The 72,089-nt window shown below is 40.8% G+C and overlaps 2 protein-coding genes across 3 annotated transcripts in view; both read right to left on the reverse strand.

Annotated features, from left to right (window-relative positions):
- Positions 1 to 12,689: 12,689 nt before the first annotated feature.
- On the reverse strand, positions 12,690 to 53,371 carry RPAP3 (RNA polymerase II associated protein 3). Of its 2 annotated transcripts, none has more exons than XM_080812024.1 (17): positions 53,288 to 53,371; positions 50,048 to 50,231; positions 49,156 to 49,296; positions 46,352 to 46,474; positions 45,408 to 45,535; positions 34,636 to 34,757; positions 33,815 to 33,885; positions 32,310 to 32,435; positions 30,805 to 30,932; positions 27,550 to 27,671; positions 25,969 to 26,039; positions 25,748 to 25,849; positions 18,959 to 19,194; positions 16,981 to 17,125; positions 16,075 to 16,172; positions 15,364 to 15,464; positions 12,690 to 12,994 (listed from the first exon to the last, which is right to left on the reverse strand). In XM_080812024.1, exons 2-17 carry the CDS (start codon positions 50,198 to 50,200, stop codon positions 12,909 to 12,911), a joined length of 1,953 nt encoding a protein of 650 aa, XP_080668150.1. In that variant the 5' UTR covers positions 50,201 to 50,231; positions 53,288 to 53,371; the 3' UTR covers positions 12,690 to 12,908. The 2 variants fall into 2 exon arrangements, with proteins under 2 accessions (XP_080668150.1, XP_080668149.1); XM_080812023.1 differs by having other exon boundaries at positions 16,981 to 17,167.
- An 8,088-nt stretch (positions 53,372 to 61,459) lies between these two features.
- The window catches only part of ENDOU (endonuclease, poly(U) specific), a 14,390-nt gene continuing 3,760 nt past the window's right edge, over positions 61,460 to 72,089 (reverse strand). Inside the window, exons 2-10 of the mRNA XM_080811600.1 lie at positions 70,968 to 71,090; positions 68,595 to 68,666; positions 67,994 to 68,128; positions 67,372 to 67,543; positions 66,784 to 66,983; positions 64,526 to 64,639; positions 63,792 to 63,898; positions 62,915 to 63,057; positions 61,460 to 62,300 (exon numbers count right to left, since the gene is read on the reverse strand). Coding sequence (XP_080667726.1) covers positions 62,180 to 62,300; positions 62,915 to 63,057; positions 63,792 to 63,898; positions 64,526 to 64,639; positions 66,784 to 66,983; positions 67,372 to 67,543; positions 67,994 to 68,128; positions 68,595 to 68,666; positions 70,968 to 71,090 — 1,187 coding nt within the window. The 3' untranslated portion in view covers positions 61,460 to 62,179. The remainder of the gene's footprint in view (positions 62,301 to 62,914; positions 63,058 to 63,791; positions 63,899 to 64,525; positions 64,640 to 66,783; positions 66,984 to 67,371; positions 67,544 to 67,993; positions 68,129 to 68,594; positions 68,667 to 70,967; positions 71,091 to 72,089) is intronic.

Here is a 72,089-nt window from a genome sequence, read left to right on the forward strand (position 1 = left end):
CACTACTATTTTAGTAGGATCTGAGGAGAGAGGGAAAGAAAAAAGAATGTGCTTAAGCCACATCTTTATGCAGAAGTCCCCACCCATCCCTTTAATTACCACCTCTGAGAAGTCTTCTTGCTGATATCAGACCACAGCAATCTCTCCTTCCTCTTTACTCCTAATTCATTTAATACAAGACTGTCATGTTTCACTATTATTAGCCTTGTGAGTCCACATCTAGGTTTTAAGCTTCTTAAAGCAATGATGGCTTTTTATATTTCTACTCTACCCACTGAAAATCCAGCACAGAGATTAAGCATTCACTATTTGCTTGATAAAAAAAAAATAATAAGATTAATTTTATGAATTTAAAATATGACCCCATTCCTACGACTCCAATTCAACGTTTTACTATTGTTTTAATATAGTGAATCAATGAACACATTACATCATGGATTTCACAATGCACGACTGTATTATATATGCCAGCTCATGGGAGAGGGAGGTAAAAGATTTCACATCCAAGTCCAAAACAAAAAGCACACTGCCATCTTCTGGATCAAAGTTAATAATGCAGCTCTTTTAAAAATGACCATAATACAGCTCTAGCTAAGAAGCAGATCTACAAAAAGTAATTATACATGAAAATGAGACTCTGCTTTCCTTCTAACAAACATTATGGGCAATGTCATTAAAATCAGTATTGATCGGGTGCCTGTGTGGCTCAGTCAGTTAGGCACCTGCCTTTGGCTCAGGTCATGATCCCAGGGTCCTGGGATCGAGCTCTCATCTGGCCCCCTACTCAATGGGGAATCTGCTTCTCCCACTTCCTCTGCCTCTTCCCCTGGCTTCTGCTCTCTCTCTCAAATAAATAAAATCTTTCTTAAAATACCAATACTGAGGGGCACCTGGGTGGCTCAGTTGGTTAGGCGCCTGCCTTCGGCTCAGGTCATGGTCTTGGGGTCCTGGGATTGAGTCCCATGTCAGGCTCCCTGCTCAGTGGAGCGTCTGCTTTTCTCTCTCTCCTGGCCTCTCCACCCTGCTTGTGCTCTCTCTCACTCTCTCTCTCTCTCAAATAAGTAAATAAAATCTAAATGTGTGTATATATATATACATATATATATATATATAATTATTGATCACTATCGTAATGAAAATCTTAGTCCTGAATTCAGATCAGTTACAGCTAGTTAAGCTAACCTGTTAACCTGATCTTCCAAGATCATTTAAGAGCCTCATTCCCTTATATCATTTATTCTTTTCCTTAATTTCTACCAGGTCTGGATTCAAAACGCTCTTGTGGTCGATGATGCCGTGTGTTCAGTTAGTGACAGCTTTGTTCTGCTTTGCTCCATCAAAAGCAGTAACAAATCAAGAGAGATGATGAAAGGGATGGCATACAGGAATTGTAGTCTGACTCTGAAACATTTCAGACTGCAAAGACTCAAGTTTACTTAACAGATAACACACTTAATTCAAACATTCTGACTTACTTTGCTTACCCAAATCAGGCTTTCTTGGATGCAAAAGAAGGTAAAAGAGTGATTAAAAAGGGCTAAGTCAAATTCTAGGTGCCCTATGTAAGATACAAAACTAAACTAAAATAAAATAAAATAAAAAAATAAAGCCAACAGCCAACATCTGGGGAGAATTACAAGCATTCTCTGCATCCTGTGTATACTGGATTCTGCGCCGCCCTCCCAACCCCGCCCTTTGGGAAGGTTCTCCTACTGCTCTGAGAAAGACAGCTGGTGTTTTGGTCAAGCAGATCTAAGGTTAGGTGCCTACACGCTTCTCCTGGGAAGTCCTGAAAGCAGGCATGGTCCAAGTGCAGGGGCAGAGGCTGCAGACTGAAGAGGCTGAGCCTGCGAATGGAAAAGCCACCTCTGAGGAGGGAACCTATGCAGAGACTATTAGAGGAGGGCACCTGCCTTGGCTTCGTCTGGCTTACGCCAGCTGGGAGAGAATTCTGGCTGGAGGAAGGGTACTGTGCAAGGAAGCAGTGACCTCCAGGAGCAGGGATGCCTGCTTTCATGTTCTCTCTCCTGTACGGCTCTGATGGCATCCCCAAGTGTTCAGTGAAGCCTTGTCTAACTTTGCCCTCTAGTACCACCTAAATGTTTGGGAGGCTAACATCTCTGTGCCCACACTTGGGGTTGAACAGGCTTTGGGAGGAACAGAAGCCAGAAGGAGCTGCAAAGGCCATGGCAGGAAATCCTGCAGCAGCTGTCCACTAAAGAGCCAAGGAGGAGAGGACAGGATGGGTTTGCGCATGTGTGCACCCTCCCTGGGGTGGGGGCTGCTGGGAACCACTGGAAGATGGTGTCTTCCAGGGACACAAGTAGGAGGCTCAGGCTATGTTTAGGGGAAACAAAAGAAATGGATGACCCACTAGAGCTGGAACCCTTGGAGATGTCATGGTGACAAGTACCCAAGTCTATTTGAATCAATTCTGCAGTGTGAGGGCTTCAGATGGCCTTGCTCTTTGGTTTGCAATAGGGCTGAAGGCAGATGGGGGCCACTTACAGCACCCCACTGAACCTTACCTTCCACTAACCTCAATCTAGTTATTACTGGGGTAACAGAGTACCTAATATTGAACCAACTTGGGAGAATGCTCAACCTGGAGACCCATTACACTTACATCAAGGTTGGGAGCCCAGGACCCCAGCATCCCAAGGCCCCAGGGGAAACTGTGAGCCTAGGGGAGGTGGACAGCAAGCATGTGCCTTCCTCTTCTCCTCCATTTCCCTAGTTAGGTCACTCTTCACTTCCAGATTACTCGGAACTCCACCCGGACTTTGGCATCCCAAGCCTCCCTTTGGATTCCTTCACCCTCTCCAAGGCCTGAGGGTAGTATGGATTTTACCAGATTAAATCATCTCTGCTAAGGGACAAATTAGCTCTTTCAAATGACAATGCTTGGGCCAAGGTAAAACTGTTTCCAGGACGTCCAGGATAGGTTTCTCAGGCACCACAGCAAGCCAGTGTGGGGATGTATTTGGCAAAAGGGGCCCTCTGGTGCCTGCTGGTAGCCATCTAATCCAGGCCCAGGGCTGAGGACATGATCAAGCCTATACCCAAGCAGAGTTTGTACCACTGTTAGACTCTAGGGAGAATAATGCCCTGGGTCTCAAATCAGAGGCTTTTAGGGCTAAAATCGGGTCAGTAGCAACTTCAGCTAGAGAAACAGTCTGGCACATCACTTTGGTGCTAGGCAATAAATGGATGAGTCCTTCCCTTTGGTCCTCTTGCCATCCTAATAAGCTAATTCCTGCCCAATGAGCAGTGACTAATCACTAAGAATTCAAGGATGTTCAGCACTCAGAAAAGGCTTGATACAAAGTGTAGAAAAGAGGGTTGTACATGGTAGTCTTCAGGATATTGAACCAATCACCACAAAACTACGACAACTTCTCAACTTGGCTTTCTCCTATGGCAAATGCACCACTTTACCATAACTCAGGATCAGCCTTGACTTCATAGTGATCACAGCTTTTGCTTGATGTTTTAGAACACGCATATACCAATAACAAATTATCCAGTGAGAAATAAATACTCAAATCACCATATATTATTTACTCAAACGGACTCCTTAAAGCAAAAATCAAAACAATTTATTGATGATGGAAAATGGGAGGCAAGGAAACTAGAAGAGAAAGAGACCCGAGTATCCTACAGAGACCCTTAGCCATATCCCAAATGTACACACACACACACACACACACAGGAACACACACATGCACGCACACATACACACCTCCCCCTTCACTGTCCCAGGGAAGAACAGACATTTCTACACACTCCCTTCTGATTGCATTTTGTGACATCTCTTCCCTTCAAAGTCTAGTCTGTTATATTTTTTAGATCCAGGTCCTGTGCACTAGAGTTCTGAAGGGAAGAATACCCGACCCCACCCCTTCCCAGTCAACAGACTTTGTGACACTAGAAAAAGGGACTCTGCTTGGTATAGGAAGATGGGAGCTTCTGATGTGGCCAGAGCTGGGCCCTGACTATGATGGATGCTCCCCGGCTCAACATTTGCCTAGGGCCTTCACAGAACTCCTTGCATGACCACACCCAGGGATGCCAGACAACTATGGCCAGGACAGTGAGTCCAATGGCTCATAATGGGGGCTAAGTAAACACTAACATCCTTTCCTGTGTGCCAACTACCCAAGCCAACCACCATGGTGCCCAGCACAGAGGAGATCTGGTCTGCAGGACCTATGTGTTAGTCAAGAGAATTAACTGAAGAATGTATGCAAGACCAGACTCAACAAACTGTTGGCCACACTCCATTCTTTCACCCTATCCTCCTCCCAGGTTCCAGTACTGGGCAACACCATCAAAGCTTAGACCTTCACTTTTGCTAGAAGTACGAGGAGATTTCTACAGACACTGAAGAGTCAATGTCTTGCTAAGAAATTAAAATTCACTCTCATTCGGATTCCTATCAGCATACTACGTCAAGTTTGTGCTATTTTCCGAAGGTACAGTGGGTGGCAGTGATACCAAAGAAAGGCTAGCTGCCAGCCTGCTTCTCTAGCCACCCTACTTTTGTGTTATCATCAAGGTTGCTTGGCCATGATTGAAGTGTACAAGTGTCTCAGTCAGACTAACCTCCATGTGACTCCCAGCTTTGCAGAACCACCTCTTTTTCAAGCCTGTTTCTAGGACTGAGATAATATGTGCAAAGCCCCCGGTACAGTGCCTAGTGCACAGGAGTGCATATAAATGGCAGGTAATATTATCAGTAAGCCTGTTGGAACTGTGAAGAACAATAAGAGAGTTCCCCATGAGAAACAAAATTCCTATTCCCTTTCCACACTCATTTAGAATTCAAAGAACATGGGGGTGGGGTGGGGCTCTCTGAACATAATCCTGTGAAATAGAATTAAAATAATCCCCACTGATGATGAAAAGGTCTTTAATGTTCCAGCAAATACTTTGAGCCAAAGTTAAAAGGCTATTCACCTGGCTACTTCATCTCATTCCACAGTGCTTCAATTCATTCATTCATTTATTCAGCAAATACTTACTAACCTCATATAATGTACCAAGTAATGTGCTGTGAAAACACATTGCATGTCTATAATCCCACTGATAGGCAAACTGAATCTAGTTCTCACAGAATCCACACTCAATGGTTTGTAGTGCTAAAAGTTGAGTCATAATATCACTACTGGATTCCATGAGAGGAGACCTTATAGAAATTTCTAGAACCACCACAAAGTTTTGAGTTATGTTGCTATTCTCATGACTTTGGGCAAGTAATTTAACCTAAGAGCTACCCTATGTATAGTTTCAAGTGTCACAGAGGATAACTGAATGTCAAGAAGACTATGCTGCACCAGAACCCGTTGTGATAAAAAAATAAAATAAAAACAAAAAACTCTACCTTCTACCTTGGCCCTGATCCTTTGGGACACAAATCCAGATGTATTCTAAACGGTATTACAAATTCCATTCTGGTACATGGTCAGCAGAATGACTGTGAGTCATCTACCCTTGTGTTTCCCCCACTCTGGCCATCTAAGGATGGCCATCTTAAAAATTCTCCTCTTGTAAGACCAAATTAATTTAGATTCACTTCTGCCTGCTGTTGGTAGACAACACACAGCAACAACTGTCTGGAGCTTTGCTCACCTCTCATTCAGTGGACGTTCACTGAGTGCCTACTCTGTGCTCTGCTCCATGCAAATCGGTTTTCTTCCTGAGGGAGGAAGCAGGCTCGTGTAGTGAGAGACTCGTTACTAAGAGAGCCAGACCGGGTCAGAAAAGCATTTGATATACTTCAGGAACTTATGGGCAGCTGAGAAATCTTTGATCATTGTGGACATTTTTATATATTTTTCACTACTTCTTACTGTCTCTACCCAACCTTTATTAATCTTCTCATTCTACCCTGTTCACCCATCCCACAATATCCCCAAAGGATGCCCTCGTTTTATAAAACTACTTTTTCCCCACCAGCAGCCTCAGGGTCATCACCAATGTCAGTCAGTAAGGCAAGCAGTAGGAGTAGATTAAAACAGAACTCAGACACTTCTTCCTCATTTATGCTATTCCCTGAATAGATAATAAACCAAAAGGAGGATTCTAATGAGGCCTAAATGTATAGTTTTATCCCTGTCGATTGCATGACTTTCTGCTTCCTTTGATTTTTCTCTTTGACCCCTCAGGCTGGTATTTCAAATGCGTGAAGTGTAAATGCTACACCATCATCAGAGAAAATACAGGAACTTCCAGAAGACACACCCGCTGACAACTCTATTACTTACTGTTCTCCCCAAGCGGTCTCCAGAAGGACAGGACCGGGCCTTGCTGGGCCACTGGGGAACTGTCATTCCCCAGAACTTCCATTCTGCCACTTTGTTGTCCACCTCACCCCCTTCCACCCAACCAGACACTCCGTGACCTGCCCAGCCGCACAGACCAGCCCCTCCACACAGTCTTCCCTGCCTATCCCCGTACCTCCAGCTCCAGAATCATCAGTCCAGTCCCTCCACTGCGTCACACCTAGCAACCTTTCATCACAGCCAGCCCTGCTTGCTCTGCCCCCAGCAACGTGGCACCAGTCCCTGCAAGAGTACAGTCCTGAGTCCATGAGCCTCAGAGGATACACTGTCCTTCCCCCTCCGTTTGACTGGCTGGTTGCAGTCAGAGAGGTCACAAAAACCGAAGAAGTATCTTCTTAGATATGCCACTCGCAGCCCTGTGTCCCGGGAGACACACAGAGACCAAGCCCTGTGCCCCACGCCCCGCAGTCCCCAGCAGGGCTGCATCCAGTGATAAAGTCCCCCAGGGCAGGGCTGTTCACACACACAGGCTTTACTGTGTTGTCGGCAGGGTGTGGGCATGTGTCTTTTTGTCTGTTATTAAATACGGATATTCTAAGAGAAATACAGACTAATAACATTGATTGAATAAAATCATCCAGAGGTCTTTTTCAAACTGCATAGAAAGCATCAGCCACTGAAGATTTCCAGATACTTGAGGTGCTCCTACTTTAGAAGCAGCCATTTTCAGAAGAGGGATGGCAAATTCAGACCCCTCGCAAGCAGATTAGAATCAAGAGTGCACATGGCCTGCTAGATAAAGGTAAAAGAAGTGATCCGTCTTGTTAAGTCAAGTCTGGCTAGACAGGCTGCTGTTAGGGCAAATTCAAAGCGAGGCTTTCCATCCTCATGCCTTAGGGGGAAATAACTGAAATTTTAAACCTACATAAAATTCAAAACAATCATGTTAAAAAGGATTGCTAATCAAATCCTTTTGTTGCCCCAAATTATTTGACAAAATATAATCAAACTGATTTTGGAATAACCTGTACCATGGATAACTTCATTTTTCTTCTTTTCAAGTGATTACTCTGAGAAGATTGCGAACAGTGTCATTCACCAATAAATTAGAAATTTTGCTCTATTTTTTAATGTCCGCTGCTTTATGACTCACTTCAGGAGAACAACGGAATCTCTCACATCTTTTTCAAAAGGCAAAAGCTCCTGAAAGCCAACTTTCCACACCATTTCAGATGTTTAAAAGCATGAAAAGAAGTTTTATTTAACTACCTCTGTAAAGATTAGCTGTCACAAAGTACCTGCCGGCCAAGCCACATCAGTAGCAGCCCCAGAAGAAAGGAGGAGACAGTATACAATATACTAGATCCAGAGTTTCTTCATGGAGTTGTTTCAGTGTCACTGAATCTTACTAAGGAGAAACCCACTGTTTAGCAAACGGTGTGACACATCTGCATCTCCCCAGGGGCCAGGACTTGTGCGACTTGAGCGTCCTGCATTAAACAGTCACAGTGAGAGAAGAAACGCACCAATAACAGTAATAATGCAGATCCATCACCAATAAACATTAACTCAGCCTCTGTCTTAAGGCCAATGCTAGCAACAACAACATACAAGATGATATCGGGACCTTCACATAGCTTAAAATCTAGTACGGAGTCAGGATATGCTTGTATGAAAAATGAGTAAAAAATGGAAGGAAAATGCAGGCAATCAACTCAGACTCTCCCCCACTTGCCACCTCCCATGATGTATGAACTCCCAGGGCAACCCAGGGCAAATCAAGATGCTCATGACCATGTCATAGGAGTCTTCAGCTATGCTGATCCTTGTGCCTGGACACTTTCCCTCCCTTTCGTGCACCTGGACCATAGCGCTCTTCTCTCAGGTCTCCTATCACCCTCTGCCTCCTCCTGCTCCGTCCCACCCCATTCGATTCAGAGCTGCCCTCCCCGTGCCCCTTCAGGGCCCTCTCCAAACTTCTCCCGGGGCACCAGAAACACTGCACTGTAGCTGCTGCTTAATGACTCCCTAGCTATGCTGGGAGTTACCTGAGGGTAAAAGCTCTGTCTAGTCTTCCCCAGTGCTTAGTCCCCTGTGTCACCCTCTGTGGGCTCTTTTTCAGTGAATGAAACCACCACCCTTGGAGGGAAAAATCTGGGAAAGTGTTTTATTTATTTTTTAAGATTTTATTTATTTATTTGACAGAGAGACACATAGAGAGAGGGAACACAAGCAGCGGGAGTGGGAGAGAGAGAAGTACGCTTCCCGCTGAGCAGGGAGCCCGTGGCGGGGCTTGATCCCAGGACCGAGACCAGGACCGAGACCACAATCTGAGCCAAAGACAGATGCTTAGTGACTGAGCCACCCAGGTGCCCCTCTAGGCATGGTCTTCAATGCTTCTCAACTTATCTCTCACGCGAATATCCAGCCCACACAGGATCAAGAGGTTACACAAGTCAGGAAGCATTCACGCAGTCTCCAGAGGGGCCATTCCCTAGACAGCGTGAACAGGTGCTCTTCAGCGTTAAGCCCTGAATGTGGTGGCCCTGACTCCACTGCCAAGTCTCACCTATTCTACTTCCTAAATACTTCTCCATTCTTATTACTTCTCTCCCTCCTTATGGCTAGTTCAGAATTCTCTCATTAAGAATATCATAATCGTTTGCTTTAATTACCTAAAAAGTCTTCCAACAAGTGTCCCTGACTGCAGTGTCCCCATGCGACTGTTCTTCCCACAGCAGCCAAAGTAAACTAGTCACAAAATACAAACCTGATGGTCACTCCTCTCTATCAATCATCACTAGTTCCCCAGCTACCTCGTGATAAAAGCCCGATGTCTCCTATGACCTTGGCCCTGCTTTCTTTTCTAGCTTCATTTCTTACCATTATCTGGCTCCCACTCCACCCTCCAAATTCATTTGCCAAACACATCTTACATTTCGCATCTACTATTTCCCATGACCTCCTGGTATTACCTGTCATGGCATTTATCATACTGTTTATTTGTACGTATCCCCCATGCCACTTTCAGCTTTGTAGAGGCAAAATCCATTTTTAGTGCCTGGCATTATATGCACACTCAATAAATACTTGTTAAGTTAATAAATGAATGAATCAATGAAGCAAACCAATATTTAATTATCGTTAAATTTTTTAATGTCACTTTAAACAGAATTTTCTGATAAAGGTCAAACATTAAGAAATTGTAAAAAGGTAATCTGAGGTTTGGTACTTTATTCAGAAATGCCTTCTGTTAACACAGGTAATAGATTTATAGATCAGGAGTAAAATCTTTCTCAAATGCATAGGCACAAATTACTGAAACAGGACTTGTGTAACTCTACTCATTTGTTGAAATTAGTGCAAATAAAAAAGACTGGGAGAAGCCAACAAATGGTAGGCATGGTATTTCTATCAATAATACAAGATTATGATTTAAGTGATGCTATCAAGTAAGAAGATACTATTAATAGTGAAGAAATACATTTTTAGAGAGAAATCACTTGGGAAACTTCTGCTTTTGTGTCTTTATGTCAATTAATGATATTACTATTATTAACAAAAATAATTCAGCACTACATGGCAGGCACTGTATTAAATGCTTATATGCATTAGCACATTTAGATAATGTCCAAGAATGTCTGAAGTAGGCACTTACTATTTTTCTTATTTTATGTAACAGAAACTGAGGCTTAAGGAGGTTCAGCAATGAGTCCAAAGTCACAAGCTAGTTAAGTGCAAACAGGATGTCCACTCAGGTCATGTGACTATACAAAATGCCTCTATTTACCACCATGCTATTTTGCAGTAAGGCGACAATATGACATTCCCTTAAGACTATACTTTATTCCAACAACTTTTAGGACAGGAGGGTAACTCCAGTAATAATAACACCAGTAACTCAATAAGTGCTTACTACGTATCTGGGCACTGCTGCAAACACAAACGTGTCCATTCCTTTAATCCTAGCAGTCACCCAATGATGTAGAAACTATCAGTATGCCCACCCACAGCTTAGGAAACCAAAGCACAGAAAAGTGACTGGTCCAAGGCCCGAAAGCCAGATGAAGCCAAAATTCAAATATGAGAAGTCTGATTCCAAAGCCTTTTGTCTTAACCACTACGTGAAACTGTCTCTGGGGAAAAACAGGTTGATATTAAAAAATAATAATAATAATTAATGCAAATTCTAAAGTAAATCTTGGGATCTATACCTCTTCAACCCAGTCTCTACAGAAGTAATGCAACATAAATATTGCAGCAGGGAGTAGTTCAAGAGCTGTAGATTATAAGCAGAAGACAGCACATTCTGAACCTGTTCTGCTATTTTTTACCTCTGTAATCATGAAACCATTTACTCTCTGAATCTCCTACTCTTATGTTAAAAAGGGCAATCAGGGGCGCATGGGGATTCAGGTCATGATTCCAGGGTCCTGGACTGAAACCCACATCAGGCTCCTTGCTCAGCAGGAAGCCTACTTCTCCCTCTCCCACTCCCCCTGCTTGTATTCCCTCTTTTACTGTCTCTCTCTCTGTGTCAAATAAATAAGTAAAATCTTTAAAAAAAAAAAAAAAAGGCAATCAGCCAGCAACAGATGAATAGATAACAAAGAGGTGGTATATGTATACAATGGGATATTACTCAGCCATCAAAAAGAATGGAATCTTGCCATTTGCAATGACATGGATGGAGTGAGAGAGCATTGTGCTAATAAGCAAGGAAGTCAGAGAAAGACAAATGTCATATGATCTCACTCGTGTGGAATTTAAGAAACTAGATAAATGAGCAAAGGCAAAGAGAGAGAGAGAAACCAAGAATTAACTATAGAGAACAAACTGATGGTTACCAGAGGGGAGGAGGGTTAGAGGATGGGTGAAGGGGATTAAGAGTACACCTAGGGGCGCCTGGGTGGCTCAGTGGGTTAAAGCCTCTGCCTTCGGCTCAGGTCATGATCCCAGGGTCCTGGGATCGAGCCCTGCATCAGGGTCTCTGCTCAGCGGCAAGCCTGCTTCCTCCTCTTGTCTCTGCCTGCCTCTCTGCCCACTTGCGATCTCTATCAAATAAATAAATAAAATCTTTAAAAAAAAAAAAAAAGAGTACACCTATCATGATGCGCACTGAGTAATGTGTGGAAGAGCTGAATTACTATATTGTACACTTGAAACTAATATAATGCTGTACGTTGACCATACTGGCATTAAAATAAAAAACTTCAAAAAAAAATGGCAATCATACTACATGCCCTGACTACTTTGTAAGTTTCTTCTAAGGATCACATAAGAAAATACATGAAAGAACATTTTTGCCTTTGGAAGGTTTTTCTGTACATCAAAATCAACTTATTTAATGTCTTGAGAAAAATTCAAGTCATTCAAAATTCAATACTTATAGCTCATGTAAAAGCTATACATAAAAGGCTCAATTTCATTACCTTTTCATATGCCACAATACAATACATTTAGCAATGTATAACACTAAAAAACTCTATCCTAAGTATACTATAAAATACCAAGGTTATACAAGTTATGATTATTTCAGTAATTTATACCGTGAACTGGGGAAATTATCTTTGTAAATAGATTATTACTCAATTTTAAGCATATGTATGATACAACAGAAATAACAACAGTATGAAAGTCTTAAATTGGAAAGTCTTACTGATGCTGATAACAGATAGAGGATAATGACTTAATATTTTAACAACCTGGTAGTCTCTAAAATTCACTTGGTTTTAACAATGTTCACAGCATGCCCAAAATTTGCTAGGGTGCTATTTTAGACATTTGCTAAAGTTGTTCCCTATGGTAAAATTCAATTAAGTTGTATAAACACCAACTGAGCACCTAACTATGTGCAAAAGACTGTGCCAGGTACTATGCAAAACCAGGAGGAGAATACCAGCCCTGCTTTCAAAACATACAGACACCACACTCATACACAACACATATACACAAGATACATACTAATTACTACTTTAGAGATTCCTAGTTTTTTAAATTTTTACACTTTGGTTTAGCTTATTATCTGCCTTTAGATGATATGTAATGTGGATATCATGAGGGAAAAAAACTGCAGCATGAAAATTTAAGGATGTTGTGACTCTTCAAGTAACCTACTTAAAGAGTCTAGTTAGTGTCCTTTCCCTGTAAATACTAAAAATACACATCCTGTAAATAAGTATTTTTGTTAGTGAACTAGCACAATATTAAAACTATAAAGAAACAATCTATTTATCTACTTAACACCCTCTATACAACCATAACTTTATTTGTATGCTAATGAAGCAACCTTAGCATGTGGCTACAAAAACTTATGAAAATGTAATGTTAAAATTACAGGGCACTGAAGAATGCATCTAGATTTAGAATTTCAAATGACATAAAATACTGATCTTTACAAGTATATGTCATTATATTTTTTATTTTTGGAAAATGTCTTATAAATAGCTCACCTGAGTACATTCTCATTACTTAAGTCACAATTTACTACATAGTTAATTAACTTATGTCTAAAGATAATCTTTTCTTGTATGACTTCATTTTCTTAAAAAGCAAAATACTTTATTTTCAATTAAAAAATTTACATATGAAAGTCAAAGACAGTAATTTCAGTAAAAATGAAAATCAACCACCATATCTTTTCTTGAGTTCTTCGACAGACTTATCCTTCAATCCTGATTTGTCTATGTGATTGAACAATACATGTGCAACTGAAAAAAGAAAAAAAATTCATTTTAATCTCCATTTTTTAAAAACTAAGTGAGACAAAATTAAAGAGAGTAATCTGATTATCAAATAAAACTTCTCATATTTTAAAGCAATAACCATTATATTTGTAAATTCTAATCCAGATATTTAAAAAGCTAATCTGAGAAAGTTATACAGGAATCTAATAATGTTTCTTACCAGCATATTTTGTAAAAAAATATTAACTTAAACTTAACTCATTCTGTCCTACTTTAAACATTTTGCCCTCTGTAATGAGCACAATTTACTTAATATTTCAATTAACTTTTTCAAACTGAAACTATTTTAAAAGAAAATTTTGTATCCACTACTGTAAATTGAAACTTAGCAGTAACATCTACAAAATGTTAGCCATACATTTTTATAATATGCAATAAAATATATAACTATTAAAAATTAAAACAAAATATGCCTATAAATCATATAAAATCATCTTTCATACCACTGAATGGTCCACACTCGACACTTTGGAAAACTCTGTATAGTTCAACATTAACAGTGGCTACTGGTTGTTACTGATAAAAAAAGGTAACACCAGCTAATATTGATCAAATGCTCATTAGGTACACTCTAGGAACCATTCCAGGTGCTCCCCATGTTTAGCTTAGCTGACAATGTGACCCAACCAAGACAGTACTGTTGGTTGGCCAGTGTAAAGAACCAACTCACATTCTTTGAGTACACTTGTACTTATCACATTACAGTAGCAAGAAATTCACTTCCTCAATGCATTTATATGGACAGGCTGTTATGCTCTAAGCACTGTTCTATGCCCTGAGGCCTAGAGAACAAGGTATATAGTTCCTGCCCTCGTGGAGCTTTTACTCTATTAGGGAGAAAGACATCATAAACAAATACATGAAATATTTTCAGCTAGTTACATATTATGAAGAAAAATAAAGGAGGGTAAGAAGCCAGAGGATGATAAAGGGAGGCAGGCAGTTACTTTGAGTAGGTCTGCTGAGGAAAGGGGTCTCTGAAGTGGTAACTCTGGTGGAAACTGAATGAAGTGAAGAAGCTGGCAAGGGGGAGATAATCTGGGCTGCGGAAATGGCCAAATGCAAAGAGCCCAAGGCCGAAATAAGTTTACCAGCTTGGTATATCAAAAAATATAAAGTTAGTGTGGTGGAGCAGAGTAATCGAAAAAAGTAGTGGAAGAGGTTATAACAGTCAGTAGTAAGAGAAGTTAGTATTTTTCAGGGAACTTTAGGGACTGTTTTTGAGTAAAGATAAAACAGAAATGTCTTTTAGCTTAAACCCTATTTAAAAATCACACATAAAATGATGTGTCCACTTCTTTAAGTACAATATAAAGAGTATTTTTCTTAGTGATTCAGACTCATTCAATGCTGCTACTAGAAACATAAAGAAACAAGAACAGGAGCCCGAGGTATATTTAAACCAGAAGATATATGAAAATGGTACATAGAGTTTCTGTTATTTTTAAAACTAAAAACCTGGTACTGCTGCATTCTAATAATTTTTCTTTTTCCGAAAACTTGAGGAAAGCCCAAAACTCTTACCTAACTGAAGTTCCTGCATAGTCTGATTTTACTTAAGGTTTCCCTAAACTGACACTTCATGGGAAGAACAAAGATGTAAAAATAAATAAGGAATAGAATTCTGCAGGTTCATCACCTGCCAATTGTCCCCCTGACTCTACAGTCTACACTGTACTTCTTTTAATTTTCTGAAGACAATTTGCTCCTTCCTGCCTCAGAACTTCCACATACATCATTCTCTGGGTCTAACACTCTTCCCCAGCCCTTTCATCTGATTGACTCCTGCACGTCTTTGAGGATTCAGGTTCCATCAAACAAACACAAGAAAACTGGCTCTCACAGAAGGGACTGGACCTCCCTTGCACCCATGCCCGGTGACATGCATCTGTGGTAGGAACCTTTTACGAGTCCCACCAAAGCAAGCTCTCAACCATTACGCTTTACTGAGTTTTCAAGTAAGAGTCCAGACATAAAGTCAGACTGCTTAACTTTAAATCCTGGGTCTGAAAAGAAAATGAATAAAAATCAATCAATCAGTCCTGGGTCTGGCTTCCTACCTAGACGACCTTGGTCAGGTTCCTTACCTCTCTATGCCTCAGTTTCTATCTCTGTAAAAAGGAATTGATAATCACACTTAAAGCTCACAATGCTGTTGTTGGGGTTAAAAGATTTGATTTTACTTAACTGTAATTCAATTTAACTTGTGACTAATTTAAATTTAACTATATGTATCTTAGAGTAAGTATTCAATAAATGTCCACTATATTTGTTGAATAAATGAAGGAACATGTCAGAATAAAGATCTGGAAAAGCTTTCTTAACAGACTTACTTTTTTTCTCAGGTTCTGACATAAACATCACTGCCATATCAAACCTTTTTAGTTCAGAAAGTTTTTGTAAGATTTCAAAGATGAGTGATGGCTCTTCTTTCCTGAAACAATCCAAATATAAAACAAATGATTAATTAAAAGTAGCTCATGTAATTGTTTTTCTAACACAGTATTTCTAATTATACATAAATAAGGTCTCCATTTATCTTTTTTCCCTGGATGTGGTCTACATTTTAAGTGCCCAAATGAAGAGATTTATCAAGTAACTGAAGAAATTATAATTTTCTTAAATGTGAGGCTTAGCACAGACTTTTTAAAAATTTATTTTTTTATTTAAATTCAGTTAATTAACATAGTATATTAATAGTTTCAGGGGTAGAGTTCAGTGATTCATCAGTTGCATATAACACCCAGTGCTCATTACATCTCATAGCAGACTTTATTAATTTGCTATCAATTTATCACTTCTACACCTCCCCTTCTTTAAAAAAAAGTTTTAAAGTCCTTTTTCCTCCTACCTAAACATTTCCCATATTATTGCTTGCACTTGTCATCTCTTCACAACTTCTGCAATGGTGAAATTTACCAGAGAGCTAATTTTGCTATACAGAAGGCAGTAAGTAATATGACATCAAGGAGAATGACTTTCCCAACCACTACAAATAGCCTAACATTACAATATGCAGGTATAACGAAAAAAATTCCACTTACTCAATATAAAAGTCATGCAGAATTTTAATGATCTGGTTGAATACATCAGGATCCAGATTTTTCTGAAACAACTTAGGATACATGGATGGTTCAATTTGCTTGGAAAAGATATAAAGAGAAAATTATATCATGGTAACATTCATATATCACAAATTATGTATATAACAACTGCTTAAGTGAATACAGGGAGGAATACTGTTTATGCACTAGTGCTGACTGAGTAATAATGAGGTCACAGCACAATGTAACTACGAGTGAAGAACAAAAGTCGGAGGAAATGTTAGATAAATCACTCTGTTCGAGGCAGAGAAAAATCCATGAACAGAGAGATGTTCCCAAAGACAGGAAACTTGAAGAGAGCTCTCAAGGAGCAATAAAAATAACTAGTTTAAAAAACAGAATTACATGAGATAATGCACTTAGAAGAAATTGTATACTAGAAAACTGTAAGGGATTATTACTATAACCACACTTGAAAAGACAATGCTAAAATCCATTATTTGGTAAACTTCATAAGATCTGATTCTTTTTCTTGGAGCAAATAAGAGCTCACTAAAGAAAATGACTGTCTAAATATTGCAAGCAGTGCTTCGGGCACATGGAAGGCACTCAATGTGTTTTAACTTCTTTCCCCATCTTGAAGAATGAAGAATTAAATTTAAGTTAGGATTTCTGAAATAAGATCACGTTATTTTAAACCACAGACCTTAACAACAGAACCTATTTCCAAAGGTTTCCCAGTCGCAAACATTTAAAACAGTCTGGCTGAGGTAATACGCGCAGGCAAGGAAGGGTTCTACAATCACATTCTACAAAAAGCAGATACAGTACTATTGTACAGTACTAGTGACAAAATAAGTCCTATGACCTTCTACTTAAACAAGAACTACTAGCTTCCTTTCTTACCTTCAAATACCGATACAACATATCCGGAGAATTTTTTAGTTGTCTGAAATCAGATTCAAGCTGGAATGAGTTTGCAGGAACTGGAGGAAGAACAGTTGTGACAAACTTTGCAGGTGTCTGATCTATCTCTACAGAAATCTTCTCACTGAAAGAGTGACATACATTCTGTTTCAAGTTGACTGGAGGTCTGAAATATTTCAGAGGCATCAAACAATTAGAAAAGAACCACAAACAGTTAAAGCTTATACAAGGAAATGTCAATGGAGATTTTCAATTCCTGACTTGATTAATATAGTATTGTAACTATTTATATTCCACACGTAGTGAACTCTTCTGGCTAATAAAAATACACCTATATTTCTGGCAAGGCAGATAATGCTTTTGTCAATTTTTTAAATATTTATTTATGTTCAGTTAGCCACTGTGTAGTACATAATTAGTCCCTGATGCTGTATTCAATGATTCATTAGTAAAGTATAATACTCAGTGCTCATCACAGCACGTGCCCTCCTCAATACCCAACACCCTGTTATCCCCCCACCCCCTTCCCTTTGCCAATTTTCACATGCTGGCTATGTAACAACTTTTCTCATCTGTTGGGTTAATCTAGCCTGGCCACTTTTTGAAGCACACCATTTCTATATACTGCATTACCACATCACATATACTCACAACTCCGCCTTTCAGAAATCCAAATTATGACAGTTTCAGGAAAGATAGTCCCAGACACCAAGAAATGCTTCCTCCTTTTAAAAAAATCTGTTCAGTGTTTCCCCCAAATCACTAAATAATCACTATCACTTTAAATAAAACCACTAAAATTCAACATTAAAAAAAAACCTTTTAATAGGATTGCTGAGTGGCAATACAAGAATGTATGAATAAAGTTTCAACATCCCCTGGGGTGACTGGGTGGGTCAGTCCTTAAATGTCTGCCTTCAGCTCGGTCATGGTCCCAGAGTCCTGGGATTGAGCCCCAAAGCACGCTCCCCACTCGGCGAGAAGCCTGCTTCTCCCTCTCCCACTTCCCCTGCTTATATTCCCTCTCTCACTGTATCTCTGTCAAATAAATAAAAAATCTTAAAAAAAAAAAAAGTTTCAACATCCCCAAATAAACCTAATTAATCTAGATCTTTTATATTCTCACCATTAAGCAAACACATGACTATTTTTTTAAATTCCACACATAAAGAGCCCACAAATAATCTTAGATATTAATGGCTAGAATAATGACTAATTTCTACATTTTTTATGAAGCTTCCTTTTAAAGATTTTTTTTGACAGAGATCACAAGTAGGCAGAGAGGCAGGCAGAGAGAGGGGGGGAAGTAGGCTCCCGGCTGAGCAGAAAGCCCGATGCGGGGCTCGATCCCAGGACCCTGGGATCATGACCTGAGCTGAAGGCAGAGGCTTTAAACCCACTGAGCCACCCAGGCACCCCTGAAGCTTCCTTTTAAAAACTTCTTTTGCTGAATTACAAAGTGAAATGCAAATACTAAAGTTCTAGAATAAAAATGCAGAGAATCAATTTGTTAAGATACTTTCTTACCTCTGAATTTCCCACTATGGTACAGGAATAGTGATAACACCTTAAGCAAAACCTCTCTTACGATTTAAGTACAAATAAAAATCTAGAATGTGAAGTTGGGCAGTTCAAAGCACTATGGTGATAAGCACATACCAGAAGTCTCATCAGTAATACCAATTTTCTAGTGAATTATTACCACTCTAGATAAGTATCAAGTAAGAGTATTTCTTCTGGGAAGCCTGGGTGGTGCCGTCAGTTAAGCGTCCAACTCTCATTTCGGCCCAGGTCATGATCTCAGGGTCATGAGACCAAGCTCCACGTGAGGCTTATGCTCAGCGCAGAGTCTACATAAGACTCCCTCTCCCTCTCCTCTCGCTCTCACTCCTTCTCTCTCTCTCTCTCAAAATAAATCTTTTTTTTTTTTTTTTTAAAGAGTATTTCTTCTACTCACGGCAGGGCTGAAGTATCACTGATTTCTTCTATTTTCAATACTTTTGCTTTCGGAATATCACTGGTGGGCAAAAGGTCATCTTGGCTTGAATTCTTCTTACTCGCAGCACCTGCACTTGCTATTCCATCTGCCAGGTGACTAGGGTTGTTCTGTGGAGCGGCAGTAGTGCTACCCGGCACATCAATGGTCTGGATCAAATTACCGGTCTCTTCAATAGTAACTTTCTTGAGTGGTTTCTACAACGATTAAAATCAATTCTTTAAATCAACATTAAAGGTTCCTATTTTAGGGTCACCAATTAAAAGGCTTCAGTGTTCTTATAACTAGTATCTGCTCCCTATTTAGAGAACGTAGATTTTAAGCTCACAGACTAACAGTTATAAGTCAGTTCACTCTGATGGCAAGATAGACAGGGGTCATACTCTGAGAATACAAAGAATAAAAAAAGATGCACAGCACCTAGACTATGTAAGTCTGAATGGGAGAAAGAAGAGCTGTACATATACATAATTCCAAGGCAATGGGATGCATGCTGTAAAAGGGGAAAGTACCACATGCTAAGAGAACACAGGGAAGGAAGACAAACAGTGGCATCAGGGGAGTTATCACAGAAAAGTACACATGAATGGCAATGTGGAAGGGCACAGCATGGTCAGTGGAAAGACGAGAAGTCCAAAAGGGCTAGAACAAGGGGGAGGAGTTGGAGGGAACGAAGCCTAAAAGGCTGTTTAAAGACAGCTTATAAAGGAATTGTGTGCCATGTCCAGGAGTTTGGACTTGACCCGAGAGGCAAAAAAGCCAAGAAAAAGTATGGCCAAATCTACAGTGAACTAACTGAAGGCAAGCAGAACAAGGTCAGACAATAACCAGCGCTCTGTATGAAACAGACTAACATTAAAATCTAAGTAGATTTAAAAAATAAATAAAAAATAAAAAACACCTAAGTAGATTTTTTAAACATGCAGCCGCTGGATAAAACCAGCCTAGGATTAAAGATCTGCCAAATATGTTCACAAAGTTGGTAAGACTGGACCATAATTAGTTTCTAATGTAACAAAATAAGTAGGATTCACTGTTTATTTCAATCATTACAAATGTCAAACATGTTCAATTTCTTAAGTTTACATATAATACTCTGTTATTTTTCATTTAAAAAACCCTCAATTTATTCTAAGTGTTCATTTCAACTGTATGGGTGAATTTTAAATCAAAAAGTTTTAAATATAAAAACTTTAGACATACATATTAAACTCAGTATTAAACCCAGACATTCTATTAACATAGCCAAGATAAGACCTAACAGTTACAACTGAGTGTTACTGGATGAACAAACATAAATTTTAAAAGCTATTAGCAAAACTGGTAACAGAATCCCAGCAGTCATTCTATTTAAAGTACAATCATGTTAAGCTGAAGCCTTTGCCTTGCTGAGAACTCTCAACAGCAACAGTTTTCTCGGAAGATACTAACCAAGAATGGGCACATGTTAGTGCTGCAAAAGGGACTATGATTTCTGACAGGCAATAAATCACTGGATTAAATCAGTACAGTCCCATTTAAAACAAAATCCTTTCAAAACTAACAACAGATGTGTAAACATGATCCTAATTTAAAAATTCCTTAATCAGTAGTCTCTGTGAAGTGTAAACCAATGGGTGGGTACTAGGAGCTACTAGTGCTGAGGGCTACTGATGGTTGGGTGCGATAGTGGGGATGACAGTATGCTGGTTAACAGGAGTGAAACACAAAAGATATCACTACAGAAAGATTTAAGAAAATATGAAAGGTTCAACTAACACTTTCTCAAAACTAAGATTTAGATGCATTTTATTTAGCTCTATGTTATGGCCATTTCAAGAAAAGGAAGAGAAAAATAAAAATAAACAGAAAGGGAGAAAGAGAAGGGGAAGGGCCAAGTAGAAAGATGAAGTTTTGCTATAGGAAAACAGAAAAATGAAAATAAAACAAAATAAAGTATTTCAGCACAGACTATGAAATCAGGAGACCCATCATTTACTACCACCTATCCAGGAACCCTGGGTCCCGGGAGATCTACAGCACTGCTCTCACAGACGCTCTCTGGAGAAGATTCGCCATAAGTACCCCCAAGCTGTCAGCCCATGAAACGCAGACTTCCACGGCCTAGGCTCTCATTTGACTCAAGTAATGCTAGGACTCTCCCTCCACTTCCTGGACCTTCCTCTCTTCCCTGACCTTTTCCCCAGTGCTATGGTTCTCTCACAAATATATGACTGAGAAGGAAATTAATATTCATTTCACCTAAAACTGCCTTAGCATTAATGGATATTATTTCCTTCGATCGAAACTAACCTGTGAGTTATCCTCAAGGAGAAAAAGTAAGGATCACACAAGGATTAGGTAACTTGCCCAAGGGGGCTCAAATCAACTCTTGAAAACAGTACACCAAAAGGCATCTTCTATCTTCCAAAGAATGCCCACATTTTTATTATGAAGACCTACTACAAAAATAAACAGCAATTTTTCCCCTTCCTGCTAAGATACTGATTTATTTTGTTTGGGAACATTTACAGAATAATCCACCCCAGATCTTTCATTTCACAGAGGTGTTTTAAGATCTTGCCACAAAACACTTAAATGCATGTCACATTTTCAAACTATTAACATAAACTGGTTTTTAAAGTGAGGGAGAAGAGAACCCCACAAATGTATAAAAGTCCTTATATACTGGCCATGGGACATTTGATCTAACACATGGCCATGTTTTTATAATTATGGACAACAAAGTCTGACAAATGCTTTTTTAAACCTTATCAATTTTTTGTGAAAATGTCTTACAAAGATGTAAAAGTTTAAACCACTTTTTTAAAACCACTTTTCATTAAACATTTGATCACCTTAATTGAAGAAAATAGCAGCACACTAACATAATGAATGAAAATGAATACAATATATAGAAGCAACTAGATTTATGCCTGTCCCAAAACAAGTATTGTCTCAGAAAATCCAAGAATAAAGTCATAATAAGAACACTGGGAGTGGGGGGGCGCCTGGCTGGCTCTCAGTAGAGCACAAGACTCCAGATACCAGGGTCACGAGTTGGAGTGCCTACGCTGGGCGTGGAGCCTACTTAATTAAAAAAAAAAAGGAAGAAAGAAAGAAAGAAAAGGGGGAAAAAAAAGAACACTAGAAAAGCATTTAACTGAAATTCACTGTTACTAACCTGAAATATGACCTCGACAAAATAAACTTTCTTTGCTTCATTTTCTTCCTTTGTAAAAGGAAGATAACAATACCTGCTCTGACTTCCTTATAAAATTAAGGCTCTCAAAGCATCCACCATGCAGAACAGCTACTTCCAGGAGGCAGCGAGAGGATCATGACCAGTGATGGGGGCACACAGGGGGATTCTAGAGGCTGACACCTTTCAATTTTTGACTTAGTTGGTGATTTCATGGGTGTTCACTTTATAATTATTTTTAAAGTCTTAGTCTTGTGGACTCTTCTGCATGTATTAGGTAAATGTTAGAAATTGCCGTAGTCATATCATATCATATTTATATGATATGTTATATATATGATATATATAAATATATATATTTATATATCATATATGATATATATTATATATCATATATAATATATATATTATATGTATAAAATTTATATATATGTTTTATTTATATATGATTTATATGATATATATATCATATCATATTTATATATATATCATATATATATATAACCTACAGATAATAACCAAAGATTCAGCACAAAATAAATTGCTAAATTCATGCCAGCTACTCTTTCTGTTATAATACTGCAGAGAAAAAAACTGGCTTTGTTGGACTTAATGAAAAATAGTACGGTATACCAAAAACAATGTGCAATGTATATTTTTAAAGACAATTTGCTTATACTAGAGCTCTGCCTTAGGTGAATTTTTTTTTTTTTTTTTTAAGATGTAGCCAGGGTACTGAGGGTCTTGTAATGTAAGGGTAAACCTGGCTGAGGACACAGTACTCATCCTCATGTTTCTCAGGATACCCCTATGATGGCTATGTCACTTCCGCCCACTGAGCTGGAGAGCAGGGGTCTCTAGCAGAGAAAAAATGAGGCTGTTTAAACAAAGGCAGACATACACCACTTCTGAGGATGTGCACTGTACCAAGACCCCATGCTGGGTTCTCTGAGCCATGAAGCACACCTCTTTCTTTCCAGCTGATCTGAGCCCCAAGCTGTCCACAGTTGTTTGATGAGTTACGAAAATACCTGAACTAGGCAGGGCCCTGTTGTGTCTTCAAGTATAGGATACAGGGCGCCCCCTTATCCTTGGGGATCACCTAAGCATGTGGGAAATCCTCTGCCAATCAGGGACCGGAGAGTAGGGAAGAGTTCAAGGTGGTGGAGAAATGAGTTGGAGGGTTTGTTTTAATTCTGCATAGTCTATGCATATCAAAATAAACCTCCATTCCTCCCAGAGCCTTCATGAGATCCAGAAGTTGGTGCCGCTCCCCCTGAGGAACAGCAGCTCTGTCTCTACCAAGGACACAGAGAAGGACAAGGTAAATGCTGTAGCCATTTTCAGCAGTACCCCTTTTGGGAAGCCTTTTTGTACAGCACTCTCCCTGGCCTTACCTCTGTTTTGTGTGTGGTGCGAGATGTCTGCTGTGTTATTTATTTTCAAAGTGCAAACTCTCAACCCAAGAGCCTATAGCCTTCTCTATTTTCACTGTGTCATCTTGGCTGTGCCTCCAGAAGCCAAAGTACTTAAAGGCTGAGGACCTTAGGGCTGTGACTGTATATTTCTGGGAATAACATGGAGAGAATGACACCACACTCCATGCTGAAGCCTCCTGGCCTGGCTGACTCCTTCCAGAACGCCTCTAGGTGGAATCATTGTTGTTTCCTCCTTTCCTGTTTCCAGTTAGGCAATTAACCTATTCAGAATGTCTGCAATAATCCTCTCAACTGGAAAATGTGAAATGCCGTCCCTCCAACTTTACAGTGTGTGCTTTGTGCAATTTTGAATGGTCTTAGAGAAGGTCAACTTCCTAACTCATCACTGCTTCATCTCTGTTGGCAAATATGCTATATGCAGAATTCCTCCAGTTGTACCCTGGGTAAAAATATTCTGAATTATCGGAGGTGACAGATTTGTAGGAGAAAATGTACACTAGCAGTGAAGTCATGAAGAGAGAAAAATCAGTTACTACTACAGAGCCAGTTCCACACAAAGTCCTTCCGCTGTGTTCATATGAGCAGGTTCTGTTGTGTCCTGAGTCACTGTTAGAACTGATCCTGCCTCTCATGATACATCATGGGAATTCTATAGCACACATTCGTGTTGTTATTTACAATTTTTGCCTTTTTCCATACAACATAATTACTGTGTGTCTCACAGTGTCCTTAAATCAGAACTACCTATGAATTGGTAAGAAAAACAGACCTGAGCTTAGTTAACATTTATAAGTAACAGGTTCCTCCCAGAAAACACCCTCTCGGTTCCTCTCCAAGACTCCAGGCATCCCCACCTCTGAGAGGTCCCTGAGACCACTGACAGAACTTCCAGAGAGAAGACCCCTTTTGTCAGGGAGGGAAGCAAAGGAAGAAGGTCGTGCGCTGGCAAGCAGAATTTTTCCACAGGAGTGGCTATGATTCCATGTGTGGAATGGGCTTTTTAATCTCACTCATTCTCTCTGTTCTCAATACACAAAGAACCATCTCCTGTAGCCACAGAGGAGGGACGCAGGGTTACCCTGGACACAGTTGCCTGCCCGACTAGAGTACGTGACTTTGTTAGTTTGAAATTACTTCTGATAATCCTCTAGGATGGAACCCCGGCTGTTCCACACTGACAGACATGGGCAGTGACATGTGGCGCCAGTAATTTAACCTCCTGGTCTCTTTTCCCTCAAGATGCAGGCGGCACCCAGTCAGGGGACAGAGTTTTCTGGCGCTGATGCTGCTCTCTGGGAACCTGGCGGTAGGAGAGATGGCAGGTGCAGATGCCTGCTTTTCTGGGGTTTAGCTGTTGTTGATATTGGCTCTTTTGTCTGTCATATCAACACAACTTTCACTTCTGCTCTGAAGTCAGTATGGTGACCAGAGGACCACCCTTTTACCAGGACCATCCTGCACGTGCTACTCCATGGGCCCCCCCTTTATCACCATCCATGGGCTCTGAACCACCTCCACCCCCTGCACCTCGGTGGCCCCAGGAACCACCCACACCACCCCACCCGCACCACCTGATAAATGATCTGAGCAGTGTGAGTGGACTTGTAAAGCACGTTCATCTTACTTTTGTTGTTGTTGAGCTTAAGTGCTGATTTTAGATCTAACCCCACAGAAGATGCAAGGCTATTATAATAAAATCACAGGGGCGCCTGGGTAGCTCAGTAGGTTAAAGCCTCTGCCTTCAGCTCAGGTCATGATCTTGGGGTCCTGGGATCAAGCCCCACATCGGGCACTCTGCTCAGTGGGGAGCCTGCTTTCCCCCTCTCTCTCTGCCTGCCTCTCTGCCTACTTGTGATCTCTGTCTGTCAAATAAATAAATATCTTTAAAAAATTTTTAAAAAGAAAATATGTAGAAGTATTTAAATTTGTAGTGTTAAGTCAATGAAAAAGTTATCCCAGAATTCTAAACAGCTGAATTTTCCCCATTTTTATTATATCAATAATCCTAAGAGTGCTTTTTAAAGATTCTAAAAAGAGTTTACTTATTCAACACTTTGTCTCCAACCCTTGTTAATATAACACTGATATTTAAAAAGGAAGGAAAAAATGAAAGAAAAGTGTTTCACTTACAGTTGACCCAAGAGGAGATGGATTATCAATAGGTTTTATCACATTTTGCCTTTGTGTAGAATCGAGAAAAACATCATCCCAGTGTCCTTTCTCAATTAAGTCCTTGAAAATAAATTTGTAAGCATGACTACCAAAATATATATTCTCAAGTTAGTTATATAATAGTAATGTGTTTTTGTTTCAGAAAATAAGACTATATTTTGGTGAAAAGAATACATTACCTTTTTAATTTTGGAAAGTTCAGTTACTGCTTGCTTATTCCCAGGTTCCAAAAGCAAAACAGTTTCAAAATCTAAAGTGAATTTTTAAGAATAAATTAGTGAAAATATTTACAGAATTCAAGACATGATACATTTAGTTAATAACCCAGGCTTCTCTCCAGAAGTTTTACTTACGGCGCTAGGAAACAGGTTGAGCAATAATAAGAGCTAAACATTGACCAGGTGCTCTTCTAGTTACTTTATGTGAATTCTCAGGTGACCCCCATCACAACCCCACTCTTCAGATGATATAACTGAGGTCTAGAGGTCATCTAACTTATCAAAGCTCACACTATTAAAAAATGACAGGGTTACTCACCAAATGTTAAGACAGAATCTAAGAGAATTCCATATAATGGAATATTATTTGGCTTTAAACCTTGAAGACATTAGCTAAGTTAAAGAAGCCAGACACAAAGGGACATATACTGCATGATTCTACTTATATGGGGTACCTAGAACAATCAAATTCATAGAGACAGAAAGAATGATTGTTACCAGGGGCTAAAGGAGGAAGAATGGGGAGTTTTTGTTAATGGGTAGATTTTCAGGACTGGATGACAAAAGAGCGCTGAAGATGTGTGGTGGTGATGGTGATGGTGCTCAACAGTGTGAATGTACTTAATGCCACTGAATTGTACACTTAAAAATTTTAAGATGATAAATTTTATGTTATGTATATTTTACTACCATTTTTTAAATGCATGAGCTACAGCTGAAGCCAGGCTTAGAGAGAAACTGTTAGATTTAAGTGCACATATCAGAAAAGAAGGCAGGTTGAAAATCAATAATCTAAGTATTGATGTCAAGATATTAGAAAAACAGCAAATGAAACCGAAACAAAATAGGGGCACCTGGGTGGCTCAGTCTGTTAAGTGTCTGCCTTCAGCTCAGGTCATGATCCTGGGATCCCCGGATCCCGGGATCCTGGGATCAAGCCTGCATCAGGGTCCCTGAGCAGCAGGGGGGGCCTGCTTCTCCCTCTCCTTCTGCCCCTTCCCCACTCAAGCCCTCTCTCTCTCAAGTAAATAAAATCTTTAAAATAAAATAAGCCTAAACAAAACTGAAGGAAAGAAAGAGCAGAAATATGTGAAACAGAAAACACATGCTATAAAACCAAGTTAGTTCTTCAAGAAGGCTAACAGACTGAACACTTAAAAGATCCTGGAAAAACAAAATAACTAGTACCAAGAATAAAAAGGAGCATCACTGAAGATCTCACGTTATCCTCTCACCTTTAACAGCTGATTCCCTTTCTTTTTGCCTTTTCCTTCTCACCTATAATTCAAATTATTAATTAACTGTGATTGGCAATTAGCCAGATCAGACTGGACACTATTAAAGTAAAAGATAATCTGGTCCACTATGAAAGCTGCATTCCTTCAAATCTGCAAACTATTCATGATCTGAACTGTGAAAGAAAATTTACTTCTGTAAGTTCTGTACCCTTGAACAATGGAAAAGCTACACAAATCTCTGCTTCTATAACATGGGAATCTCATAAGAGCAAGTGAGTGATAGTTGTTAGAAAGATAGTCGTACCTTGTTTGGCCTCATTTAACTTTCCCAAAAATGTTCTTGCCGTTCCTCTTCTGGCAAAAGCTTTAGAGTATGAGCCATCTAATAAAATAGCTTGTGTGCAGTCTTTTTCGGCTTCTTCATATCTATTTAATATGACAAAGTTACCAACTGGAAAATGCAGCTTATAGGTAAAACTTAACATAAACTGAGTTTCTAGTGTAAAATGCAGGCATATTTATTTTAATTAAAAACTTCCAAATCTGCCTTTGAGAGGAAAGACTTTTTTTTTAATTGTTCACTCTCACTGAATCTTGGAAACATCTAGGGAAGAGGGAAAAGGCACAAGGTTAAAGGAAAGTCAGGATAGAAAGTGCCGGAAGGGGGAGCCTGGGTGGCTCAGTGGGTTAACGCCTCTGCCTTCGGCTCGGTCATGATCCCAGGGTCCCGGGATCGAGCCCGGCATAGGGGTCTCTGCTCAGCAGGGAGCCTGTTTCCTCCTCTCTCTCTCTGCCTACTTGTGATCTATCTGTCCAATAAATAAATAAAATCTAAAAAAAAAAAAAAAAAAAAAAAAGAAAGTACCGGAAGAATGTAAAAAATGGTGGTAAAATACAAGCCAAGCAGACAAAAGAATACCACTGGCTGGAACCCACCCTGCCCCCCGCCAGCACTCAATACACACAGGTACTACACTGACAATTAAAACTGGCATTCATTTTCTAATAAAACTTAGTATTTACCCACCTAAGGATCACCTAAGTTATACATCACCTAAGGAAAACCAATCTATGCAAAACTCAGGACCTGTTACACGTGTGATGGCTTATCATCTAACACCTTTCCTAAATTCTACTCAACCATGCAACTGGCCATCAATTCAGTCAGACTGGGTAGTGCTCTAAAAAACAAAAAATTAAGGAGAGCTAAAAACAAAACAAAATAAAAAAGAACAGAAAAACTGAAGACCTCATATATGTCAAAATGACATTAATGAATTACTGTGTATTTATTTGGCATGATAATGGCATTGCAATTATGTACAAAAGATCCTTTAGGGATAAGACGTCATAATGTCTCTAATATGTTTTATAATAATTCAGAGGGAAAAAAGCTAACTAAATATAATGACAAAGGTATGGCTTGTTAACACTAGATGATTTGGTACATGGGGTTTATTATATTAATTACATGAAAGCTATAAAAGTTTCATAATAAAAAATTCCAAAAGAAGAAAATCTCCTACAATGACATTCTCCCCAAAGCCTAAAATAAATGCCATCCTACCCTTGAAACAAGACCTCATAAGAACAAAATAAAAAATGTGAGTGAACTTAAACATCTTCTAGTTCTTTACTTCACTTTTCAATGGAAGAAAGAATATGTCTGTGTCTATACAAGTGCATGTGCCCACGGCCCACTAATATATTCTCTACTTTGCTGATTGTATCATTCTCTCATTCAAACACATGCATGCCCCCCTGTTCCCCCCACCCCAGTTTTCAGGGTAAGGTACTTTAAAGAGCAAAGTCAAAGGCCTGCCTGACTCTCCAGCTATGTTAACAGCCATAATATGGACCACTTGCCCTTTCTGGAAGTTACATTAACTCTTCCACTCTCACGCCTTTAAACCTGTACTGGGACACTCAACCTGTTTTTCACCTCACTTACTCTTACCAAAATAATGTATCTCTAATTGTGTCTATTGGTTTAAATGACAATAAATATACAAACAAAATTTACTTCTATGACAGGAGTTTCCTAACCTGAGGTCCTTTGAGAGATCTGAAAAGTGAGATGGGAAAAATATTACATCCTTATTTTCACTAACTTTTATATGGGATTTGGCTTTTCTTTCAATTATGACTGTAAACAAGAAACCACAATAGCAAAAGCAGTAGCTGTAACCTTGCCCCAATAAATATCATAGATACTTTCATATCACATTACAACTGTTATAGATATCTCAAAGTATTACTTATGTTCACCACTATTTCAGAATTACAGTAGTAATTAAACCTATTTGTATGTGTTACCACAGCATCCTGGTCTATAAATGCTCCTAGGACCTAAGTGGCCAACTAGTAGGCAACTAAGAACTCTGCCCTTAGTAGTCATCAGTTACCAAAGAGCAAAGTCTCATGTTACCACACTGGTAACATAATCATTTGTGTTACTTTTTTATTTCCTATTCATACTTATTAGTTCATCAGTATGTGGAAGAAGATGTCACAGATCAGCCCAAATTTAAATTTTCATATTATGTCTTCAAAACAAATTTTTGCTTTATATCTGCCTATATTTTTAATGTAGTTTCTGATTTCGTTGTGTCAATAAAAAAGTACATATACCACTATGTCAAAAATCGCAGTATTTTAAAAACTATATTTCAATATAATTGGATGCCTTTGTAGCCTCAAATGTATAATTATGCATTCAAAAATATTCTGAGAAAGGTTCACCATGCAACCAAATGGGTCCCTAGTACCAAAAAACCTTCAGAATCCCTATTTTAAGTATTCACAGGTTTTTTCTTAAATTCTGTCACTAGGGCGCCTGGGTGGCCCAGTGGGTTACGCCTCTGCCTTCGGCTCAGGTCATGATCTCAGGGTCCTGGGATCGAGTCCCGCATCGGGCTCTCTGTTCAGCAGGGAGCCTGCTTCCTCCTCTCTCTCTGTCTGCCTCTCTGCCTACTTGTGATCTCTCTCTCTGTCAAATAAATAAATAAATAAATCTTTAAAAAAAAAAAAAAAAATTCTGTCACTAAAGTATAAAAGGTGATTACAACAGATATAAAGAATTATGAGACACAGTTTCTACCAGCAGATATTATCCTCCTGATTGTTCAACTTGGAACCCCTGAGTGCATCCAGAAATAACTGTTAGTATCACAGGACCAAGTTTTTGCCGTATATATAATCAATCAGATGATCTCAATGGCAACAATTCTCTTATGTATGGATATGCATATATAAAACACTGCCAGATAAGAACTTGCCCAAAAGGTTCTGAGGTTAAAAATAATTTTTAAATTACTAATTCAGAATAACATGCATAAAACAAAGAAATGTTAAATTGTGTAATGTCACATTATTGCATGTGGGAAAATAATAAGAGCAAACATTTACTGAATATGTACTGATACACACTCAATCTCTCTCATTTAAATTTAATGCTCAAGAATAAAAAAAATTTATTTTATTACTATTTATCTAATGTGCCAATTTATGGTAAATTTCATTTTCATCCTGAAAAGTATTAAGTATAACCAATCCTTACTTCTGAATCTTCAGATAGGCCATTGCTCTGTTAGCTGGAAGAAGGGCATTAGTGCCATCTGCTGCTATCCCCCGAGTATAGCATTCGATTGCTCTTTCATATTTCCCTTCTTTGAAAAATCCATTCCCCTATCATTTTGGAGAGAAGTATAAAGAAGAATTAAAAAAAAACAAAACACAAAATATGCAAAAAGAATAAAAAAGTAGCTGAATTCAAATCTTAAGTAAACACTATGAGAATACTCATCAATACTCTATCAGTTATTAAAGTATATGTTAATGTTAAATATCCAATCCATGATACATGTTCTAGAATCTGTTAGTTTATTTTTTGTAGTGGCATCATTCTCTTTTCAGTACTAAAAAGAAAAAAAGTATACTACTATACTACTTTGCAACATTAATCATTATTCTACTAGTTAAATATTACACAAAACTTAAATCTAAAAAAAATTCAATAAATATAGGCCCAAAAATTACACTCTTCAATATTAGAAGCTGTACAATAGAATTTCTTTAACTCAAGTAATTTTTGTGAAAGAACAGAGTACCAGAATTGTATACCTCATTCTTTGGTAACACTAACATGTCTAAACATAGGATAAATTAAACCATACTGGAATGTATATACCAGACATCACTATAAGCACACTTATTTATAATCAGTCAGGTTTCTCACAATCAATATCATTCCATATGTATTTATCATTCCAAAAGTATTTTTCCAAGAAAAGCTACAAATATGTTAAACTAATCTCAACTCAAGATTCTAAAGGAATTTTGATCAGAAACAGTCCAGTATGAATTAATGAAAAAAAAAATTCTAGGGGCGCCTGGGTGGCTCAGTGGGTTAAGCCTCTGCCTTCGGCTCAGGTCATGATCTCAGGGTCCTGGGATCGAGCCCCGCATCGGGCTCTCTGCTCAGCAGGGAGCCTGCTTCCCCCCTCTCTCTGCCTGCATCTCTGTCTACTTGTGATCTTTGTCTCTCAAATAAATAAATAAAATCTTTAAAAAAAAAAAAATTCTATATAAGAATGAACTGTAGGGGCGCCTGGGTGGCTCAGTGGGTTAAGGCCTCTGCCTTCGGCTCAGGTCATGATCTCAGGGTCCTGGGATCGAGCCCCGCATCGGGCTCTCTGCTCCGCAGGGAGCCTGCTTCCTCCTCTCTCTCTGCCTGCCTCTCTGCCTAGTTGTGATTTCTGTCAAATAAATAAAATATTAAAAAAAAAAAAGAATTGTAACTTATTTCTATGTTAAATTTATAACCACCTATAGGTAAGTACGTTAAAATCCTCAAAAGTAGTTTGCTCCCTAAACTATGTTATATTTTTAATTATGTACTAAGTCATCAATTACTCAAATTCTGAATTAGTAAGCTCCAGGGTTTTTTCAGTATAATTTTCAGCTCTTATTGAAGAATTTTAACGCTAGAGAAGACAGAAACAAATACACAAGAAACGAAGAAACTCAGCAAAACATCTGTATGTTAAAATCCCTCTGGATTACCAGATCTTTCTCTGAAATGGCCTGCTGCTTATTCTGTTGCTCTTCAATTTGTTTCTTCTCTCCTTCAGATGATTTAACCATTTTATCGGCTCCCTTTGGATATGAATTTTCTTTGGATATTAAAGCCTAGGAGACACAGTAATCAGCTAAAGTAAAACAAGTAATGCAAGATACATATATATTCGACTTTAAAAGAGTAAATCACTCAAACGTATTAGAATTTTTGACACATTTCAAATTAATATTGAAATAATAGTTTTTACTCTAATCCAAAGTCTAATTCAAATTCAAAAACAAAATAGTGAATTTAATGTACATCTTATTCCAATGAAAATAAGCCATATCCACTAATAGAAGTTGTTCATTTATTTATTCAAGAAATATTTACTGAATTTCTACACAGGCCAGGCACCATTCTAGTAACTATTTTCAAAAATAATATAGATAATTAAGACCACACATCCAAATTTCTCAAATTTAATATTCAGTCATTATTTAACCTCAGATAAAATACAAAAATATATAACATAATTCACAATTATAAGCAAGTTGATAAATTTATCAACAGATTATGAGCAGTAAGTAATAGCAGTATTTAAAAGCAGATTTTTGGGGCGCCTGGGTGGCTTAGTCGTTAAGCGTCTGCCCTTGGCTCAGGTCACGATCCTGAGGTCCTGGGATCGAGCCCCATATCAGGATCCCGGCTTGGTGGTAAGCCTGCTTCTCCTTCTCCCACTCACCCTACTTGTGTTCCCTCTCTTGCTGTGTCTCACTCTGTCAAATAAATAAAATCTTTAAAAATAAATAAAAAATAAAAAATAAATAAAAGCAGATTTTCCCCAAACATTGTCACTTTTTCCTCCAAGTTTTAACAGATGGCACAATAACTATAACTGACTGAACAGCAAAATGAAAAGGAATATATAACTGTGCAGTATCATTTGACAGCACATTTTTTAGCTAAGTAATAACAATTTTCTCACTGTTAAAAAACTAGTATTGTTTTTGCTAAAATATAAACTATAAGGATGGAGCTTATATCAAAGAAATATGCAGAAGTTTAATAGAGAAGTCAAAGCACAAGCCAATAAAGAAAAATCAGTGGGATAAAGAGAAGTAATTCTATCATCTGGGAAAGGAAAAAGCAGCAGTGGTTCACAGACATTAGGTAACTTTTTTTTTTTTTTAAGATTTTATTTTAAGTAATCGCCACACCCAATATGGGGCTCAAACTCACAACCCCAAGATCAAGAGTCACGTGCTCTACCGACTAAGCCAGCCAGGTGCCTCTCAGACTTAAGATGATGACTCCTACGGATCTTTAAATATCATTCATTCTACTTCCTCTAGCTTGCAAATCTGTTTAGTAAAACTATACAGTACAAAGAACTAAAATCAGAAAAAGTCTATATTAAGTAATCTACAGTACGAAGACTATGCCAAAACCTTTACACTTCATCAAATAAAGGTAAGTAATGCACTTAATTTAAGTAACTAGGATTTACCTGATTAATTTTCCTGAGTTCAATCGTTGCTTCAAAGTTATTTGGTTCCAGTTCTAATACTTTTTCATAATCTAGGTAAATTAGAAGATTAATATTTGAAAGATAGGATATTTTTAAAATTCTACAAAACAATAATCATTTGCTACATGTGACAAACAGGCAAGTGTTCTGCAGCAAAATTAAGAGGAGTAAGAAATATTAACAACAGCAGGCTTCTAGACTTTCTCCATTCTCCCTCCCCCAGGACAAACAAAACCCTGACAGAATCCGATGACAAATCACCTTCTTCCACCAGCCCCAGAAAGGATACTTGCTATCATTAAGTTGTATATCATAAAATCAAGGAACAGCAGAATTATCAGATTATCAACTTTATTCAGATTTTGTTATTTATAGTACATAAACCTATTTTATGGACTAATACAAGCCCTAGAATTTACAAATAAAGAAAAATGTGTTAAGAATTTTATATGCAGTGCCTCTGCCTCAAATTATCCAACAAGATGTTTTAATCTTATTTTACAGATAAACTGAAAATCATAGGAGATCCATCCATAACCTTCCCTTTGGTCACACACCTAATGTGATCGGTCACACACCTAATGTGATCGGTAATTTGAACCAAAGTCTAATTGGAGGCAAATAATGCATTCTTTCCCAAGTATCAAGATTCTTTTAAAAAGCAAAAATGAGCTTTATTCAAATACAGAATGCTCTCCAAAGATAAGAACTGTGACTGTCTAGTATTCTTTGTACAGCATCTGTTAAATTAAATCATTAAAGAATTTTTTAGATATTAAGGAACTGAAATACATTAATACCTTTTTTGGCATCTTCTAATTTTTGCAAAGCAACTCGAGCAGCACCTCGCCTTGCAAAAGCCTTTGTATAACTTCTATTCAAGGCAATTGCTAAATTACAATCAGACTCAGCAACAGCAAATCTGCAATTTAAAAAAATTAAGGTTAATAAAATTCATTTGTTAACCCAAACTTCAAAATTTGTTTCTGAAATCCCCAAGAAGGGGATTTAGTTCACAATTAAAGGTGTGTTTCCCACCTTCTTTTATTTACTTAAGGCTACTGAAAAGCATTAATTCGTGATGGTGAGATGTAAGTAACGTTCCCTTTAAAGCAAGGAACAAGAATGCCCACTATCACCTATCACTGCTTTTTGTCATTATTGTACTAGAGGTCCTGACTAACGCAGTTTCATAAGGAAGAAAAACAGATAAAAAGACTGGAAAATAAAGGAATAAAACTGACATTCTCACATGATATGATGGTCTACCTAAATCACTCAAAACAATCTAGAGACACTGTTAGAAATAATCAAAGTTTGCAAAGTGGCTGCTTTACTAGAGATAAGCAACAAAAAACAGAAATAAATCTAACAAAAGATATTTAAAGACCCATATGCAGAAAATTTGAAGACTGTCTTGAAAAACATTAAAGAAGACTTAAGTGGAGATATAGCACATTCATGATCTATAATAAGTCACAAACACATGGCAATATAATCCTCTCCAAACTGAGCTCTAAATCCAAAGCAATTATAATCAAAACCCCAACATAATTTTTCAAGGAATTTGACAAGATGATTCTAATATTCACACTGATAAGCAAAAGTCCAAGAATACCCAAGACATTCCTCAAAAATAAGGTAAGAAAACATGCCCAATGCCATATACCAAGACTTATAATACTATAGCAATTAAAGATAGTATGGAACGGGGAGAAGGATAAGCAGCAGATCAACTGGAAAATAGTGATATAAAAGAGATCAGTACAAACTTGACACAGAATAATGGTGGCATTGCAGATCCATGGGAAAAGCATGGATAGTCAACAAATAAAACTAAATGATTGAAATATTCATATGAAAAGATATGAAATTGGAATTCTACCTTCAGCATATATTAAGACTTAAACGTGAAAAGCAGAACATAAAACCTTTTGAAAGAAAATACAGAAGACTACTATGAGCTCAGGGAAGGAAACTACTTTTTTTTAACAAATCATATTTTTAGAAGTGCTAAACTTTAAAAAAAAGTCAATAAACTGAAATATACTAAAATGAAGAATTTCTGTTCACTGAGACTTCATAGAGAAAGAAAAAAAGCAAATTGGGAGAAAATTAAAAAAGCAAATTAGGAGAAAATAATTATAAAAAAAACCTGAAGGATTAGTATCCAAAATAAAGAATTTTTAAAAATCAACAGAAAAACAGCCTAACAGAAAAGTGGCCAAAAGACAAAATGGGCATTTCACAGGGGGGAAAAAAAATACAAGTGGCAAATAAATATATAAGACGATGTCCCACATTACTAGCAACTGTGGAAATGCAAATTAAGACCACAGTGAATTACCATTTTACATCCACTAGATTGAAAACAATTAAGAGGCCCGATTCTACCAGTGCTGGTAAAGATAATGGAGCAAGCATTTTTACATGCTCCTAATGGGAATACAAATTCATACAACCACCTTTGTACTACTTATACAATTGGTCATCAGCATGTAAAGTTGAACATATATACATCCTGTGACCCAGCCCCAAGAAACACTGCATGCATGTGGGTTTATGTAAAATTGTTTTCCATAACTTACACATACTAAATTATAGATACATTATAAAATGTAAATATTGTAATTTGACAGGCTATTAACAAGTTTCAAAGACCTAAATATGCCTTTTAAGCTATGAAAAACTCAGATACCCATGTAATTTGTATTTCTAAATAATTATCTAACAGTTAAAATTTTTAATATTCAAGAAATATCTTGATGGTATTTGTCTTTTTTTAAATTCTTACGGTAAGTCCATTCTCTGCTTATGATAAAACTATAACACATTCATGTTCTTCAACATAAATATGTATTTTTAAAGGGTCAGTATGACTTAAAGATAAAGATTAGAACATATTTTAAGTTTTCCATAATGAAAGGTCTCTAGGTTAAAGAGTGGATAAATGATTTTTCAAAATAAGGATATTCATTTCTATACAATATTTACCCAGCTAACTTTCTTTTGTGAATTGGGTAAAGATGTCATTACTCAAATTTTTATTGGAGGAACACCTTGGTAACGTGAACTACAGGAGCATGGTCTGAACATCTGAAACCATTTAAACCATTTAAAATGGTTTGAATAAAATAACTCAATAAAAAGAAACGAGCCGTAAGAATTTACAGCTGAAAAGAAATGTAGTATGGGTTTCATCTTTTCACAGACACTTTATCACGAAAGATTTTTTTATTCTAATTTTTTTTTATTAAGACAAATTTTCTAGAGCAGTTTTAGGCTCAACGCGGTACTGAGGGGAAGGTACAGACACTTCTCATCTGTATACTCCCTGCCTCCACACATACAGGGTTATCATTATCAGTATCCCACATCAGAGTGGTACATCTGGACAAGGGATGAACCCACACTGGCACACCATTATCCTCCAAAGTCCACAGTTTACATTACAGCTTATTCTCGGTGCTGAACATTCTATGGATTTGAAAAAAATATAAAATGGCATGTATCTATCATTACATTATTACAGAGTATTTTCATTGCCCTAAAAATCTCCTATGCGCTGCCTATTCATTCCTCCACCACCCCCAACCCCTGATAACCACTTATCTTTTTATGGTATCCATCGTTTTGCCTTTTCCAGAATGTCACAGTTGAAAAATATGAAATCATACACCATATAGATTTTTCAGATTAGTTTCTTTCACACAGAAATATGCATCTTAAAGGGGGGCTAAGATGGTGGTGTAGCAGGAAGACTATGGGCTTGCCTCATTCCTCCAACTCAGCTAGATAAATATCAAATATCAAATCATTCTAAATAGCCAAGTACTTGACCTGAGGACTGACAAAACGAACTGTACAACTCAAGGGAGAGAGGAGGCCATATCAAGGAAGGTAGACAGTGCAGAAATGTGGTTTGGGAGAGAAACGGATCTCAGGTCCTGTGGAGTGGAGGGAGCCCTGATCCTGATCGAGGAGAAAGGTGATAGAGCAGAGTGCTCAGGGACAGGCACAGAGACAGCAAGTCCCCAAAGTCACTGACTTGGAAAATGGGAACAGCTGACTTTCAAGAGTCTTTGCAGCCAGCAGGGCTTGACAACTGGAGCTTTAAAGGTCGGACTTGGCTGGGATAGAGCCCTGAGGCCGGTGCCCTGCTCCTGGGGAGAAGGCAGGCAAGCTACCTGGGGGCAGAAGAAGTGATCTGAGGTTCGCCTATGGCACACGGGAAGACTGTTGACTCTTCTTGGAGCACTCTTCTTGGAGAGGTGGCATCTGCAAAGACAACTCCTGAGGGACAAAAAAGCCAGCGGGTGCCATTTCCCTCCCCTGCCCCCCAGCAGAGGCGCAGAGACACCTGCTGAGGACAGCTAACCCAGCTAATCCAGATACACTGGCTGTTTTGTCGGCTTTGCTGCAAATCCCACACCCCTGTGCTCTGGCGCCACTGCCCTTCTTGGTCAAACCTGCATTTGTCCCTGCGCAGCAAGAGCCTCCCGCAGAAGACCAGTGCAGGTCCTTGCCCCAGCATGCTTCTGAAGTTTAGAGTTTTAGAAGTCAGCAGGCTTGGCTGGGACAGAATGTAAAGTACACCGCACTGTTTCCAGCAGGAAAGCAACCGAGAGACACACAGCCTGGAAAGAGCGACCTGAACACCTGGGAAACTGCTCTTCTGGGAGTGTTTCCCTGAGAACAGCAAGTGGAGACCCCTCTCCGGGTACAAAGGAACCAAACCTCCAACCCCCCTTAGCATAAACCAACTTCAGTCAACAGCACAGCAACAATACTGGCTGCCTAACCTGCTTATTACACCAAGTCCCAGCCTCCTGTGCCCCACTGTTATGGCTTTTCTCAGGCAGGCGTGCCTAACTCCCAGCGCAGCAGGCCCCTTCCCCAGACCACCAGCAGAAAACCCCCACACACACTACGTCTACTGACCAGAGAGTTTTCTGCAAGGTTTCAGTTCTAGTGGTGGTAGCAGCAGCAGAACTCATTTAACAAGCAGACCAGAGCACACCTAGTTAAAACTTGTCATACTCTGGCCAAGGTTCAAACACTGCCCACAGCAGGCAAGGAGAACCTCTGCTGATGCCTGACCTGAGGGACAGAGCAACCAAACACAGCAGCAGAGTCCACGCAGCACACACCAGACACTCCCGGAGCACCACGCCCTGGACACTATATGACCTCTTCTCCATAAAGCCAGGAAACATCACAGCCTTTTCTAAAATACAGAAGACAGAGACTCAGACAAAATGCCAACACAGAGGAATTCATCCCAAAAGAGAACAAGAAAAGGTCATGGCCAGAGATCTAATCAAAACAGATAAGTAGGGGCACCTGGGTGGCTCAGCGGGTTAAGCCTCTGCCTTCGGCTCAGGTCATGATCTCAGGGTCCTGGGATCGAGCCCCGCATGGGGCTCTCTGCTCAGCGGGGAGCCTTCTTCCTCTCTCTCTCTAATTGCCTCTCTGCCTACTTGTGATCTAACTCTCTCTGTCCAATAAATAAATAAAATTTAAAAAAAAAAAAAAAAAAAAAAAAAAAAAAAAAAAAACAGATAAGTAATATGCCTGACGGAGAATATAAAGCAACAATCAAGGATACTCACTGGGCTTGAGAAAAGTATAGAAGACATCAGGGAGACCCTTACCACAGAGGTAAGAGTTAAAAAACAATCAGAATGAAAAACGTAATAACTGAGATTCAAAACAGGCTGGATGTAATGACCCCAGAGATGGAAGATGCAGAGGAACAAATAAGTGATACAGAAGATAGAATAATGGAAAATAAAGAAGCTGAACAAAAGAAAAGAATTATGGATCACAAGAATAGACTTAGGGAACTCAGTGACTCCATCACACATAACATTCATACCATAGGAGTCCTAGATGAAGAAAAGAGAGAAAAGGAGACAGATTTATTTGAGTAAATAATCACTGAAAACTTTCCTAATCTGGGGAAGGAAGCAGACATCAGAACCCAGAAGGGGAAGGAAGCAGACATCAGAACCCAGAAGGCACAAAGAACTCCCACCAAAATCAAACGAAATAGGCCAACACCAAGACATATTGCAGTTAAATTTGCAAAACCTAGTGAGAAAGAAAAAAATCCTAAAAGCAAGCAAAACAAAAGAAGCACCTAACTTACACAGGAGACCCATAAGGCTAAATGGAGATCTCGCCACAAAAACCTGGCAAGCCAAAAGGGAGTGGAATGATGTATTCAATGTGCTGAATGGGAAAAATACGCAACCAAGAATATTAGAAGCAAGGCCGTCATTCAGAATTGAAGGAGAGATTAAAGAGTTTCCCACACAAACAAAAACTAAAGGAGTTCATGACCACTAAACCAGCCTTGCAAGAGATATTAAGTGGACCTCTGAGTGGGAAAAAAAGACCAAAAGTGACAAAGACTAAAAAGTAACAGAGAATATCTCCAGAAACAACAACAGAAGTAATAAAATGACACTAAATTCATATCTATCAGTAAGTACTCTGAATGTAAATGGACTAAATGCTCCAATCAAAAGACATAGGGTGTCAGAATACATTAAAAAAAAAAAAAAAAAAAAAAGACCCATCTATATGCGGCTTACAAGAGATTCATTTTAGACCTAAAGACACCTGCAGATTGAAAGTGAGGGGACAGACAACCATCTATCATGCAAATGGAAGTCAAAAGAAAGATGGAATAGCAACACTTATATCAGACAAACTACATTTTACACCAAAGACTGCAATAAGAGATGAAGAAGGGCACTATATCATAATAAAGTGGACTATTTAAAAAGGAGATCTAACAACTATTAAATATATATGGCCCCAATGTGGGAGCACCCAAAAATATAAAATAATAATATAAAGGAACTCAATAATAATACAATAATAGTAGGGGACTTTACCACAGCACTTACAGCAATGGACAAATCACCTAAGCAGAAAATCAACAAGGAAACAATGGCTTTGAATGACACACAGAACCAGATGGACTTAACAGATATATGCAGACCATTTCATCCTAAAGCAGCAGAATACACGTTCTTTACAAGGGCACAGGGGACATTCTCCAGAACAGATCACATACTACGTCACAAATCAGGCCTCAACAAGTACAAAAAGACTGAGATCATATCATACATATTTTCTGACCACAACACTATTAACCTTGAAGGCAACCAAAAGAAAACATTTGGAAGGAGCACAAATACATGGATGTTATAAACAACACCCTAGTAAACGGATCAACCAGGATATCACTGAAGAAATAAGAGAATACAAGGAAACAAGTGAAAATGAAAACATGATGGTTCAAAAGCTTTGGGATACAGCAAAAGCGGTCCTAAAAGGGAAGTATTCAGCTATGCAGGCCTACCTTAAAAGGCAAGAAAAATCTCAACTACACAACCTAACCTTACACATAGAAAGGAGCTAGAAAAAGAACAACAAGCAAAGCTTAAAGCCAACAGAAGAAGGGAAATAATAAAGATCAGAGAAGGAATAAATGATACAGAAACAACAACAAAAACAGTAGAACAGATCAATGAAACCAGGAGCTGGTTCTTTGAAAGAATTAATAAAATTGATAAACCCCTGGCCAGACTTATCAAAAAAGAAAAGAGAAAGGACCCAAATAAATAAAATCACAAAAAAGCGAGGAGACATTAACAACCAAGACCACAGAAATACAAATATAAGAGAACATTATGAAAACTTATATGCCAACAAATTGGACAACCAGGAAGAAATGGGTAAATTTCACAGAAACATATAAACTACCAAAACTGAAACAGGAAGAAACAAAAAACTTGAACAGACTGATAACCAGCAAAGAAATAGAATCAGTAATCAAAAATCTCCCAACAAAAGTCCAGGACCAGATAGCTTCCCAGGGGAATTCTACCAAACATATAAAGAAGAGTTAATACCTACTCTTCTCAAACTCTTCCAAAGAAATAGCAATGGAAAGAAAACTTCCGAATTCATTCTATGAACCCAGCATTACCCTGATTCCAAAACCAAAAAGTCCACTAAAAAAGAGAACTACAGGGGGGTGGGAGGTTGGGGGAGTCAGGTGGTGGGTATTAAGGAGGGCACATATTGCATGGAGCACTGGGTGTGCTGCAAAAACAATGAATACTGTTACGCTGAAAAGAAATTTAAAAAAAAAAATGAAATAAAAAAAAAGAGAGAGAGAGAACTACAGGCCAATAACCCTGAAGAATATGGATGCAAAAATTCTCAACAAAATACTAGCAACTCAAATCTAACAGTACATTAAAAGAGCCACTCACCACAACCAAGTGGGATTTATTCCTGGGCTGCAAATATTTCCGTATTTGCAAATCAATCAACATGATATACCACATTAATAAAAGAAAGGATAAGAAACATATATTCCTCTCAATAGATGCAGAAAAACATCTGACAAAGCACAACATCCATTCATGATAAAATCCCTCAACAAGGGGCGCCTGGGTGGCTCAGTGGGTTAAAGCCTCTGCCTTCGGCTCAGGTCATGATCCCAGGGTCCTGGGATTGAGCCCCGCATCGGGCTCTCTGCTCCATGGAGAGCCTGCTTTCTCCTCTCTCTCTGCCTGCCTCTCTGCCTACTTGTGATCTCTCTCTGTCAAATAAATAAATAAAACCTTTAAAAAAAAAAAATCCCACAACAAAGTGGGAATAGAGGGAACATACCTCAACATCACAAAGGCCATCTATGAAAAACCCACAGCTAACATCCTCCATGGGAAAACACTGAGAGCTTTTCCTCTACAGTCAGGAAGAAGTCAGGGATGTTCACTCTCAACAGTTATGTAACATAGTACTAAAAGTCCTAGCCTCAACAATCAAGACTACAAAAAGAAATAAACGGGATCCAAATCAGCAAGGAAGAAGTCAAACATTCACTTATGCATATGACATGATACACTGTATAGAAAACCTAAACAACTCCACCAAAAAATTGCTAGAACTGAAACACAAATTCAGTAAAGTTACAGGATACAAAATCAATGTACAGAATACTGTTGCATTTCTATACATCAATAATGAAGCAGCAGAAAGAGAAATCAAGGAATTAATCGCATTTACAATTGCACCAAAAACCATAAGATACCTGGGAATAAACCTAACCAAAGAGGTGAAAGATCTGTACTCTGAAAACTGTTGAACACTTAAGAAAGAAACTGAAGAGGACACAAAGAAGGGAAAAACATTCCATGCTCATGGATTCGAAAAACAAATACTGTTAAAATGTCTACACCACCCAAAGCAATCCACACATTTAACACAATCCCTATCAAAATAACAACAGCATTTTTCACAGAGCTAAAACAAACAATCCTAAAATCTGTGTGGAATCACAAAAGACCCCAAACAGCCAAGGAAATCTTGAAAAAGAACAGTAAGGCTGGAGGCATCACAATTCCAGACTTCAAGCTATATTTCAAAGCTATAGTCTTCAAGACAGTATGACACTGGCATAAAAACAGTCATACAGATCAATGTAACAGAATAGAAAACCCAGAAACAGATCCACAATTCTGTGGTCAATTAATCTTTGACAAACCAGGAAAGAATATCCAATGGAAAAAGATAGTCTCTTCAACAAATGGTGTTGGGAAAACTGGACAGTAACATGAAAAAAAAAAAAAAAAAGAAATTGGACCACTTTCTTACACCATACACAAAAATAAAGTCAAAATGGACAAAAGACCTAAATGTGAGACAGGAAACCATCAAATTCCTAGAGGAGAACACACGCAGTAACCTCTCTGACATTGGCTGTAGCAACTTCTTACTAGATATGTCTCCAGAGGCAAGCAAAACAAAAGCAAAAATAAACTACAGGGACTTCATCAAAATAAAAAGCTCCTGCACAGCGAAGGAAGCCATCAACAAAACTAAAAGGCAACCCAAAGAATGGGAGAAAATATTTGCAAATGACACATCTGATAAAGGACTGGTATCCAAAAATCTATAAAGAACTTATAAAACTCATAAAGCACATAATCCAATTAAGAAATGGGCAGAAGACATGAGTAGACATTTCTCCAAAGAAGACATACAAATGGCCAATAGACACATGACAAGATGCTCAACATCACCCATCATCAGGGAAATACACATTAAAACTACAATGAGATATCGCCTCACACCTGTCAGAATGGCTAAAATTAACAACACAGGAAATAACAGGTGTTGGTTGAGGATGGGCAGAAAAGGGAGCCCTCTTACTCTGATGGTGGGAATGCAAACTGGTGCAGCTACTCTGGAAAACAGTATGGAGGTTCCTCAAAAAGTTAAAAACAGAACTACCCTTCATTCCAGCAACTGCAGTATTAGCTAGTGACCTAAAGGATACAAAGTACTGATTCAAAGGGTACATGCACCCCGATGCTTATAGCATACCAACAGCAGCCAAATTATGGAAAGAGTCCAAAAGTCCACCGATAAATGGGTAAAGAAGATGTAGTATATATACAACAGACTATTACTAAGCCATCAAGAATGAAACCTTGATATCTGCAATGATGTGAGTGGAGCTAGAGTGTATTATGCTAAACAAAATCAGTCAGAGAAAGACAAATACCACAGGATTTCACTCATGTGGAATTCAAGAAACAACACAAATGAACATGGGCTGGGGGGCGGGGTGGGGAGGGGGGACAAACCAAGAAGCAGACTCTTAACTATAGACACAAACTGAGGTTTACCGGAGAGAAGGTAGGCAGGGGAATGGGTTAAGTGATGGGTATTAAGGAGGGCACTTGTGATAAGCACTGAGTCTTGCATGTAAGCAATTAATCACTAAATTTTACACCTGAAACTAATATTACACTGTGTGTTAACTGGAATTTAAATAACAATTTGGAGGGGGGGAAAAATGAAGATTCTACCTCCATTTTCAAGGAAAGAAGAAATAATCTTTTTATGATTTATGATTCCCAAATGCTAGTCTGCAGGCAAGTTCCAGAATTTGCAACAAGTTTTTACTATGTTATGATGAAAACTGGGAAAAGATAGGCCATACAGTAAATTCTTAAAATGTCAAATGATTTCATTAAAAGACCATTCCAGGGGCACCTGGGTGGCTCAGTCATTAAAAATCTGCCTTCGGCTTAGCTCATGATCGCAGGGTCCTGGGATCGAACACCACATTGGGCTGCCTGCTGGGCAGGAAGCCAGCCTCTCCCTCTCCCACTCTCCCTGCTATTGTTCCCTCTCTCGCTGTGTCTCTCTCTATCAAATAAATAAATAAAATCTTTAAAAAAAAATAAAAATAAAAAATACTGCCAAACAGCCTTTTGTTCAAGAAATTATAATGACAGCAAATGACCATATGTTTGTTTTACTAGGCTTAGTTATGAGAATAAAAAGTAACACTAAAAAAAGAGAGAGAGAGAAGAAATATGCATCTAAGGTTCCTTCATGACTTTTCACAGCTTAGTAACTCAGGCCTTTTTATCTCTCAATATTATGTCACTGCCTGGACATCTGAAAGATTTTTTTAAAAAATCAGCCTCCATACACAGTTAAAATAATCACACACATTATGGGAATCCCTTACTTTTTCAACCTAAAGTATGCTGATGCTCTGTTTGTTGGCAACACAGGATTATACGGATCAGCATCCATGCCTTTGGTGTAGCATTCAATTGCTTCATCATATTTTCCTTGTTTGAAGTATTTATTGCCCTGAAAAAGCATATGGGATCAGATATATACCGGCAAAGAATTGCAGAACCATTTTCTTTCAATATTATGCATCTCTTTCTAACTCATTAGTTCTGTGTTCAAGGTTAATAGGAAAGAAAAGAAAATTAAGCAGAATGGTCTTTCAACAAATGCTGAAATTCACTAGTCATTGTATGAGCATAAGCCAAAAAAGCCTTGGCAGAAAAATGAGTAACATACCTAGCATTATGCACTTTTGATTGACAATAACCCAGAGAAATGTAACAAAAGAAAGACATCAAGATGAAGTTTAATCTGTAAAGAATTCCACCTTCTTGAAAAGCAATATAATTTTATAATGAGGCTTTCTAAAGAAGGATGTTTAACATTTCTAAAAAGTAACCAAAGATGACCTGTGATATGGAGGAGTGGAATTTAATATTCATGTCAAGATTCACACTCTGATTTTAAGTTACTTTAGTCTACTACAAAAAAGAAAACCTAAAAGGACTCTGTACAGTCCATGCATTTTACATATAATAATTCATTTAACATTCATAACAACCCATTGAAGTTTAGTAATACTATTAATCTTATTTTTACAGTTAAGAAAACTGAAGTACAGGTAATTAAAGAGCTTGTCATAGGATCTGAACCCATACAATCTGGTTTCAGAGCATATACTCATAACCAAGAAGTTATACTGCCTCTTGATACGGATATAGCCAGTAACAAGTTTGAACACCCACTAAACTACATTGAAGAGATACTGAGATCCACATAATTTTCTACATATCCTGCTTACACGAAGGAAACTAATGCTAGCCTAAAGAATACCTTTTCTTTTAGAGCAAGAGCCTTTTGTGAATCTATGTGAATCCCATCTTCTTCTGACTCTGATTCTTGAGACACAGAATCATGGGTATTCTCTTCTTTATCAAGCTCATCAAGGATACTGTCCTGAAATTATAAGTAGAATAGTGCTCATAATTACATGACCATTAAAAAAAGAAAAAGTACACTCAACAGAACTTAGGTTGTAATGATCTAAGGACCTGAAGGCCTACAGTTGCTTTCAATCCAAGTAGCCTCTAATTGTTAGGATTATCTCCAGAGAAAAATGTACCCTTGTTTAGAAAACCAAGATCCAAACCACTTGAAGAATCTAGCTTTGAAGTCATGAAGTAGTATCTAAGTCAACAGAGTCTACACCACCCCTAAATTACAAACTATTGGTAGTGAGGTATTTATGGCTTGACATACGCAAAGTCTAGAAATAACCCCAAACTAGTGTAATAAAGAACCAATAGCCAAGAAGGGGTTTTTACTAAAAACCTTTTTTCTTCCTTATTCTCAAAACATGAAAAACTGCCTATAAAGCACATTAACTCCTAATCCTCACAAAAACCTACGAGATAAGTATAATTCCCCATGTTTTTTTTTTTTTTTACTGAAAGGAACCGAGACACAGATGTTTGTTAACTCAAGAACACTCGGCTAATGAGTGGCCAAGTCAGGATTTGAATTGAGGCAAATCTGCCTCCTCCGAAGAGCTCTCAGTGACTATGTTATATTGTCTCTCAGTGAATTCCAAAAATACAGCTGACTCTACCAAAGAAAATACATAATATACTAGTCCAACAATTCCCAATCTCTTTTGGATCACATATTCCTCTCATGGTAATAAATCATCCCGTAAACCCCATCAGGATTTTTAAATCATGTTTATCATATATGATAAAAGAATGGTTTTTAGTAAGAGACTTAAAAACCAGTAAGTGTTAAAAAGTTCATTAAAACTCATTTAAACAAAAACCTTAATTATATAAACAAAATTTCTTGCATTTAATACCATACTATTTTATGTCAAAAAACCCCCAATCATGGGTAAACTGAAAAACAAAATAAAATCTCTGCTTAGTTTCACTGAATGAACATTAAGAGACTGAAACTCAGCTAAGTGTTTTAGCATGAAGATTCTACAAATCCCACCAGCCTACAGACATTAAAGAGCCAAGATTATCCAACGCTGCTTTGCCTGCATGTGTAGACCACTAGCAGCAGCAGCACACTAAAGCAGCTGCTCAGATCTCAACTCGAGTGGAAAGGTAAGAAAACACCTACATCTTGTATAGATAAACGAAAATGACGTCAAGCAATGCAGTACATCATGATGGCACTGGCCACACAAAGGAGTTCAATCAATATCTGTTGAATGAGTAAATGACTGGGTAGAAAGCACCTCTCTCAGAAATGATCTAAGGACGATGGCTCTCAGGAAAAAGTATTATAGGAAGATACCACCTTAAGAAAAGGAAAAAGCTATATAATGAGGGATAAGGTCACAAAAAAATGAAAGTAGACTACATAATACTCAGCAGAAAAAATATGTTCAGAAAGTATCATTTCCCACAGCAATAAATCCAAGACTAAAATCATACTTCTCTTACATCGTGACAATACTGAAGCAGATGGCAAACTATTTAGTTAGTAGTCCCAGCTCTAACTTAAGTCAATTAGCCTTGGCTTCATTAAGAAAAATACAACTCATCTGGAAAACTTGGAGCAGTGTCTTCTAAAACTAAATGTATATATAAACTATGACCTGGCAAATTCCCTCCCAGGCGCTTATATCCATCAAAAGACAAAGAATGTTCATAGCAGGTTTATTCATAATAGCCCCAAACTGGAAACAACCCAAATGTATGTTAACAGGAGAATGAATACACAAATTGTGATATATTCACACAAAGGAATTCCGATCAGCAAGGAAAAAGAACAAATTATTCCTACTTAATAATATGGATCAATCTCAGACAACACTAGCAAACAAAACCCAACACAAAAGAGTGCATACTGTACAATACATTTATATGAAATTCCAAAACTGACAAAACTGATCTATAATATGAGAGATCACAATAGTGGCTACCTCTGGGAGGTAATCAAATGAAAAGGAAGGCTTCAGGGATGCTGGAAATGTCTTCTATCTCGATGCAGATGGTGGATTCTCAGGTATATACAGGAGAAAAAAATTCAGGAAACTATACACTTAAGATTTTTGCACTTTACTGTATGTGTATAAGAACCTCAAATAAAAATTTTAAAACAGAAAAGTCCAAATAAACATAAAAATCAGAAGAGTGGTTAGCTATGGGAGTAGAGGGAAGAAAGATGGGATGGGGATGCAGTATTTTTGAACTCTGTATGCAATGGTGGTTACCCAAATCTACATGTTTAAAAAATGGCATCGAACTATACATACACTGTACCATTATCAATTTCCTGGTTTTGACACCATACTATAATTAAGGAAGATATAACCACTGGGGTAAACTGGGCAGGGAGTATGCTGGACCTCTACGTACTATTTTTGCAAAAACAAAAAAGAAAGAAAAAATAGAAAAAAAAGAAAGGAATCCTGGCTGTTTTAGCCACTACTCATTGAAAGAGGGCTTCAGGAGAAAAAATAATCTAGTTAACTGAAAAGCACTGTGATTAAATTTGCATTCACATAAAATAATCTTTAAGTGAAAGACACAAAGGTAAGAACTTTATTTTTTCATTTAACCCACCACTCTTAGCTAACTCCAAGACAATTTTACTCAAATACTAAGAAGCACATAAGGAGATTAACTCACCACATCAAGTTTTGCCCATGCTTCATAATCATAAGATTTTATCCTGTTTTTTGTGTTTTCATCTTTGGTTTTTTTAGAAGACTCTTTAGGCTTGCCTTTCTTCTTTTTCCTAAAATTCCCGTTTCGAATAGGAGGTAAATTCTAGGGATGGGAAAAAAATAAACACACAATGTTTGAGCACTGCTTTACTATTACTTTTCTGTATAACTACAAATGTTTAAAATTCTCACTAAATTATATTTTCAAGTAAGAAGTACTTTTATTTTTTAAGGGCTTAAATATACCAATTTACCATCTTCACTTAATTCATGCTTGAAAAGTTTAATTCATTCTTTGACAAATGTTTAATATTGTTTAGTCACAACGAAAGTATTATCTAGAAATTTTAATTATACATTTAATTTGCAAACCTAAATTCACACTTCCAAAATTGCCTGATTTTCAGCCTTACTACAATGAATTAGAGGCACTGCAACAGCAAATTGAACTGCCTCTACATCATCACTATGAAAAAATTATCCATATTTAAATGCACAGTCTTAAGAAAAACGTTTGGTTGAACCTACGTTAAGTAATCTACATTTTATGCTAATACTGTATGTTAAGATATTATTAAATATATAACTATACATGATCTGTATCATATATACACTTAAATATCAAATTAAGAATTATCACATGGACTTCCTTTCTGTAACTATTGGCTAAGCCTTAAAATGTCTTAATAGAGTTAATACAATTATTACAAAGACTTAAGAAGCAGAATTTTTCAAAATGTTGACAGGTGGCAAATCACTTCAGTTTCAGTATTTTCAGAACATTTTAAAAGGTTGTGCTTTATTTTAAATTAGTTTTGCTGGATTCTAAAGTAGGACTTGATTAAGAAATTTACCTCTTCAGGAACACCATTCTGTCTTCTTAGTTCCATATCCTTCTGTTTAATATCTTTTTCCCAGTTTTCTAAATCCCTCATAAAGTCCTGTAATTCTTCTGCATTTTGTTTCACTTGTAGCTGTAATTCAATTGCTTTATTTGTCGAAGTCATTGTGGCCTGCAGAGTTCTGGCCAACCAATCTCTGACATGAATGAAAAGAATTATTTGTTTTTGAAGCATAGCTAATTAATGAGTTTTTACCACTTCATAAATGGCAAAAACACACGCATAGGGGAGAGCCTAAAGTGATGATGAAGAAAGAAAATATTAGTTTATTATTTAAATGTTTGCTGAATGAACAAATGAAAAATAAACAGACAAGTCTGGGCATCACTGCAATGCAATATGAATGAAAGGCAATAAGGGGAAATCCCTGAAATTTGCAAGTAGCCTATGGTAGCAGACTCTGCTCATCTCCAGTTTATAAATTAATCCGAATTATCTCCTTTACTCCTTTTCAAAATTTATTGAACTTCTGCTATGTGACAGGCCATGTAAAAGCAAGTAAGAGAGGGAGACAAACCATAAGAGACTCTCAATCTCAGGAAACAGACTGGGGGTGGCTGGAGGGGTGGGGGTGGGAGGGAAAGGGTGGCTGGGTGATGGACATTGGGGAGGGTATGTGCTATGGTGAGTGCTGTGAACTGTGTAGGACTGATGAAACAAATAATACTTATATGTTTAAAACACACACACACACACACACACACAAGTAAGACAAGGTCCCAGGTCTAGTGGAGAAGGAAACAAAATAATCAAGTACTGAGCCACAAAATATTATGCTAGGCAGGGTTTTTCAGCCTTTGGGCTACTGACATTTTGGGCCAGATTAATTCTTTGTGGTAGAGGGTCTGTCCTATGCACTGTAAGATAGTTGGTAACACCCCTGGCATGTTCCAACTCTGTGGCAGTATTCTTCCTCCCCTCCAGACTGTGACCATCAAAAATGTCTCCAGACATTGTCAAATGTGACCTAGAAGGCATATTAACTCCTGGTTGAGAACAAACGTGCTAGAGGCACATACGGATGCTGTGGGGCTGACCACAAATGACAGGCATAAATCAGATGGTGAAAAGGGTGGTGGGTTCCAGGAAAGAGTCTCCAGAGGTGCTATAACTAGCCAAGTGTCAAAGTGGCCAGCCAAAGTGATTAACCATGGAGGAGTGGGCAGGCAGACCAAAGGACTAAGAAAGAGATGATGGAAGAGATGGCTGAGGTGGCTATGGGACAGATGTCAAGATGCCAGGCCGTGAGGTCTGAAAGCTATGAAAAGTATCCTGGAGGTAAAATAAAAAGTACCTGATGACTGATTCAGTTGAGGAGCGGGGGACCAGAGAAGGACCTAACCAGTCTTAGATGCCCACCTTGCGAGCCTGGAGAAATCAGTAGTGCTATTTGAGTCAGGATCACAATTTTAAAAAGAAAAGAGGGGAGCACCTAACTGGCTCAGTCAGTCAGGTGAAAGTGCCACTCTTAATCTGGGGTTATGAGTTCAAGCCCCAGGTTGGGTACAGAGATTACTTTAAAAAAAAACAAACAAACAAACAAAAAACTTTTTTTTTTTTTGAAAAGGAAAGAAAAAGAGGTTTCAGAATTGGAGGACAAGAAGAAACACAAATATTTCAGTTTGGGATATGCTGAACTGGGTACTTATGGGACATGAGGATGACATATCCAGTAGGTAGTTACATAGGATAGAGATATAAATTTATAAATTTGGGTGTCAGTAGCATTAAGGTAGAAGTTACAATCAGGGATTTGGACCTGCTTCATCACTGTGACTACTGGGTTGGGTGGGGAGGGGGTGGAGCCTGCAAAACACTACCATTTAGTGAACAAGCTGAGGAGGAGATGCCAATACAGGAAAACTAGGCAGCAACATCTAGAGAGCTTGGAGGAAAACTTGCAGAGTACTGTCACAGAAAAGAATTTCCAAAAAAGAGTTCTCACTTTGAACAAAGGCTGGCAGTGCCTAATGACACATAGGTAGCATAAGGGGAAAGGTGCATTGTAGGGGCGCCTGGGTGACTCAGTGGGTTAATGCCTCTGCCTTCAGCTCAAGTCATGATCCCGGGGTCCTGGTCCTGGGATCGAGCCCCGCATCAGGCTCTCTGCTCAGCAGGGAGCCTGCTTCCTCCTCTCTCTCTGCCTGCTTCTCTGCCTATCTGTGATCTCTGCCTGTCAAATTAAAAAAAAAAAAAAAAAAAAGAAGGTGCATTGTACTTAATCATATAAAGATTTATTGAGAGTTTCGATGAGATTTAAGAAAAGGATGGACATAAAATGAGCTACTGAGTAAATGAGATTATATGGGGATTAGCATAATTCTGCCTTTAATAATCTAAGATTATTCACGAGTAGAGTCTGGCGAAAGAGGACGAAGAGAATCAGGGTAAAAGAAGATCTAGGAAAAGGGATGACTGATCGGGAAAAGTCTGCAAAAAGGTGGGAAGGGACTCAACGCTTAAGAGGAGTGGGGGAGTAGCACGGGAGAGAGAGCGGAAATTAGAAACATCACTTTCCTAACGGTTGCAAATGCAGACATGTCTTCTGAACCCTTGCTTTGACTTACAACCTAACTTTAACCTTCTTTTCAGACAGTGCCCAAGTTTGATCACACATGTGTATCTCAATAAACGAAATCAGTGAAGTACTTTGCTGGGGACTCAAAAATAGGAATAAACGCAGCAAGCCCCTGAGATGCTGCAAAGGGTCGAACCCCTTTTCCATTTCACTCATCACCTCTTCTGCTCCCAAAGGTACAACCGGTCCCACGGAACCTGCGACGGGGATGGAGTCGGAGCAGGGAACCAGAAACTTCCAGTGCTGGGGGGGTATCGCTTTCACCCTCGGTATCCGGGCGAATACAGCACCCCCACGCCGAAAGAGGGCGGGCGCCCCACAGTTCTCCAAGGAAGGTGGATCTGCGATCGAATCACCGCAAATCCGCCCAATACCCCGGGCAGCCGGGGTGGAGGGACGGTCGGCGGAGCAGATCCTCCATACCTGGGCGCGCAGGGCGAGCCCCTTCCGGAACGGAACGCTCACCCGGGACGCCGCTACCCTGGACACCGCCGTGCCGCCGCGTCCTCGCCTCCCCCCTCACGCCTTCCTGCCCTCGTCTCCCCCGGGGCCCACGGCCACCCCCAAAGCCTCGACGGCTACTGCAGCCAGCGATAAAGGAAAAGCCGGCTCACCTCACTAGGCCGTTACTGCCCGCAGGGCCGGACCCCAAGCCTGCCGCGTCTCACGCCGAGCCCCGCCTTCCCAAGCTTTCCCACAAGTCCCCGCGTGCCCTCGCCCCGCCCTTTGGCGTCCGGGCGGAGCGTGCGCAGAAGTGCAGATAAGGTGCACCTCTTTTCTGGGGGAACAATTAGAGAATTGATAGGTGTGTTAAAGCCAAATCTGACGCCTTTCCTGCTTCCAATGTGGCTAAACTTTACGGGAGACAACCCAAAGCTTCAGAGTCATCCTGACTCGTTCTGATTCCCAAAATAATAACGCCTTGAGTGTTAACTAGGAATCCCCTCAGAACAATTTTGGCCCAAATATTTTCCTTGCGAGTCGTGTCTCTAGGTCACGACCTTTATCAGCATGATGATCTTCTCAGAAAGGTACTGTTTCAAACAGACTGTGTAATCTTGGAACTCTGACAATTACGAAGGTTTTGGTTTTTTTTTTCCTTTAAATTTAAGTATCTGTATTTGGCAAATCAGTTCTTCAGTCTCTTTTTCCCTTTGCAAGTAAACGCTCCTTTTTCTTTCCCCTTTGCAAGTAAACTCTCCTTTTTCTTTTTTTTTAAGATTTTATTTATTTATTTGACAGAGATCACAAGTAGGCAGAGAGGCAGGCAGAGGGGCAGGCAGAGGGAGAAGGAGAAGCAGGTTCCCTGCTGAGCAGAGAGCCGGACGCGGGGCTCGATCCCAGGACCCTGGGTTCACCACCAGAGCCAAAGGCAGAGCCTTAACCCACTGAGCCACCCAGGCGCCCCTTTCCTTTTTCTAAGTGTATCTACATCTGAGTCTTTCTTGGACGTGTGTCAGTATTAAGGTCTGTCTTTAGAAGTGCCCTGGCTTACAAAGAAGAAAGAATGTGAAGTTTTTAGTGCTTCTTGCTTCTGCTTCTATGAGTGAGCTTTCTTTCCTTTTCATGACAACGCTAAAATTGTAAAATAGGGCGCCTGGGTGGCTCAGTTAGTTAAGCAACTGCCTTTGGCTCAGGTCATGATCCTGGAGTCCTGGGATCATGTCCCACATCAGGCTCCCTGCTTGGAGGGGAATCTGCTTCTTCCTCTGATCTCTCCCCTCTCATGCTCACGCTCTCTCTCTCTCTCTCTCAAATAAATAAATAAATAAATAAAATCTTTACCAAAAAAAAAAAAAAAACAACAACAACAAAAATAATGTCAACAGTTCATGAAAACAAACAGAAGCTAACAAACCTGTCAGTTTGAAACAACTCAATGATCTCAAACATTAGCCCCAAAATCCAGTTCAGTGACTCTCAGTCTTGGCTAAACTTTGGAATCATCTATGTGGCATCGAAAAAAATAAAATAGGAGCACCTGGGCAACTCAGCCCATTAAGGCTCCTGCCCCTGTTTTCAGCTCAGGTCATGACCTTGGGGTCCTGGGATGGAGCCCCAGTTAGGCCCCATGCTCAGCAGGGAGTCTGCTTGGGATTCTCTCTCTCTCCCTCTGCCTTTCCCTCTTGCATGCTTTCCTTCTCTCTCCCTCTCTTTCTCTCTCCCTCTCTCTCTCTCCAAGATAAATAAATAAATCTTTTTAAAAAATACTGATGTCTAGGTTTTGTCCCTAAAGATTCTGATTTCATTAGTGCAGCCTAGGCATCATCAATTTTAAAGCACAAAGATACAACTGTGCCTTTGAAGCTGGGAATCACTAATCCAGGTAATGGTCAATGAAAAAACACCCTGGGGTCCTCTCTTACGAGGGCATATTATTAGCTCATCTTTCCAACTATAAAATTATATGGTATCTTTGTATTTTAACATCATAGTAGTCAAGTCATTAGGTATATGAGGCATAGGAATGCCTTTTTTGGTTTTGTGTTGGAAAACTGAATTTTCAGAGTTATTTTGTGTTTTAAAATTAATAATAATTTTAAAACAGATATATTTTTTAAAGTTTTTATTTATTTATTTGACAGACAGAGATCACAAGTAGGCAGAGAGGGAGGGAGGAGGAAGCAGGCTCCCCGCTGAGCAGAAAGCCCGATGCAGGGCTCTATCCCAGGACCCTGAGATCATGACCCGAGCCGAAGGCAGAGGCTTTAACCCACTGAGCCCCCCAGGTGCCCCCAAAACAGATATTTATGGATGTTCTTATCAAAAGCAACTGTATTTTTTTTTTAAATGAATTCTGTCAGAGTCAGTTGATATGAGAGAGAAGGGGGCAGCCGGCTGCTCTGGTAAGACCTCATAGACCCTTGGGTGAATCCTCCCTTCTCTGTCTCCCTCTTAAGTCACATAATAGATAGTTTCTTAGTGAGTTCAGAAGCAAAGTGAAAGGACTTAGTTGAATGGTCTTGATGGCCATTGTTACTTAATTCTGAGACTTGCATTGTTCTAAAAAAAAAAAAAAAACCCAAAACAAAAACTATGCTTCAATGATAGCCTTCGCTCTTGTGAGCTCAGACACGGGCCATTCTTTTCTAGATTACAGACCTTCCCACTTCTGTTGACACATCTTCAAATAGTTCTCACCAAGATTGATAAATTGTGCCTTTCTTTTATGTCTCTTTTATTAATTTATTCTCTTAGTGTGAATAAACTCCAGTCATCTCATTTGCATTTATTGTTAGTATCTCTATAGTCACTGTTGAAAATATATGTCTTCTCAGAGTGGAAATATATATGAATGATATCATCGCAAGAGTAAAATGCTGCAGTTAATGATTCTGAATGATGTTGATTTTGTGTTAATGTCCCAAACGATTATTGAGATCTTTCAAGCAGCTAAATAAGGGAACATTCTGGCAGTTAATATGAATCTTAAGAAAGGGAATATGAGCTAAGTAGCTTTATTTAGCAAGAACATTTATGTACCTTGGGGCTTCCTGTTACAAACTGTGTGAGGTTTGATTGCATGTAAGATAAACCCCAGTATAAGAGTGGCTTCAACATGAAAGAATAATATTTCTCTTTCAAGTAAAAGAAGACTGACTATAAACAGTCCAGGATTGATATGATCATTCCAGGGTCAGACCCAGGCACCTTCTACCGTGCTGTTCCCATCATCTTCAGCACCCGGCTTCCCTGGTGGCTGGATGCTCGAGCTCCCAACATCTTGACTTCAATCCAGACAGCAGGAGGGGGCAGAGTAGGATGTAAGTTGTCTGTAATGTACCCCCCGGCCTTTAAGAACTCCCTTTTGCCTGCCACTGGCCAGGACTTAGACACATGGCCACTCCTGGCTGCAGGGGAGGTTTTTACTCTTGGAAGTCATGGTGCTCATCCGAAAACTAAGAATTCAATGATTAAGGGAAAACAAGAGGAGAGCAGGTATTGAAGGGAAACCAGTCACTTCGACCACAGGCCTTCATAAGTATTCTTTGGAAGTTTCCTTCTGTTCTTATGTTTACTGAGAGTTTTTATTATGAATGGGTGTTGGACTTCTGTCAAATGCTTTTTCTGCATTTATTGATATGATTGTGCAATTTCTTGTTTTTAGTCTGTTGATGTGCTAGATTACATTAATTGATTTTTGAATGGCGAGCCAGCTTTGCAGACCTAGCATAAATCCCACTTGGCTGGGGTATGCAATTCTTTTTATACCTTTTTGGATGCTATTTACCAAAATTTTGTTGAGGATTTTTACATCTATGTTCATGAGATCTATTGGTCTGTAGTTTTCTTTTCTTGTAATGCCTTTGTCTAGTTTTGGTATTAGCATAATGCTGACCTAATAAAATTAGTTACGAAGCATTCCCACTTTTTCTGTCCTCTGAAAGAGATGGTAGAAAATTGGTTAAATTTCTTCCTAACTATTTGGTAGAGTTTACCAGGGAACCCATCTGGGACTGGTGTTTTCTCTTTTAGAAGGTTATTAATAGTACTTATTTCTTTAATAGTTATAGGCCTATCCAGGTCATCTATTTCCTCTTGTGTTTTTCAAGGAATTCATTCATCTAGGTTATCAAATTTATGAGCATAGAATTGTTCACAGTATTCTTTTATTATCCTGTTTAACTGCCATAGAGTCTGTGGTGCTGTTCTTCTTTCATTTTGATATAAGTAATTTGTGTCCTCTCCTGTTTTCTTAGTTAGCTTGACTAGAGGCATATCAACTTTATCTTTTCAAACAACTAGCTTACTTTCATTGATTTTCTCTATTGATTTCCTGTTTTCAATTTCATTGATTTCTGCTCTAATTCTTATTATTTCTTTTCTTCTACTTAGGTTTTATTTTTCTCCGCTTTTTCTAGTTTCCTAAGGTAGCAACTTATATGATTGATTTTAGATCCTTCTCCTTTTCTAATATATACATTCAGTGCTATAAATTTTCCTCTAAACAATGTATCTCACAAATTTTGATAAGTTGTATTTTAATTTTCATTTAGTTCAAAATATATTAAAATTTGTCCTGAGATTTTTTTTCCCTTGACTCATGTTATTTAGAAGTGTGTTGTTTAATGTCCATGTACTTTATGGTTTTCCTGTTATCTTTTGTTACTGATGTCTAATTTAACTCCATCGTGAACTGAGAGCAGACATTATAGGATTCTATTCTTTGGAATTTGTTAAGGGGTATTTTGTGGCCCAGAAGGTGGTCTATCTTGGTGAATGATCCATATGACTTTGAGAAAAATGTGCATTCTATCTTATTCGATGAAATAGTCAATAGACGTCAATTATATTCAGTTGATTGATGATGTGGCTGAGTTTAACTGTATCCATACTGATTTTCTGCCTACCAGATCTGTTTCTAAGAAAAGGATATTAGCATCTCCAACTCTGATAGCAGATTCATCTATTTCTTCTTTCTGTTTTATCAGTTTTTGCCTCATGTAGTTTCATGCTGTGTTGTTAGATGCATACACATTAAGAATTGTTACATCTTCTTGGACAGTTGACACATTTAACATTATGTAATGCCCTTCTTTTTCCATGATAACTTTCCTTACTTTGAAGTCTGGTCTGTCTGAAATTGAAGCTATACCTGCTTTCTTTTGATTAGTGCTAGCATGGTGTGTTTTTCTCTGTCCATTTACTTTTCATCTATGTGTGTCTTTATATTTCAGGTGGGTTTCTTATAGACAACATATAGTTGGTTCTTGTTTTTGATCCACTATGACAATCTCTTTTTCATTTTTTGCATTTAGACCACTGACATTCAAAGTAACTATTGAGATAGTTGAATTAATATCTGCCATACTCATTACTGTTTTCTATTTGTTGCCCTAGGTCTTTGTTCCTATTTTCGTCTTCTATTCTTTTTCTGGCTTTTATGTTTTTAATTGAGGATTTCATATGATTCCCTTTTTTTCTCCTTTCTTAGCAAATCTGTTACTTTTTACTTTTTTTAGTCATTGCCCTAGAGTTTGCAATATACATTTACAACATCAGTCCATGTCCACTTTCAAATAACACTATACTACATCAAGGGTAATGTGAGTGCCTTATAATAACAAAATAATCCTAATTCCTCTCTATCATCCCTTGTACCTGCTACTCATTTCACTTATATATGAGGATAAATATATAAGTATATGTCCATAATACATATTAGTATACAACTCTGTGCTTAGCACAGAGCCTGATGCAGGGTTCAATCTCTTGACCCCAAGATCATGACCTGAGCTGAAATCAAGAGTTGGACTCTCAACTGACTGAGCCACCCAGGGGCCCTCTTTTAACATTTTAAATATTTCGTGCCATTCTCTTCTTGCTTGCGTGGTTTATGAGGAGAAGTCAGATGTATTTCTTTTCTTTGTTCCTCTATAGGTAAGACTCCCCCCCCCGCCCCCAACTCTGGCTTCTTTCACAATTATTCTTTATCTTTGATTTTCAGTAATTTGAAAATGATACATCAAAATATAGTGGGGGTTTTTGACATTTATTCTGCTTGGTGTTTTCTGAGCTTCCAGGATCTCTGGTTTGATGTCTGACATTAATTTGGGGAAATTCTCAGTCATTATCGTTTCAAATATTTCTTCTGTTCCTCTCTCCCTTTCTTCTCCTTCTGGCATTCTCATTATGTGTATATTAGACCTTTTGTAGTTGTCCCACAGTCTTTGGCTATTCTGTTTTCATTGCTTTGTGGTCTTTATTCTCTTCAGTTTTTGTTTTTTGAGGATTCTATGGAGAGATCCTCAAGCTCAGAGATTCTCCCCTCAAATGTGTCCAGTCTACTAATAAGCCCATTGAAGTATTCTTCATTTCTGTTACAGTGTTTTTATCTCTAGCATTTCTTTTTGGCTCCTCTTAGGATTTCCGTCTCTCTGCTTACATTGCCCATCAGTTCTTGCATGCTATCTTCCGTCTCTCTGCTTACATTGCCCATCAGTTCTTGCATGCTATCTACTTTACTCATTATACCCCTTAACATATTGATAACAGTTGCTTTAATTTCCTATCTGAAAATTACAACATCTCTGCCATGTCTGTTTCTGATGTTTGCTCTAGCTCTTGAAATTATCTTATTTTACCTTTTGATATGCTTTGTAATTTTTTCTCGATTGCCAGGCATGGTAAATCGGCCTTTGGTAATGTTGGGGGTGGGGGGCGGTAGCATACTACAGTCCTGTGATTGGGTCTCACTGTTTTAGTGAGCCTATACCTCTGGATTGTGAACTTCACAAGCGTTTCTCAGGTTTTTGCCCCCTTTGTGTGGAAGAGGATGGCTGACGTGGGTGGAGTTGGGTATTTCCCTTCCCCTGGTGAACTAAACTCCGGTAATATTCTAGCAGGTCAGCCAACAGCTAACAAGTCTCCCCCAAGGGCAGGCTTTGTTAACAAGGACAGAGTGCTCTTGCTATTTGAAAATGGTTCCACTTCTCCTCCCTGTGCCAGAAGCCCGGGAGGGTTTTTCTCTGGTACACGCTATGGGAACCTGGCAGAACTCCCGGAGGTAAATCTCACAATCCTGTGGCATTCCCCTAACCTTGGCTCGCCTGGGGTTTTGAACTCAGAGTAGTCTGCACTGCCTCTCCTTCAGGCAATTCATCTATTCCCTTTCACCTTTTCCTATCCTGGCACTGGTTTCTGCAATGCCTTTCTGCAGGAGAGTCTCTGCTCCAGTAAGCTTATCTTTCCAAGCTTATTCCAATCTATATTTGCCTGACTTTCTAATCTTGAGGGCCCTGGTTTGCTTGAGTCCTCTCTTCTCTTACAGATCCAAGAAGAGTTGTTGATTTTTCAGTCTGTTCAGTTTTTCACTTGTTAGGATGGAATAGTGACTTCCAAGCTCCTTATATGTGGAACCAGAAGTCATAGGTGCCCTCCCTCCTTCTACTCTTCACGTTACAAATCAACCAGGAGGCTTCTCTTCCCCTCTTGGCTAGAGAGACTTGATGAGTCAGTCCTCTGGGATTTGAGATACCACATTCTCCACACCATCCTGAAGAGCCACAGAAGCCAGCAACATCACTCTCCACTCCGGGGAAAAGGCAGGGAGGGGGACAGACAGTTAAGGGGGATCATATACAAAGAGGAGATTGATTTCAACTTTCCTTAATGATTTTAATTGGAGACTCAAACCCTGTAAACCATAGTTCAAGCCTAGTTCTGTGGGACAGTGTCTGGTTCTCCCTAAGGCTACCGGAGGAGAAATGCATAATTGAGGTTGGAACAGGGAGCTCCACTCTCCCTGGTCTTTAAATCTGGAGTAATTCCAGGAAATTATGGCTACTGGATTAGCCTTAAAATAATTGTTAATGTCACCAACTCCAAGTTCCTTTCTTCCTCCTATTTGGGGAACTCTTTCACAAACTATGTGGGATCAAAATACACCTCTGTACCCATGCTAACATCTACAAGTAGAAAGCTTCTTGATGCAGTTGCTGAGCTAGCCTGGAGAAGTTCACTCCCTCCCAAGCTCACTCACTGCATCAATCCACTCTCCTCTCCATCAAGCATCAGAGTTCTCCCAGACCCTGTCCTGAGAGGCTATAACCCAAGAAAAGACCAACTACCCATTGCTTGATTTCCATGGTCAGAGTTCTTTGAGGCCCCAGTACAGGGCTGAATTGCAGCCATTATAGTGACCTTGAATTCTTTTTTTTTTAATTTTAATAAACATATAATGTATAAACATATAATGTATGTATAATGTATGTATGTATAATATATATATTATATATATATTTTATATATATATAATAATATATAATATATGCAGCCATTATAGTGACCTTGAATTCTTTTTTTTTTTAATTTTAATAAACATATAATGTATTTTTATCCCCAGGGGTACAGGTCTGTGAATCGCCAGGTTTACACATTTCACAGCACTCATCATAGCACATACCCTCCCCAATGTCCATTTCCCCACCACCCTCTCCTGTCCCCCCTCCCCCCAGCAACCCTCAGTCTGTTTTTTGAGATTGAGTCTTTTATGGTTTGTCTCCCTCCCAATCCCATCTTTTCATTTTTTCTTTTCCTACCTCCCCCCAACGCCCCCCCGCCCCGCATTGCATTGCAATAGTGACCTTGAATTCTTATCTGCTGTTCTTTTTAAGAACAATTGAGAACAACTTCACAGTAATGATATCATCAGGTTTGCCCTCTCACCAACTCCAAAAAGAAGAAAGGGGGCAAACCCCTTCCCTTTACATTCAAAGGAAACATGAGGCCTAGAGAGGTCAAGGACTTGTCTATGGTTTCACCTCCCATCAGGGCCAAGGGCCACAGAGGGCTCCCATCTTCTCTGTCCGGACTCTCTTTCCAAAATGCTGGAGCACAAAGATTTGACTGTTCCTCTCCATTTTTCTTATTTGTACTTTTCTCTGTTAACCATAAGGGCATTTCTAGACTTGGGAATCCCTCTCGGTCTCCTCTAACCTCCTCCAGCCCAGAGCAGATAGCCCCTGCATCCTGCAGAAACTCTCACTGCTCTCGTGCCCCAAGCTCTATCGAGTAGAAGATACCACATAGGCCGTGGCGATGTATTTCTTGCCGTTTCCATAGGTGGACTTGTCCCAGGGATAGGTCTGGATGGCCAAGGGATAGCCACCCAGGCTTAACTGGCATCTGTGGAGGAAAGATGGCCAAGTCATCAGGGCCCACCACGGCTTCCCATGCCCATCCCCTGACTAGGGAGATCAAGCCCAACCCATGCAGAGAACTGCCCCAGCTTTCTCCAGCCATTACCTCCCACTCCCCATGCACAGGCAGCCCTTCAGAAGGGCTCCTTTTTCCCAGAGCAGTAATCTAAAATCTCAGATTCTAGAGCTGAACCCCCAGAAATTAAATATCTGCTTAGGGTTTCAGACATAGTAGGACCCAAAGTCCTCAAATGTTAGAAGAGATGAAGCCCAGTGGTTTCAAGCTATACTCTCTGGGGCTCCGGGCTTCCCCCCTAGCAGCCTTGGGGACCGAAGAGAGAGGCCTGGAGCACCAGGGCAAGTGCATCTCTAACTGTTTGACCTATGACGGTTCTGCATAAGATTTCAGGTGGTGGTTCTGCCACTGAGGTGAAGGTTGGCAACCACCAGCCTTATCTAATAACAACCTCATTTCCCAAGCGAGAAAACTTGAGGTGCCGAAGGGTGGTCTGTCCGAGCTACGGATTTGCAGAATCCAGCTCTCCTGATTGTCCTGGCTGCTCCAGCCTGCTCCCCAGGCCTGGCTGGCCCAGTACTTACACTTTGCCTGGCCTCGCAATGAAGCACAGGGAGTAGAGCGCAAACTCAAATTCAGGGCTGCTGCCGATGAAAGCTGAGCCCACCTCCTTGTAGTAGCCGTCCCAGTTGAACTGCATGGCTAACACGTCGGGGTAAGAATCCCACTGCAGAGAATAATAAAGGAGGCCTGGTGAATACCATGAGTGGAGTCTGACATACAGGTGGCACATGGTAGCAGCCCCCAGGAGGGGCCTGCATGAGTTTTCTGGGGAGGCTGGATTCTTTACATCGACCAAGGAAATGGTCTGCCCGGCTAAGGGGTCTGAGCCCTACTTGGACCCACTGTCTGGAGCTGCCAGCATGAGTCTCCCAAAGAGGCCAGAGCCCACTTTCCTGTGACTGACGCCAGGGTAGTGAGGACCATAATGCTTCCTCATAGCTATCACATGTGGAGGAGAAAGACAATTTATTGTCCCCCAATTATTTCCTAGCACAGGGCAGCAAAGGTTTCTTTTTTCTAAAATGTAAGGAGTTGAACTCAGACTAGCCAGGCTGAAATTTCCAGCCAAGGCCGCATTCTAAAGAAGCTCAGGCAGGAGGTCATTACATACCTTTGAGACTTGTTCCCCTCTGAAGACCTTCCCCTGCCCCCAGCCTCCCATCCAGGGATAGTGCTCTCTGCAGGTCTGGAGCCTTCACTGTTTGGAAGGGAATCTCAGGGTCCTCGCTGCCTAAACCCACTGGCCACCAGATCAGGAAGTCATCTTCACCATCCCTGCTTGGCAGCCAACGAGAGGCAGGGCGAGAGGCCTGTCTGGCTGTTGGGAGCAAAGAATGAGGGCAGGAAGTCTGGGTACTAATAAGCTTTTCCAGCCCACAGTCAGCACCCAGTACTCACCGGGCCGTCGTAGATATGACTGTAATAGTCAACCAGGCCCTCCTTCTCCTGCATATAGAAGCGGATCCAGTTATGGAAGCCAGTGACCTTGCCTTTTTTGATTTCACCTATAATGAAGAGTTCAAGGTGGGTGATCTGGGCCTCCCCTCCAGCCTCTTGTGCCCCTTCCCTGCCAGGGCTGTCCGCCTTCTTGAGATTTTGGCTCGTAGAATGCACACCTGCTTAGCCCCTTGCCCACACTCCCCAGCATGCCACACATCCCTAACTCTCACCCAGGAAAGCCCTCCCCGTCCCCTTTCAGCTCAAGCCCTTGGGAGAATTCCTCCTCCTGGTTGGCCTGGGCGACCAATCTCCTCTCAGCCATTTCTCCAGTAGCAAGCCAAACTTGGTGGGAGCTTTATGGGGTGGGACAGTGGGGAGAAAGACCATGGGCCTCTTGGAAAGCTGAGGACCACTCAGAAGTAGCCAGCCCTGCCCCTGAACCCAGCTCCCTTCCTATGTGTGCCCTTTGGGAGCCCTAGTGTCTCATCTCTTTCCCCTTTAGATACTCCATGGGAGACTATCCCTCAAAAACAGCTCCTCAGACCCCTTCCTCTTGGCTTGGGGGTGAACAGGTCTGTCCCTGCTAACAGGCTTGGCTGCAAGATCTTCAGTGCCTGATGCCGCCCTCCTCCTGAAGGAAGAGGTCTCTCTTCGTTCCTCCAACTCTTTCTTTCCAGGCATAATGATCCCACCTGAGAAAACGTGTTCAAAGCCACTTGAGTCCTCCTCTTCGTTGCCTCTTGAATAGAGCCCAAACCACATGTTCTTCAAGTCATCGACAAACTCTTGTTCAGAGCTGTAGCGGTCTGTGGGGAGGAACACAGAGGACCTAAGAGAGGGGAAGGCAGGACCAGGTCCTGGGAAGCGGGGAAGAGCCACCTGCTCCAGCACATTAAGAGACACAGGGGTTAAACCAACAAAGATATTCACTTGTCCATTCCGTAACTACCCACAGTGCACCTGTTCTGTGCCAAGCCCGATCCGCAGGCTGAGGGGTCAGCAGGGAATAACAAGGACAAGATCCCTGCTTTCACAGTTTCCATTCCGGTGGAAAAGACAAATAATCAACAATAGGATTGCAGATAAGCGCTATGAAGAAAATAAAGCAGAGTGTCCCACAACAGCTGGAGGTGGGGTTGGGATGGGGTTGGGCTCTTCTAAAAAGGAAGATCAGAAAGACCTTTCTGAGAAGGTAGCAGGATATCCTGCAGGATAAATCTGGGGGAAATGGTCTTCCATGTGGAAGGGACAACAGGGGCAAGGCTCTAAGACAACCTGGGCTTCGTCTTCAGTGAGCTAAGGGAAAGGCAGGGTGGCTGGAGCACAGTGAGCGTAGTGGGGAGGGGTCAGACAGGAGGTCCGAGAGGTAGGCAGCCACCAGGCCTCACAAGCCATGGCCAGAGAGTTGGACATCGGTCAAAAAGTAACAATACAAAAATATTTCAATTTACTGTCTACGTTCTATGGACCTCAACTGTTTTAAGTGCTTTCAATCCTCACATTGAATCTTCGCATAGGGTTGATACCAATTAAGCCCAGTTTAGAAACGAGGCAGTTGGGCCCCAATGGGAAGGTCACCGCTGGAGCTCTAATTTAGGGAGCCATCAAACACCAACTGCTGCTCAGAATTGTGGGTGGAGGATACCAAAGAGACACCAGACATATGCTAGCCTTTCTAGGACTTAAAACACAGTCAGAAAATGAGACAAAATGTACACACGATAACAGAGAATGGGTTCACAGCCTGAATGGCTCATACCACTTATCCAGTGCTTGGCTTTCCACCCATTGCTTCACACTTAATCCACAAAGATCCCATTTCACAGATAAGGCTCTGACAGTTAAGGTCATTTGCCCAGGATTGCACCACTAACAAGTGGCCCCCTCGGGCCCAAAGCTATTTTGGGCTACCCACCCCCCCAACCCTTGACCTCTGATGACATGCTGCGGAGATGCTGAAAGGCAGCAGGGAGCTGGGGCAGGTGCAGACCCAGTCTTGTGGGATGTGAGCTGCAACTTGAAGGTCAGTCTGGGTTTGGACAGGGAGAGAAGTGATGGAACAGCCCGGCCTCCGTATGGAATCCCTGGGTCCCGAACCCGGCTCTGCTCAGGACTTCGCTGGGCTCAGACAAGTCATCAGCCTGTTGCGCCCCCACCCCCACCCCGCTTCTCTCTGGAAAGCTGGAGGGCTGCCCTGACTGCCAAGACTCTCGCTCGTGTTTGCGGCAGAGGACCGCCAGGGGGCGGTGCGGGATCGCGCCCTCTTCACCCGGGTGCTCGGGCGTCACCCGCTTCACCTAAAAGCCGCGGGTGACTCACACGTAAGGGAAGGCGGGCGGATGGAAGGCAGCCGCTGTGAGCAGAGGGGAGACCCGGACAGAGCTGCCCATGAGGCCCAGCCCAGCTGCCTGGAGTTCAGGAGAGGAATCTGCAGGACACGAACCGGCACAGCCCCCTGCCAAGAACTCCTGGGGCTCAAACCTTTTTTGGTCTGATTCAAATGTGTCCCTATCCGGAGCTGCGCTAGCCAGAACCCCGCCCGGCAGAAGCTTTTGGTGATTTTCTGTTGCTGTTTCCCCAGCAAAAATGTGGAGTGAGACTTCCTGGACCCGGCGCAGGAGCAAGGAGAATCAGGGACCCGACGTGCCTGTGGGATCAGCTGAGTTGGGGGGTGCAGGGATGACTCCCCGGCTTGCAGCGAGCCCGAGACTGGAGCAGTGCATGGCAGGAATACACGAGGCCGCTCAGAGTAAATCAGAGCAGAGGTGACTTGCAAGCCAGACGGAGGTTGCTTCCACTACTTAGGCCCAGGGTCCCTCCCGGCCCTCCCGGAGGCCTGCTGGCCACCACGCAACCCTGCCCCTGCTCGCTTCACTTCCCCACAGGCCCAGGGCTGCCAGGCTCTCCGGTCCTGAGCACTGCCTTGTGGGGCTGGGGGTCGCTCACTCACTCTGGCGACGGAGGAAGCCATAGAGTTCCTTCATGACCGCCGTCCTCATGACCTCTCTGAGGAAGGCGTCCTGCTCAGCCAGCTGCTGGGCACTGAAGTGCTCCCCACGGCCCGTGGCCCGCTGGTAGTTGTTGAGGAGGTTAATGAAGGCCGCGTAGGTGGGCTTGGAGAACAGCTTCTTGTTGACATAGGTGAAGAGCCTGCGGGAGGTGGAGGGAGGCCCGAACATGGAGCAGGACCACCCCCACCCGGCCCCTGCAGGCGCAGCCAGACAGGCCAGGGCAGGCATGGGAAGGTGGAGGTCAGGAGCAGAGTCAGGACCTCAGCTCCTCTTGAAGGGTGCGCACGAGGCGGCTCTTTTCTCCCACTTCAGCTCTTGGAAGGTCAGTTCTCTTCTCAGCCCAGTCAGTCACAGAAACCCTCCCAACTGGATCCCCACAGCCCCTCAAGATGGTTTTCTTTGTCCCTGGAGACCTATTTCCTTCTCTCCCTTCCATCCCGCCTGCCCTGAGGAGAAAAGAGCTGAGGCAGGCAAAGAAGCAAAGCCGGGGGTGGGGGGACACTGCAGGGAGAGTGAAGGGGACTCACGGCTCTGGGCAGCGGTCCACTTGGTCCCTGGTCTCCGAGGGCGAAATGCGGTTTTGGCTGTTGAGAATGATGTCTTCCTTCTGGGCTTTGTTGACATCCGCCCTGTAGATCTTCTCAGAGATGCTCTGTAGCTCCTCCTTGGTTATGGCATCACTGCTGTAGGAGAAGCCCTCTAGGAGGAGTGGGGAGGGGGTTCTCAGCCCAAGGAAGGCCCGGGGGAGGGAGCCCCCCCTCCCCTGGGCACCTTCCAGAAGCAGACAGCCAGGGAAAGAGGCTGCAGTCCATCACCCTAGTGGTTGGAAGGCAGGGACCTCGGGCCCAAAGGTTCCTTAAAATCGGCACATGGCATTGCCTGCAAAATGCCCATACTGCCCCCACCTCTGGGAAGTTCTCAAACTTGGGCATGCCCCAGAATCACCTGGAGGGGCTTGTTAAAACAGTTTTGGGGGCCCTGCCCCCAGAGTGTCCAATCAGTGTGTCTGAGGGGAATTCCTAGAGTCTCCCTTTCTAATCTATGCCCAGAGGATACTGATACGCTGCTCCAGTGAGTGCACCTGCAGAACTATCGCCCTGGAGAATTCCTCCGTCTCTGGGGCTGTGCTAAAGGGAGCAGGAGACTGACCGTGGCCACACAAGCTCTCGAAATCCGTGCAGCAGTTCCCAAACTCTGGGCAGCGGGCATCGCAGTGGCATGGCTGGTGCCTGTCGAAGGCCTCGTGGCAGCGGTCCCGGCAGGAGCTGGGTGCCGAGTACAGGTCTGAGAGCACAGGGAGAGGTGTGTGTGGGGCAGACCCCTAGAGGTCGCTCCGGGCCAGCCCGCCTGGTCCCCCCTCCCTCTCCCCCTCCAGCCTCGCCCTCCGCACTCCTATTGAAGATCTCCAGGGAAGAAAAACAAACAGGCTGAATTGGTACACACCCTCCACGGTCAGGAAGCCCTTGCCTTGCCGAGAGGCCAAACTCTACTTTCTGGCCTGTTGTTTTTATAATCTTCCCACCCTAAAAATAAAATCTCTTCCACTTCCCTCCATAGGCCTCAGGCTCCCTTTCCTGCCTACACCCCAGGCTGCAGAGGCCAGCCCTCATACCACCTCCGGGTGCTGGGTTTGGGGTCCCTCTAGCTCAGGACTGTGTCTGCTGCCACTGGGATGGCTGCCACCCCCTTGTCACCTCTCGTGTCCCTCCGCCTTTAGCCTGCAGGCCCCCCTTTAGAAAGGCAGACTCACGGCCAGCTGAGGCCTCCACCGGCTCTTCCTCCAGCTCCAGGAATGTCTCTGGCTCTTCGGGGCCCTCTTCTCCTGTAGGTCAGAGAAGTAGAGTCACCAGCCACCCCCAAGGGCTCCCTTCCCCTTATGTCCGATTCCCAGTTCCCCCAGCCTCCGGAACAAGCCGTGCAATGGAAGAAAATACCAAACAGGGGCTAAGGTGCAATGAACGAGGAGACAAACTAAAAACGGAAGACAGTTTGATTAATATGGAAATAAATGCAGTGCTTTTAAAGTGCCCTAAATAAATAAATAAAAACGGAATACAGAAGGGGACAGATGACTGGAAACCGTTCTAAAAAGTGAAAAATATTTCCCCAGGTAACAACGCTCCTTGCCACTTCAGCATTCTGGCGCTCAGTGTGTTCATCTGTACATAGAGGAGGGGAGGCAGGAAGGGGTGCCCTCTGGATTGAAAACCCTGATTCCGGTGTGACTTTTCTTCAAGGTACGTTGATAGAGGGACAGGCTTGCCCCTCTCCAAATGACAAGGCCTCGCTTAGGAACATCCCTTACTATAATAACTCCCAGTCACAGTCGAGGGTGAACTCCACCCAGGCCCTCCGGGACTAAGAACTCTAAGAACTGTTTCCTGAGATACCAACTTCCCTTCTTTCTTTACAACACTTGGCAATGGCCACAGAGAAGGGGGTGGGGGAGGCGAGTTCAGAAAAGGACGTTCGTATTGCTGCCTTGTTCCCTTGGCCTGCAGGCTGGGTGGAGTGGGGGTGGGGAGGAAGAGGAAGGATGCTCCTTCGGACTCTGAGCTCCTCCCGCACACGGTGGGGGTAATTTCCCCCAGAGAAGCAACACTGTTACAAAGTGATTCAGAATCCGTTAGTGAGCTTGCTGGATGGTGTTGTGTTATCAGAACCACAGGCCAGACGATGTGTTCAGACAACACACATGTTCTGATCACTTCCTTGGTGACAGGCTGTGTTCTAAGTCCTGACCATCCACCGGTTCTTAACTCCGCCAATGTTATGCTAAACAGACTTTCAAGGGCTGATTTAGGATCTCAAGCATCACCCGTATTTTTTCTGTGGGAAAAGGATTCTGCGGTGCAGATCAGAGGTTTGGAGATGGACTGGCTCCCAAGCTAAGTCAGCTAAGTCTTGTCTGTGCTGTGAAATGCCAGCCCAATGGTCCAAGGTGAACGGGCTCTCCTGTGTCTGCTGAATAGGGCACAAGGCGAGGGGAAAGGGGCAGGCTCTGATTCTGGCACTGAGCTCTGGACCTGGGTTTCCCTCCCTGGGCTTGATCAACAGAACTCCTGCTGGTATAGATGGTGTTTTCATGTAAATGGAATGAGGGTTCCTTCTGGTGGAAGCAGCTCAGTGGGCACACGGCTGGGTCAGCAGATATCCCCTTTGGGAAAATTAGGAAAAGGTACTCCTTTCTCTCAGCAGTCACAGCTCTTCACCAAGCAAGGCACATGACTCAATTTTGGTCAACTTGGCTTCTCAGCCAGGTGCCCTTGTGCAGTGTACAACCTGCACAACCGTATGCCATGGTCTTGCTAGCCATTACCCACCATGGCTCTAGCGATCATGTTTTCCAAACTGAGAGTCGGGGCACCTGGTTTGACAGTGAACTTAAGGAGGCTTCATGTCCTAAAGCAGAAGACCATTTATGTGGCGGTCTAAAACACTGGAAGCATCCAAGCAAGGGGATTATTCAAAATAATTTTTTTAAATGACCTTTAAAACTATGTTAGAGTAACAGAGAAACAATTGGCCTCTGAGAGTACTGCGTGTCCCATTTAATCACTGGACAAGGAATGACAGATTGAAGGCGTTCCAGCCGCTCGGTCCACTCATTACCAGGAGAGTGGTGTGTGTGAATCACAACAGTCACAGTGACACCACGCAGGCAGGCTCCCTGGGGGCGCTGAGGTTGGAGAGTTCGACTCCCTGTTAACACTTTGGTGATGTAAAGTGTTGAATTACAGTTGGTAATGAGATACATGCTATGTTAATGTTTGTTACTATTTTGCTGCATTTGGAATTACTTAAACTTCCAAAATAGTATTGCTAATCCTGATAGTTCAGATAGATATTCCAGATAAATAACATCTATTAAGACTGGGGACATCTATAACATCTATTTTAGACTGGGGACAGCCTAGAATACCTGGGACAAGCAGTTGACAAATCCTGACTTTTGCACTGCTCGTCAATGTCCTCATTTGGGCTCCTGGAGCCCTGTCATCCATCAGGGAACCCAGCTCTGAACTGCCAGACACCTGAGCCAGCGCCCCTGCAGGCAGTCTTGGCATGGGCATGGCCTGGCCCACTGTGCCTCCCAGACCCTTCCCCCAACAAGGAGCCTCACCAGTACACAGGTGCTCATAGTCTTCACAGCAGTCCCCATGCCGGGGACACTGGCGGTCACACTGGCAGGCAGCATCCCGGTGAAATTTCTCATTACAGCGAGATGCACAGGACTCTAATTTTCCTACGGGCAGTAAAGGTCACAAACTCAGCTCGTGAGGGTCGTATTCTCCCTCTCAAGGTGCCCCCTGCAGTAGGGTTTGCAGACAGGGGCGTGGAGCCCACCTAGCAGGGAAGATCACTGCCATCTGCTGCAGAGAAATACATGGGCAGCCTCTCACGCACCAGCAGAAGCCTCAACCCCCCCACCCCCTACCCACCCTATACTGCAGAGCTCATAATATACATGAGGATCACAGACTTGAATGCTGAGCGAGGCTAGACCTCTAAGAGAAGCAAGTAAAGAAGTAAGGAGGCAGTAGGAATTGGTGGGGACCATAACTAACTTGGAACTGATGCTCGGCCTGAAATTGACAGCCACTCCCAGCTCCAGCCCTTTCTGCTACGTTGGGGTGCAGGCTCAGTGCTGCCAGAGCCTCTAGTCTTTTAAGAGAAGCCTTCCTTTTCATGTGAAGTTTTCCAATTTTTAAAAAATTCCCGCAGACCAACGAAAGAGGTCTGTGGACTGGTCGTGACCCACAGGTCATCACTCACCTGTCACATAGGTGAAGGTGGTCACTACTGCTCCAGTGATCCCACCTGCCCTCTCCCCAGGCACCCCCTTCCTCTCATCTTGCCCCTTTTATGTCTTCTGCTCCTTTGTTCTTTGCTCCCCTTTACCTGGTCTCCCCTGCACCCTGTTTCTCCCAGGTCCCATCTTTCGGTTTCTTCTAGTCTTTGGAAAGGGTTTGAATTAGTTTATGCTCATGTGGGGAACAAGTATACGTGAGAATTGGATTCTGGAACAGGATCCGCTGTGTAACCACAGACCACATCCCTTACTCCAGCCACATGGCCTGCAGAAGCAAATTTTTGGTCACAAGGGGCATAGACAAAAAATTTTGAAAGAAATGGTACAAGCCCACGACCACTCTTAAAAACACAACCCCCGCCATGCCCACCCCAGCAAAGACAGTGTCGGGAGGTGTCTTTGGTGACAGCTGGCTTCGGGGGCCCTTTCCTT

Source organism: Martes martes (assembly GCF_963455335.1).
Source record: "Martes martes genome assembly, chromosome: 8".
Taxonomy (NCBI): domain Eukaryota; kingdom Metazoa; phylum Chordata; class Mammalia; order Carnivora; family Mustelidae; genus Martes; species Martes martes.

What these genes read in the sequence shown, in the direction of transcription:
- RPAP3 (XM_080812023.1), bottom strand. Translation starts at nt 50,200, where the DNA reads ATGACTTCGACAAATAAAGCAATTGAATTACAGCTACAAGTGAAACAA. An exon ending in CCATTTCAGAGAAAGATCTG is followed by an intron (nt 30,933 to 32,309) that starts GTAATCCAGAGG and finishes CCAAAATGATAG; the next exon opens with GGGAATGGATTTTTCAAAGA. An exon ending in AGTGATACTTCAGCCCTGCC is followed by an intron (nt 17,168 to 18,958) that starts GTGAGTAGAAGA and finishes GAAATATTTCAG; the next exon opens with ACCTCCAGTCAACTTGAAAC.